At 45.4% G+C, this 72089-nt stretch overlaps 2 protein-coding genes across 3 annotated transcripts; both read left to right on the forward strand.

Annotated features, from left to right (window-relative positions):
* The first annotated feature begins 2224 nt into the window (after positions 1-2224).
* LOC119440498 (cuticle protein 16.8) lies at positions 2225-4260 on the forward strand. The gene is made up of 3 exons (XM_037705401.2): positions 2225-2346; positions 2854-2907; positions 3537-4260. Exons 1-3 carry the CDS (start codon positions 2233-2235, stop codon positions 4038-4040), a joined length of 672 nt encoding a protein of 223 aa, XP_037561329.2. The 5' UTR covers positions 2225-2232; the 3' UTR covers positions 4041-4260.
* Positions 4261-14439: 10179 nt separating this feature from the next.
* Positions 14440-22494, forward strand: LOC125943669 (cuticle protein 10.9-like). Of its 2 annotated transcripts, none has more exons than XM_049663117.1 (3): positions 14440-15111; positions 15216-15268; positions 22039-22494. In XM_049663117.1, the coding sequence occupies exons 1-3, from the start codon at positions 15000-15002 to the stop codon at positions 22447-22449; spliced, it is 576 nt and encodes a 191-aa protein (XP_049519074.1). In that variant the 5' UTR covers positions 14440-14999; the 3' UTR covers positions 22450-22494. The 2 variants fall into 2 exon arrangements, with proteins under 2 accessions (XP_049519074.1, XP_049519075.1); XM_049663118.1 differs by having other exon boundaries at positions 14471-15111; positions 15197-15268.
* The last annotated feature ends 49595 nt before the right edge of the window (positions 22495-72089 follow it).

Here is a 72089-nt window from a genome sequence, read left to right on the forward strand (position 1 = left end):
TTGGAGACATAAGGTATAGGATGAACAAGCTGATAAATTTGCGTACTACGCATCTGGTTTCTTGAGTCTCTTTATTGCGAACAATGCTACACGGCACAATTATTAGATTTGTCAGATTTTAAGCCACGGATCTCTAAGATGGTTAGCTCCTCTTGTCGTAGTGCAAAACTCCCTATGCCTCTAACTCATCCGGCATCGCCGGAAAGGGCATTTGCTGTTGCTTAGTGTGATAGCGAAGAGTCTTGAACCTTCGGTTTTTACGGATTTTATTGACGGACATAAGGTCAGTCAGGAAGAAATTATGTGTTCAGCGAGAGGGTATCAGCTAGCGGCCTCTTTAGATGACACAATCTCTCAGGGATTTTCGAGGAGAAACACATTTGATCGTTTTGGTAGTTTCAAGTCTTCAGAAAGAGCCATACCACTTAAACGAAGCTTTTCCAGGGACAAACTCCTCCTTCCTTATTTAAATGCATGTGGAATGAAGAACTGCTACCATAAACGATTGCGGAACTAAACAGAATAACATTTGTTGTATTTACAACAGAAACCTAAATTGTGGCGACTATGGGAAGCCTGTTATTCCTTATTTTATTGCCCCAAGCCTTATGAAGAAAATGCGGGAAATTTTCAATAAAACAAAAAAAAAGGACTTTACAACTTTCTAACTCTCTTTACAATTTTACAACTTTCTAACTCTCACGAAACCCAGATATAAAAAATTATATGATTTCAAGTGCTAAATCGTCTAAAACAAACAAGAACTTACAGGTTACGTTTGTTTAGATGCTTATTTATCACGCTGTCACGCCTTCCTTAAGAGCATGAAAAAGATTGCTTTCATTACTCGAGTTCTGTAAATGTCCCGCTGACGAACTTGTGATACAGTTCAAGTTGGTGCATAATATATGAAATTTGTCAGCTTTAGATGTTCGAATAGACCACTTCAAGCAGTGTACAGAATTGCGGCATCGCTTATTAATAATTATCTACAGAAATTCGAATTTGATGCAAGACTTTCATTAGTATTTCTGGTATTTAAATTGTTTATAAAACTGTTAACAACCATTATGAAATTTTTTTTCTAGACTTATGCGTAACTTCAATAAACCTGATTATAGTCGATGCAGTAAACTCCGCCCAACAATTCGTTCCTAATTATTTAGCCGCAGCTTCCAAGGCGAAGTTTCCTCTTAATAAGCGAAGGTGATAAGCGTATCTAGGGTAAAATTTGCTGCAATACTGTGATAATTTCTGTCGAGTGAGAAATATCATCTACATTTCTGAGCAATAGAAAGGCATTGATATCAAGACTAAGAAGTGTCGCTCGCCTTCTTTTCACACCGTTTATCCCGCACACCTGGTTTAAAGTTTTGAAACAAACGGACCTTTTATTTTAATATGATGTGTTATAGTGAATTGTCACTTTTCTCAGAAAACGCACAAAAAAGAAAGAAAAGTTTGAGGTCAGCGCTGGTGACATATATCGCATCAGTAGGCTACCAAGCAGCGTTGCTGATGGAGAAGATAAGGTTGGCTCCTAATTTTGGTAAGCACATGGCCTTGCCTTCCCTTAATACGACATTAGAAAGCAGGTCTGGAGTAGGAGATTCCGATATAAAAACGTGTAGAGCCAAAAGTTTAGAAAGCATGCTTTCAGATAGAATGCGTACCAGTGTCCCAATATTTATATTCCCCATCATAAACACAAATTGACACTCTTTCGTGTGGTCACTCGCGTAAATTTGTTTTCCTTAGAGGACATGCACCATTATGCCGGTCATGGCGACAAAATGCGGTCCAGAAACATTTATGCACAGCTCCCGTACCCGTGGGCAGCATGTCTGCAAGCTGGCGCGAAAATCGATACCGCACATCAAGCGGCTGACCTTTCGGCTTAAGACATTCCTGTCCACCAATGGGCACCAGTAACCTCATTTTTTTTCCTTCCGTGTTGGAGATTATATCGGCCGCAAGGTTAACGATGTGGATGCGCTTGTAAATACACGTTGGTGACATAACTGAATAGCGATATCAATAAATAGCGACTAAATGAAATGCAGGAACTTGGCCGCGTAAGTGGCTATCTCAGGAATGAAGTAATGTATAAATATATACAAAAAAAGCCGTAGCGTCAGTCACCACGTGCCGTAGCGGGTCATCCTGACCTCCTGCGGACGTTCAACGACCAATGGATGGTGATAAGCTGGTACCAAGCCGCCAATCAATGGCATGTTTTCAGCACGCGGGTATATAAGCCTTGGGTGCTCTCCGGATGAGTGTGTCGGTGTCGTCAAGTGTAAAGCGCAGCAAGTGGATAACCCATACAAAATCATGTGGACGAAGGTGAGTAGGAGCAGAGATGCTGGCCCCGATGAGGCCACCGATATGAGATACGCTTCCTCAGAATCTTCCAAAGTAAATGTAACCGGACCTAGCATTCTTTTGAGTTAACTTTTGCAGACCTATCACTGTGTACTTTCTGGTAGCGTCACCGGCTGGTGAGTTCAGTGGAGCGAGACGATCTGGCTAACTATATCTTTCCGCTGTGATTAGGATAACTTGTAATTTTATTTGAAAACGCTCCCGGGGGGAGGTTGGCTCAAGGACAAAGTTCTCAATTCTAACACAAATTGGCCAGAAAGCAGAACTATTCACTTTTATCTAAGAAAATGTGGTCGCCTATTGGTGTAGAACAGATGCTATAGAACATACAAGAACCGACAGAAATGCTATGCCAGTACAAGTCCTTGTGACTTCGTTTCGTTGATCGGACAACTTTCGCTCTACTTATAGCAATCTCTCTCTCAACCAGCTGTGTGGCTGTTTTTTTTTTTGCATTTTCCTGTGCAGGTTGCTCTTTTCTGTTTCGTTGCCTGCGTCAGTGCCCAAGTTCAGGTGAATCCGGTAAGTTTATTGACGACCTATAATCAGGGCTGTCTGCTTTAGATGGACGTTTGAAGAAACGTATGCGAAATGATAACTACCAAATGCGAGAGAAAATGAAGCGATATATATGAGCACGAGGAGAAACACGGGGACGAATCGCAGACACGCACAAGCACTTGTCTGTGTCTGCTATTCATACTCGTACTTCTTCTCGCGCTGTGTATTATCAGTATGAATAACCAACTAGCCCAGTCAGCACCTTAATAAGATATATATGAGCATTCCATAAAACTCCCAGTCATTTGTGACGGTGTACTTTCAGTGGTGCTCAGGGGTAGTTCTTCCTGGCAGTGCAACATTTCTTTCTTTTTTGGCGTAAGTGCCAAGTGTGCTATCATAAGTTCTCGGACTGTTTCCTTTTCGCCAGAAACATGTAGACTTTATCTGGATTGCTTGGCTTTGCACCACAACTATGCAGTTTTTCTATATAAATTTGTATGTGAAGCACCTGCAGAAGGCTCACTGGCACGGGCACACACACAAAAAAAGAAGAGATGGCCGATAGTTTGTAGTGTCAGTTAACATACTGGCGCAAATGCGATGCCACCAAATGTTCTAACGTCATTCATTGTCTCGCACCACTGCAGCCGCCGGCACCGTACAACTTTGCGTACGAGCACGTCGACGCAAAGACTGGCGCCAAGGTCACACAAAGCGAGAGCGGGGATGCCAGCAACGTCAAGACTGGCTCGTACGGCATCAACGACCCAACGGGTCTCTACCGCCTCGTGCAGTACATTGCCGACGCTCAGGGCTTCCGCGTCACAGTAGACACCAACGAACCTGGCACCAAGAGCCACGATGCCGCCAACGCCCGCTACACCTCGAAGGCGGCGAACACACCCGCGGCCGTAGTTGCACCGCGCAACGTGGTGGTGCCCGCCTTCAGGCCTGCCCTTGTGAGGCCGGCTCGGCTGGCGCCCCTCACTTCAGTGCACACCGTGCACGCCACACCACTGGCCCTTCACGCCGTCCCGCTCTCTCTGCACACTCTTCACGCGGTGCCCGTAGCTCACGCCGTTCACGCCCGCCAGGCGGCCATATCTCCTAGTTACATCCACTTCACCCTGGGCAGGGCCAAGAGGGCCTAGGCTGGACTATAGGCGTCGATATTGACGAACCTTGTGCTGCTCGTTCGAACAGCCAGAAGCGACGACATCAGCTTACATGTGTTTCCCCCATGCGGACGTGAGCGAAACAGGCTGTCATTGATGGACGATGAAGGAAAGTGTGGCCGTTGGTTTTTGTGATGCTGACACGTCCTTTGTGCTCTTCTTTGGCTTATGACGCTTGAAATAAATTTTGTGAAAGCAGGAAGATTGCTGCACAGCTCTTTATTAACTATTGTCACTGCCTTATTGTCATTTGGAAGATCACCCAGTCTTTTATGCTCCGAAACTGTTCAGAAGGAGTGCCCACAAGGATGAGTATCGGCTCCCGTGCTATCAGAAGCAATAATAAAACTGTTAAAGGGATCAAAAAATTGAAATAACGATAGATTAGAAGCTAAATCTGGAGCGTAAGCATTCTTCAGACTCTACAGTCTTAGGACAGTAGAGTTCTTAAGAGATAGCAAAACTTTCTATGCGTCTATCATGCATTGAAGAAGCACCGCATTTTTCACCGTATTTGAAGGGTTTAGAAATCTCTGGCGCACATTCAGAGTTGTTCATTTTATTTAACCTAACATTTATACTGGAAGTACCACAGCGAGAAACCAGTATTGGAGAAAGCTGCGCGATACAGACGCATTTAAGAAAAGGTTAGGGTAGAACTCGTAGCACACGATGCATATGGTGTTGAAATTGAAACAGGGAAACACTCACGGTAAAGCGAGAAAGAAAGGTAGCAGGAGAAATAATTCAAAAGTGTATTTCTTTTATTCCGGTATAATAACGATTACAGCGACAGTTTACGGTAGTAAGATCTGGGTACTTTGTAAAAATCATTGCTCTCGATCATCTCGCTCAACAAGATGGTCCTCTCAGTGATAGTTGTTGATGTCGGTGAATGTTCCAGCAATTATTGAACTTAAAGCTCAGAGAAAGCGAAATACTGACGATGTATTTGATTAAGACGTAGTGTGACCAAAGGGTTTATTTAATGCTCGAAGAACTGAGAAATGTCAAACTAAGGTATACAGAAAAAAAATGACAGCAGATCCACGAGGTGAATGATGATGAGTGGGCGAAGCTCCGGAGGGAATCATCGGATCTCCCGCTTAAGGGGACGCTAGTACAAACGCGTTAGAAACGTGCAGTACTCTCTAGTAAGGGGAAGCGGCAACAGCGTCTTACGCAGCCATTTACACATGCCGGAACGTGCACCGCGTTTGCCGACGCCATCACATGACTGCTGAGAGAGTATACCCCACGTATTCATAAACGCTCCTCGACTTGAACTTGACTTGCCACCGCTTTGGGCAGCGCGTTCGAAACGCGTTGAAGGTAAGGTGGAGAGGCCACAGCGTCTTACACCAGCTTCTTACACGGGCCGTAACGCGCTAGCACAAACGCGTTAGAAACGCGCTAGAAACGCGGCCTTTCGTTAATGTTCGGTATTTATAGCCATCGTGGTGCGTTTGTCCATGTCCGCTTCGTGGCGTAGTGGGCTAACGCCGCGCGCTCGGAAGCGAGGGGTCTCTGGTTCGATTCCGCGCTACGGACACAACTTCGGAATTTTTTTCTCATTTTTCTCAGACTGGTTACACACTACTACTACTACTACGACGGGGACGGAACGGGTGCCGCCATAAGGAGCTTCGCCCCTAAAAACATGGGCGGATACCACCGATAGTTGTGAATAGGTGATAAGTAAGAGAAATGTAGGTCCCAAGGATAAGGCAGGGAGGTTACCCTGGCTACGCGCGTTAAGCTACCCTGCACTGGTTAAGAGAAAAAGGGACTAAAATTAAAAAGAAAGAGAGAAGTACACACTTTGCACTGTACACACGCAGTCAATCGTTCATTGTCATTCGCAAGTGGTAATAGAGGCCGGTGCTTTTCAAGAACCGTAGCAGCGCTTTCGTGGCATTATACATCGCAGAAGCACGAGCCCATGGTCCCAAGATCTTATATTCTGTGAAACGCCTGTCGTGTAAGTGCCCTAAAGCTGTCCGAAGGCAAAACGCTCCTTTTTCTATGTTGGGTAGTCAGACAGGAGTTATCGAAGCTTTCCTTGATGCTAACTGAACCGTCGTTTACTTCTGTGTAGTTCAACGCTGCTCTCGCAATGCACGCTCTGCTCTCATTTTGTTCACTTATTTCTCCACTCTTGGCTGCTTCTGTTGCTGACTTCTTCACTTTTTCGCAGCTGAGTTCTTCAATTTTGCAGCTGCTAAATTCTTCACTTCCTGCCTCTTGTTCTGCTTGTCTATTCGGGCACCTACGTAATGGTACATACACATTCTAAGCGATTGGCCAAGAACTGTTCTATATCTAGTGTCCCAAGTTGTCCATTCGGGCACGGACCTACTGGCACATTGCCCAGTCGCACACACCCAGTGGGGCAAGTTGTCTAATTGGGCATATGCCTATTGGCACATACCCAGCCAGCGTTGGAAGTCGCATGGAAAGCGTCGCTTAAAATAAAGGTTGGCCGGTATCAGGCAAATCCTTCATGTAAGACTCTCTTGCCTGCATTTCGTGCTTACCAACTTGTGCCCGGTCTTTGCTTGCCTGGACTCTGCTCGCGAAACTTGTTTTATTGCAAGGCTAGGGTGACCATCACTTCGCCGCCTGATTTTCCTAGTACAAGCGGAATCGTGTATTTCAAGAATATGTGGTAAGATTTGTAATTTCTCTTGTGAAATAAAGTTGTCCCCGAATGCTTCACCTGATAAAGCACATCCCCTGACGATAGATATCGAAACGATGTCTGCAGCTTCATTGAGGCTGAAAATAGGGTACGTTAGTCCCTATAATACTTCTTTGCTCCAGTCTTCAAGCGGAGTTTGATGCTGGGTTCAAGCGGTCGTCGCAGTTGTCGGGCCCAATACCGTTGCTTCCAGCAAGACTGGTCTTTTGAGTAAGACTTTATGAACGCACTCAAAACTTTCTAGACACCCTCCATACGAAGTGCGTTCTGATCTTACGAAGTAAACGAGGTGAGGAAGACGCTTACGCGGTGATACAAAACAAATGCACATGCCGGCAGATACACGGCCCCACCTCATTTCCCGGCTTTCGTATTTTTCCAACACGAGAACGCCATTAACCATCGCGGTTTGATAGTCTGTTATTATATTTAACTGCTACCGCAATTAGTTCACTCGGTTACCTGCGCACTTCTCTGTGTACGGAGCAGTAAAGAAACGCGTCTCGCTCCAGCGCCTCGGAAAACGAACTCCAGCCCCAATTAGAGTGCACCACTAACTCACCATGTACTTCTGCAGGCATTTCGCTAATTCTAAAATGATGTGTATTGTCTGATGGCGCAACTCACGCCCTTTACCAGTTACGAAGGCAGTCTTGCGTTTAAGATACTTCCACGCCTAGGAACAGCTAAGACTGTTTTACAACAGTTAAGGCAAAAGTGAAGTCATAAACAACCTGCCTGCCTGCCTGCCTGCCTGCCTGCCTGCCTAAAGTGTGGAGGTTCAATAAGTACTTTTAGAATAATGACTGTTGCCGTGCAATCGCCATCATTGCGTCGTCATAAAACAGTCGCTATTATGCATTCATTGTCTTACAGTCATCGTCGTGCCTTCGTAGTCGTGCCATTGTCATCACTTCGGCTTCTACACCCGCCTGTCGTCATGCCGTCGTCTATCGTCTTGATAATGCCTTCGTGGTGCAGTCGGCGTCCCGCCATTGTGGTCATACACTCGTCGTCATCTCATTGTCCTCATACCGTTGTGATGCCATCGTCGTCATACGGCCGTCGTCATGCATTCGTGGTCATACCGCCATCGTGATGGCGTTGCGCTCGTTCCATCGTCGTCATTACAACTCCCTCATCCGACTGTCGTCACGCCATCGCCGTCACACAGGTATCGTCATACTAGATCGCTGTCGAATATCCGGATATAGAATATCCTAGATCGCTGCCAACATGGTTTTCGTAAGCAGCACTCGACAATAACTCAGTTGGTTGGATTAACAAATGATCTCTCAAGTGCCTTGAACGAACGCAAACAAGTAGACATAATATTCCTTGACTTGGCCAAAGCCTTCGATAAAGTTTCCCACCCTAAATTGCTCCTAAAGATTGATAAAATTTTCAAAAACCTGATGATCACTAAATGGTTTTTATCCTATCTCTCCAACAGAGAACAGTATGCTGTGCTTGAAAACTGTCGCTCTGATCCCTCAGGGGTACTATCCGGTGTACCCCAGGGTAGCGTTTTGGTTCCGCTCCTTTTTTAAATTTTCATTGATGATATGCCACATAATATCACAGTACCTATTCGCCTGTTCGCAGACGATTGTGTCTTGTATAACAAGGTAGAAAATCCCGATGACCAGACTCTTCTTGAGATAAACTTGCAAAAAATTAAAACCTGGTTTGACACATGGCAAATGGTATTAAACACAGAAAAACTGTTGTCATGACGGTCACGTGAAAAAAGAAACCTCTGTTTCATACATACTCCATTGATAAAACTTCCTTAACAAGGGTTTCCGCTCATAAATATCTCGGTGTTAGTATTGCGTCCGACTTAAGATGGAATGTTCATATCGATGACGTGTGTACCAAATCACGCAATGCACTATGATCCTTAAGAAGACGCATTCACAGCGCAACTCCTGAAATAAAAATTCTGGCATACAGAACGTTAATTAGACCAATCTTGGAGTACGCCAAAATAATATGGGACCCTTACACGGTAACGAATAAATCTAAACTTGACAAAATTCAACGCCTCGCTTTAAGGTTTTTTTTATAATAAGTACCGGTGGCATGACTCCCCCTCAGAACTTAACAAAATTGCCAATCTACAGTCTCTAGAACCTAGAACTTCCCTCGAAAGACTAAAATTTCTCTTTCTTGTCATTCACGATCTCGTTAGCATAAATAAAAACGAATAATTTACCATCCAACCAGACACCTATTTTAGGCACAGACACAGTATGTACATCTCACCTCCCTCTGTCTTTATTGATTCTTTTAACTTTAGTTTTTTCCCTAGGGCTATTAATGAATGGAACGGGCTACCAGACACTATAGTGAAACTAGCATCAATAGGTGAATTTCAGGAAAAAGTTAAGTCTATATATTTTAAATAATTTGTCCCCTGTGACCTTAATTTGTTCATGAGTATACCTCTATAGTGGTTTTCCAGAAAGTGTTCATCTGTTAGAATATTTGCTTAACTATGAAGACAGTAATACAAGTGCAATGTTCCGATCCATACCGCATGTTACTTTTGCCAAGTAACATGATGATGTTCCACTACCTGCCAAGGAATGTACCACTTTGTATGTTCTTTTAGTACTTTCCACTCCTGTAATGACCCATTGTGGGTTGACAGTATTAATAATAAATAAATGTAGTCTAGCCGTTATCGTCATACCACCTTCGTCGATCCATCGATGCCGTTTCTTCTTTGTCATTTGATTGCAATCTTGGTGTCACCACTAAACCGCGATAAAGCGCTGTTGTCATGCCATCACGGTCATTTGCGTCGCCGTCAGGAATTCGCTATCACGCATTCGTTGTAATATCTTCGTGGTCACGCCGTCGTGTTGTTGCAATCGTAGTCATTCCAGCTTCATCGTGCGGTTGTCGTCACGCCATTGCCGCCATACGCTTGTCATCTCATTCTTCTCAAGTCGTCGAAATCATGCGTCGTCGTTATAGCATGGTCATCATTAAGGAACGTCATCTCATCGTCGTCATTCTGTCACTGTCATTCCGCCTTTGTCATTCTATCGACGTCATTCCTTCTTCGCCATTCCGTGGTCACTGGGTCGGCTTCACACAGTCGTCGTCATGTCTCCATGCTTATGGGTGACCTTGGCAAGCATGTGCCTTAGCGAAATGTGACGATACTGTAATATGTCGCATACAGCCGAAGCAACGGAAGTCTCGCAATGATCACTACAGGTGTTAAATATAGGTGACTTCAGATATACGTTCTGTCGCTATATTGCTCGAATGCTGATCTCATAACCATCGACCGTCATCGAGAGATAAGTTCTGCCGTAATTTTTTCCAGCGAAGCTGTTATAACCTAGGTTCCAGGAGATCGCGTCCGGCCACGGAAGTAGATAGATAGACCGGAAGTAGATTAACAATTTTCGGCTCCATGTGCGTGGTGGTTTCTCGCCAGCTGTGCCTTAGCACCGGGGTCGAAACGGATGATAGATGGCCCATTGTTATACTCCTCGCCACCGCCGATGCCTCTTTCACAAGTGTCTCGATACTCGGCGGCGGCACGTCCCACCAATCGTTGTGCCCCGTTGTCTCGTGACGTAGAGATCGCGCTTGCGCTGTTATCAGCAGTTGCCCTTTGAACTCACTACTGGACGGACGATAAAGGTAGTTAGCCACATCTTGTCAGGATCCTGACGATGCCTTGCAGTGTGCCGCAACTAGGGACGCTGTGGCTCATACGCTAGTCTATGACGACGGGGTGGACTTGGCGCAGAAAACGCACTACTTGGCCATCGTGCCGGGTGAAAACAACACTCCGGTGTCCTTGCTATTTGACGAACATGCCGAACACGCTCAATATAGTCGATAATGATTATATATATATATATATATATATATATATATATATATATAAATCACCATAGGAATATTCACTATAGCAGACCAACCATAGTGACAGCTTCGCTGGCTTCCATCTTCACAGTAGTGGAAGGGCTCTGATTTTTTTGTAAAATAGGGAAAATGCTGTGGGGATGTACAGATCACAATTTTAATTGTGTAGGTTAACTACAACCGTGGAGAAAATTATTTACACAGGCGTTCGAGAGCTTTACTATCCTTTTTACGAACCACGTAGTAAATTGTCCTAATGTCCTGAAAGAACTTGGCATGCCACAAATGCTAAGTTGCGAGCAAATAGTGGCCATTGTAAGGATGACGGGTGAGGAAGTTTCAAGCGTATCTGTTAATTATGGCTCTTGGACGAAAAAATCCTTAAACAAGTGCTCCAAAGGATTATAGAACCATTATCCGCCATATTTCCCTGTGTCATGTAGACCGAGGTCAGCGAGGACTGAGCCGGGTATGCTGCCTTGTTCTAGAGGGACGAAGGAGAAAGGAGAGGAAATTATGACTTAAAGACAAGCAAATGTTGCTTTTCTTATTATAATATTTAACACACCTTCCCTTAAAATTATATTACATCAGTCTTCTTGCAAGTCTGTGGTACGCTGGACGCCAACAGGCACTGTGCAAAAGGGTTGCATACTTTTCGAACACAATACTCCCACTATCTTTATAATTAAGGCAACTGATATTTATTGCTCTCATGCCTTTTTATACCCTGAACTTTCTACGGTATCAAAATAGAGTGTTTTCGTTCTTGATGTTGTCACAGGCTGCATGGTGTTACCCAGGGCTTTACAGTAAAAAAAAAAGAAGAAAATATATTTTCAAACCTTCATGCGCTACCTTTTGACAAAGTTCCTTTAATGTTTTTCTTTTTATTTTGCATTCAATCTTAACAAAAGCTGGCCTCATATCAAATAAAACTGTAAGTTCACGATTTTATTGTCGCTTTTGCAGCTGCCGGTAATATTAATTCACCCTTTTACTGTCCTAGTTTCACGTCCCGATCTACGCTCGCGTAAACGTAGAAAGTGTAGCTATCCGGGTATCTTTAAAGATCTACCCCATAAATCTGTAGTTCGGGAAAGCTATGGCAATTTTGTTGGTATAATCTTGTTTTATCATTCAGCCGACAGCAGATTATAGCGCTGCCCTTAAATCCGCAGTAAACGGGCTGCGATCACCATCGTCCTCCGCGTGTTTTACGAGAGATTCAAGTCAGCGATACCCGCTGGCGCGCCGTATGAATAGGCAACGATCCGCATATGGCTTAGGACTGGCCATCTAACTGCATTCCTTGTAGCCGATACATCTAGCAGAAGCACCAGACCACTATGGTCTCTTTCCACTGCTCGTGCCAATTCAGCACGATCGCGAGGTACTCACGGCACACCGTCTTCTGGCTCTGGCCACAGGCCTTTGGCCGTGAAAACCGGAACACCAAGGTGCCTCATGTTTTAAGTCTGCTCGACAGCTTATATCTTTATGTAGACGTTGAGGCCGCATACCATCGAGTCGCAATGAGAGTTTATGCCAGCGCTCGAAACCATCGCATGTTTGTTGTAACCACCACTTGTGCAGCATCGCAATTTGAACATGAGCACCTCGATAGGGTGGCGTTACCAGTATTTGTCACATGCGACAAAACATCGGCTCGATGGCTGTGCCTTCCAGATTACGCAAAGAAACTGTGTTTAATGTTATCTTTGTATACAAATTTAGTTGGTGCCTTAGGATTTCTGTCTAAAAAAACGGACTAGTTGGTTGGTACTGTATGATTCTTGATCACAATACGAAGCAAACAGAGCACACGCAGAAGGGACAAGAAAAAAGATATCACAAGCACTGACGATCATCGGAAAATTTGTTCATGCGTAGCGAATAGGCATATGCCAATAAAATGAGTCTGTACTAAGTAAAATGTGAGTTGACATTTGGTGCTTTCATCGTTTCTTTCGTGCTTTCATTGTTTGCTTTGCTTTATGCTGTTTGTTTGTTTTTTGCCAAACGAGAAGTTGTACTAGAACTTGGTTCACATACTTTAAAATGTAATTGAGGTTTTAGTAGCTTTACGCTGTGATCAAGAATGGGCACATCGAGGATGAGGCGTGTGGATTGCTTGACTCCATATTTCGAAATATTTTGGTAAGTAAGTGTAATTGGTAATATTCCGACTTGCCTTTTGCGTTGCTCAACATGTCCATGATCAGCACCCACATAGCGCACTTTTTTTATTGCGATAAAGACTTGCCCTTACTCAAGATGAAGTTTGTGGATGTGGAGATGGTATCTAATCTGGAAAATTAGCTTGCTATGATAGAGTGAAATTACTTTTATTAAATTTTGAGCATTTCTATATATCGCTCAATATATCGCACTAAAGTGCCAAAGTGAATCAGCGCGCTCATACAAACTGAGAAATTCAGTGTAGAAGACTGTAAGGAACGCTGCGAAATTTGTCGAAGCGCGTAATACATTTTAAAAAATTTGCCTGGCCTGCTGCGCGGCATAATTATTCCTACACTCCTTATAGCTTGCAGTATATGGCTACTCTGCTAAGACGCCATGTATAGCGAGCAGGGTGTCCCAACTATCATGCACCAAGATTTAGGAGCATGCAAATGCCACGTAGCTGGACGGAAACAAGGTAATGTTTTTTTCCGTCGCTTGGAGATACTAAGATTACTTTTTGCATTCCGCCTAAATAAATAATTAGTCTTAAATAGTTATTCAACTGCTCAAATATTACAATTAAATGAAAAGAAAGTGTCACTGAGAAAAGTGTAGAGCAACGTGAAAACCTCCCGGCACAGCTTTCTGTTGCTAAATACGTGCTACATAAAAGTGTTTTCCGAGCATGAAAGAAGCCCGCGAATACATACAGTATTGCCGCGTCTATTTGGCAATTTGCGTGTATTCGTGGGTTTCTTTCACGCTCGGAAAAGCACTTTTATGTAGCACGTATTGAGCAACTGAAAGCTGCATCGGGAGTTTTTCATGATGCTCTACAATTGTCTAACTTTCGGAACAATTGTCCTATTTTTCATTTACACGAAAACATCCATGCGCCAAATCTGCTCTTTTATTCAGCGGTTGCTCGGTCTGGCTGAGCCCTGTAGGTTCGAATGTGCCAGCCCAGAAGGCCTGATTTCTCTCTCGTTAAGTTCAGGAAAGCGGCGTACTCACACTGATTAGACTTGTTCAGAATCAGATATTCACTGCGAATGCATGCAAGGTCCCGCTAGAATGCAGGTAGACAACTGGAGACCAGCTATAGACTGCAGTCACAGCCACGCAATGGGCACAATCCGTGCTCTACCAATGTTTTTTTCCGCTTTCTAGCTTTACGTGACAGTATCGAAGACTAGGGGAAATAGCCTGCACATTTGCCGTAACGTGACGAAATGTTCGGCCGTTCATAGCTATAACCACCAACACTTGGAAAGTGTGGCTCGCATGGAACTTGCGCGATTCCTACGTGTACGTGTCTGAAAGGAATGAGCTAATGCGCAATCCTCTCTTTGTTTTTAAATGTCCATCGCCAATTTCCAAACTGGTATACCTGCCCCTTTCGCCGATCACACAAAAACGTCGTCGATGGTAAAGCGTCCGTCTCCTTATTCCTGTCTCGTACAGACCTGCATGCCCTGAGCTGGAGGATAGTGATCGGCAGTGGACCCGTCGAATACCAAGAGGCTGTACGCGGATAACCAATTAATATTTCTTTGCCACGCTATCCCCAGTCGAAGGCTTTCAACCATTTCCTTTTCTTCTTTTGTTTTTCCTCGTTTCCTAACGTGGATCGGCTGCAGTGGCAGGGAGAAATTCCGAGCGTCCTCTAATTTGAAAGTCTAATGACCGCACGAGCTTCATACCTGTTCCAGGCGTCCGGAATGGCACTCGCAGAAAGGTGGCTTCTCCGCATCATCGCAGGAGGAGGAGAAGACGCACCGTACCGTTAGCAGATTTCTGTATTGTCCCCGAGCGTGTTATACATCAGAACCACCTCAGAAGGATCACCACGAACGCCAAGGTCGGTTAATGCGCCCGACCTGCGCTGCTGACGCCGAGAAAGGAATTTGGTCTCACTCGTTCAAGGCCCTGCCGAGGAAGTGGGCGACCCAATATATTTTAGAACAAGAAAAAAAGCTAAACAATCCCTTCGTTTTTAAACACTCTGCCATTCTTCGTTTTTAATCGAGCTTGTGTCCAGCTGATGCTCGGCGCGCTCTCTCAATCTCCCTCTCTCCAAGTGAAGTGTCTAGGCTTGCATTGGTTGCATTTCGGCGCGTCCACGACATGCTATCACGACCGGTGAGGCGCGAATGAACACTGCAAGTGACTTCGTGGTCCTGGTGAGCGAAAGGCGGCACTCGGCGGTCGCTCGTTCGAGGATATCGACAGCGCGACTTACCAAAAAGAAGGATGCTTCTAAAGGTGGGTTCCTGCGGTCTGTGCTTGACAACCTTAGGATTATGTGAATACTCTGAACGGAGCGTGAAAATAGCACCTCCACAAGTAGATTCTTGCGGTGTGTGCAGTGTCTGCTGCGCTGGTTCAGGGTCATCTCGTGAGGAGGGCAGCCGATGACAATGTAAGTTCGGATTTTTCTTACGTGCATAAATTTTTGCGTTTAGTTAGGTTTAAGCTTAGTATGTTCTGTTCGAGACAGAGGGGATTTGTTATTTATTGAAACATGCAAAGAGTTTGTTGTTTTTATTGCTTCGTTGTTTGGATCTGGCACCTGCTAGTCTCGATAGCGGAAGAGCAAAACAGAGAATAGAGCTCTCGGGGGTGCGGATGAAGACATGACAATTAAGGGAGAAAGCACTTTTCTTTCGTGGTGAATTTCTGTGCAGCGCTCACAATTCGGACGAAGAAGAAAATACACGCAGGACAGGAGCTGTCTTCTTCTTCGTCCTTCATCCTAATTGTGAGCACTGCACAGAAATTTACTATGAATCTTACCAACTCGCTCACTTTTCCATCCTAATGCACTTTTCTTTACTGAGAGTGGTTACAAATACAAAGACCCCAAGAGCGTGAGTCATGCTCAGTAAAGAAACCAGCTCCCAGGAATCGAAAACTACCCATGCTTATGCTAGAGCAACAGTCAGAACCGGCTGAACTTAAAATGGTAGCCGATTGCAAGATTTTATTAATGCTACTTCGCGAATTAATTCATCAGCTTGACGAAAATAATCGACAACTTCATGCTATGCGAAGCTTTAGTAGAATTATGACGTGTTCAGGAAGTCCTGTTTTCATACGATATACCAGTGTTTGGAGTAAGCAGCTGAGCCAAATACTTTGCTATAGTTGATAAAGCAAGAACACAAACATATTTTGTAATCTTTACAAGTTTCCGTCATGCACCTGATGTACGCAATGTGCTCCCTGGCACCCCGCACTTTTCTGAACTTTACTTGCTCTATCGCCGTCTCCCTTTCTATGTATGGCTCTTATCTTTTCCGTATTATTCTGAGGAGTGATTTACTTAGGTGGGATATTAATGCATCGGTTCCATAGTTTGAACATTCTCTCCATTTCTTTTTTTGCGCAGTAGAATAAAAATAACCCACTTCCATTCTATTAACCATTCTGCTGTCTTCCAAATTTATTGACGTCCTTTAATGATGACATGTGTTGATTCTGGTCCAGTCTGCTTAAATATTTTAAAAGGGATGTTGTGTGGACTACTTGCTTTCCTTGCAAGGTAAGTGTTGTATAGCCCCTTCGTCCTCTAAAACTGCTGGTTCTAGCTCATGCTCATTTTCTACACAAAACTCTTCCGCCATTTCATTTCTTTCAAATAGATTTTCTGCATATTCCTTCCATCTTTTCTTTTTCTTCCGTCGTCGTCAGATGCTCTCCCTGCGTGTGAAGGACTGCATTATTTTTAGTTTCAAGAACACCTGTAATTCCTTCAACTTCCTTGGCGAGGTCTCGTGTTCTTTCTTTTGAGTTGCTTTCCTCGATTTTTTACACTTTGCCCTTAAGTAGCCTTCTTTGTTTATCCTTGTCTGCATCGGAAACTTGGTAGTTAGTGTTCTTCTGCATGCTTTGTCACCCTTCGCTTTGGCAAACTTCCTTTCTTGTGCTAAGCTGACTTCATTCACTAAGAGTTCCGGAGATGTTTCTTTATTTTTTCAGCTTCTTCAGTAAAAAGTAATTTTGATATCCCTTCTAAAGCTCATCTGCCACCTTGTCAATGAGATCCAAATGTTTAAATCAATTGTTGTCAGCTACGTTATATTCAGAAAGTACACAATGAAGGCTGTAACGATCACGTATAGCTGTCTATTTAATCTTTCCTTGTCTAACACGTATCTGCTGTGATTATTAGTTGAGGATTTGACCAACAATCAGCACCAGGGAGTGTTTTACACGCAAATACTTAGCTTCTCTATCTGGTGCTTACCTGCTATATAGTCAATCAGATTTCTTTATGACCACTTGGGGACGGTCTATGTGTAGAGGCGGTGTTTGTGCTGATTAAAGAAAGTGTTACCTATAGAGAGATTGTCACAGACCAAACGTTAGCAGGGTGATTATCCAGTACAGCAAAATAAATTATACAAGAATTGCAACCGTCCTTCAATTCTGGAGTGCTTGAGTACTTAATTTACTGCGAACACTGTATCAAACTCTACCCTTCGAACTTCGCATACACATCATCCATAACTTGCGCCTATTTAAATCCACGAAATATAAGCACAATGACTTGCTTAGTTCAAGGAGACCGATTAACGGGCGCCTCAAAGCCTAAAAAAACGAGTGATGAGCAATTAATTTCAATGCTCCTAATTAAGCCTGAATGTTAACGTTCTGTCGCTGATTACGCTTCCCATCCCCTCCTATATTTTACCACGATAGAACTCAGTTTTACGTGGAGTTTTCTTGGGATACTGCGAAATAAAGCTCATAACGACTGTATAACACTTTCAAGCACTTGTTAAAGGACCGTATTTACAATGGCTAGAATTCGTTCACACATATTACATTTCACATGCATATCCGCGATATAATGTTCACTTTTGTCAGCTGAGTTCTCCCTCCGTTGTGGTTATAGTTTTGGAAGGACTGCGGACTAAATTCTGTGATGTTCGCAAAGCCCACTTATAGCGGTCCTGAGCTTTTGCATACATAACTTACAGCACAGGCCATACTTAACGCACACACTTTAAGCTTTACCTATACGTAAGCAATAATGTGCACCTTTATGGTAAATATAAACAAGCTGCTTCATTTATTTCTGCGAGGAAAGCTGGGTCTGCCTGCATTGTGGATGTCATAAAAATTGAGCAGGACGTTCTGGCAGGCTAGTTGGTTCATAGCTTTTAGACGTTTACATAACTGCGAGAAAAACGAGGACACACGAAAGAAACACACGACACCACGAGCGCAGACTGCCAACTGTTTATTTCTGGAAAAGCAAGCAGCATATATTTCATTCAGGTTCCTGAACACGTGCCCGCATTGTCACTGTCACATGTGCCGATAAACATCAAAAACATAAAAAATTAAACATAAAAAACACAAAAAATATCTGCTGGGTAACAATGTAAAACAGGATTGCGACAGGTGATCACCAAATTAACCAAGAGCCGTTCTTACTATATCATCAAAGGAGGGAGAGAAAACCGTAAGCATGTGAAGGAAACGAAAATGGCAGGTGTCACTTAACAAATAACCATAGTAAAGGCGTAGGATGAGGCGATAAATACGTTTGATTCAAATAAAGAAATAGAATCAACAAATTATACACCAAACAACAAATGTAGAGGCGATGATGTCTTAAAAAGGCATGAAGGATAAAGATATGACTTAATGAAAAAAAAAACACACCAGAAGTAAAGATGAAGTCGACGAGAACTAGAGACGTGGCTATAAAAAGAATAAAACCTGGTGAAAAACTAACGCGGAAGCATTTCCGGCACTTTTTTTCTTTTCTTTGGTTTTTTTTCTTCTATTTTCTTCACGCAGTTTATGGTCTAGGCCTCGGTTTCAGTATAAAACCAACGAACTAACAAAAACCAAAAACTAGCAATAAATTTGAACCTCAAGAAGGATTTCACAAGGCACATTCCAGAAAATTGACTTCTTGTGGTAACAACGAGAGAGACGGCGTGCTGATACACTTGTCACCAGTTTTTATTATGTAAAAAGCTTCAATAATCTCCCTTTCGGTCTGGTTCCTCGATTTACACAAGAACGTTGTGTTTTTAAGAATTGGTTTGCAAGGCTTGCTTCTTTCACCCACATCTCTTACTCTGCATCTGTTACAGTGTTGGTCCAAAGTACTTCCTGCATTGTTCTTTACATGCCACTGGTGTTCCCGTATCCTTTCATTAAAACACATGCCCGTTTGTCCAAAAGAAATGCTGTCATAAGTCAAGGGAATCGAATACACTACCCCACAAACACACTCGGTGTAGTTCGTTTCGTGCATGGTTGAGCACTGGGGCCTAATCTTTTTCTTATACCTGTCATCATAGGGCACACTCTACTAAGCTTACATGGAGCCGAAAATACGACCTTGACTCCGTAGTGGCTTGCCACTTTTTTTGATGTGCGAAACTCGATGAATGTAAGGCATGACCTGCAGTTCGAGTTCGAGTTCAAAAGTTCGAGTTTATTGTGAAAAGTGCAAGGTGCATCTGTGCTTGACGAAGTCCAGGAATTGCTTCAAGGACTTTCACACAAAGAAATAATCAATTTTGTTCTTAGTTTTTGTTGTAAGTGCCGCATGAAATAAAGTGAACATTTTTTCACTCCTACGCCCACGGAGCCCTGATGCCCTTTCTTGAGGAAATGAAGCCAAATCGGTAATACTTCAAACACTAGCTGTATGTTTTGTCAGCACGTCATTTGGGCCTTTAAAGTGAAGAAAATGCAAGGCAAAAAGTCTGCGGTAAAAATAAAAATTCCAGGGCCGAAAGGGTTAATATCCTCTTTCTGTTGCTTTCTACCTTTCAGTTTTTGCAAGAGACATTAACAGGCACCTGTAATTAAACTCTGAGGGTAACCAGCCGAAAGGAAGTACCTAACTTGCTGATTGAAACGGAATTCTAATTTGTGCTCGCAGGATTTTTCCAGGGCGGACTTACAAGCTAGGGTTATGTTGGCTCTCTTAACTAGTTTGGAATGAGCACTTTCAAACGGCAGTGGGGCCTTCTTTGTCCTCGGGTTGTAATACCAACAGATGTGTTTAGCGTCAAAATGGATATTATTTATTATGCAATCTATAGCATCATTAGGTTATAATTTTCGGACACGTGGAGTATGACTAAGTAGTCATCGACATAACGGAAAATACGCACGATATGTTCTCCGGAAATTAGTTGCTGAACTCGTTGACCAAACACCAACAGATATATCGCAAAGAACGGGTGCAACTTCAGAACCAATGCGAATTCCAGCCTTCTGCACATAGTATTTTCTATCAAACTCGATGGCCGTGGAACTCAAATAAATCTTAACAGTTCAAGGAAATGCTCAGTGCTCACCTCTGGCGTATTCTGAAAGGCTACTTCTCCAAGTGTCTTGAATTTGTTGCCTAATGGCGGCGAACAAACCGTCATGTGGGATTGAGTAGAACAGGTCCTCAATGTCAATCGAAAACCTTGTGGTAGCCATCAGAAGATCTCCTTTCAGGTGTCTGACTGTCGTCAGACACCTGAAAGAAAGAAAAATTGAGAAAGACGAGTTATATGAAATTATATTAAAATAGGGTAAAATATAATTCAATATCATATATATATATATATATTATATTGTCATATATATTATTTCAACTATAATAAATGCTCACAATTAAGCCAAACACGTTAAACTATTTCCACACATCCCACCTGGCACTGCTCCTAGTTACATTTAATGTGAACTCGTTGTGAAGTGCAGATCCTCTAGCACACTCGGAAAAATTGCAGATAGGGGCATTATATTGTTTAGAGCACTTTTTTGATGAAAACTTTTTTACAAGCCTCCTAACAAACTGGAGCAGTTGAGAATATACTTTAACATTCCACATAAGACAACCTTTTGGTCAAATAAAATATCAATTTTGTGGCTCCTTCATTTCTCGCAGAACGTTGGGCAAACTCTCTATACGCAGATGGTAAAATAACTGTTTAATGCTCAAGAGTGCATGTGTATGCACTTTTCTACAAAAGCTATAGTTTACGTACTCAGTTTAAGCTTAGATAGTACCTTACAGATAATATTCTGATTATTTCAACCACATATAAAGAACCTTCCTAGCTTAGTTCCGCGAGGAGACTTGGAACACCAACTACGCGCTGCAGATAGTGTACATACATTTGAAAAAAACGAGCATTTAGTCAATCTTTGATGAGTCATAAATACCATACACAATTGAAACTTTCAGTGTACATAAACCACATATCCTCCACTCTCTCTAAATAGGAAATTGTTTCCATTTTTGTTCTTTCTTGGCAATAGGGAAACTTTCTGAACGACGGCAAACCCTTCAGTGACAAATTATTACTAAATGTTCTTAGTGCCTTCACTATATTTTTTTTCTTGAAGCAAGCTTTAAGCTTTGAAAAAATTAATTTATTATGAATAGTGACTTCTTACACATAATTCAACGTATCATAAAAAGAAGTGAAGAATCTGTTACACGTATAGACGGACTGAATATTAGTTCATAGACCTTGCAGAATACCTCTTAAAATACCATTGTGTTGCATTACTCTCCAAGCTAAAGTGACCTAAGGCACTGCTTTATACATTGTACAGGGTTATGTTAGCATTAAGCATTCTGCCATTAGTCGAGGTGTTCGAAGCAAACGTGTGTTTTCTTATGGGGACAGCGTGTCTGAAAGGGCGCTGTTTAGGAATTTTAATTGGGCCCCTAAATAACCCACACACTTCAAAACCATCCTTCAAATTTACCTCATGTCCTGCCGTACAAAGCCAAAGCCATAGATACTAAGCCATCCACAACTGGGTGTTCATAATATTATATTTTGAGTTTTATTCGTTCGGTTAGGTGTTTAAACAAAAGAGCGAGTGTGAAATGCTCGCTTAGTTTTTTTTTCGTGGGGAAATACAAAGTATAATGGTATGTATCATTATTACTTTAATATGGTAGGCAGGCCATAAACTACGCACCTTGATCCGCAACCGCTGCAGCTGTTGCATCACTCAGGAGTCGGCATACCTATGTGTAAAAGCATGAATCACATGACGATTTTCGTAGATCGCAAGTACGCTGGCTTCAGCCAGAGGAGCAAACACTGCCTATAAATACTGCCCAAATTAAGACACGTTCACGCGGAACGTTGCTTGCACTGCGTGTACAGTTGCTTTATATGTACTTTCAATTTGTTCGCCAAGGACCCGGACGTTCCGTACTCTGTCAACTACGACCACACGGACGAGCACGGTACGCGCATCTACAGGCTGGAGATCACGGACGCCGACAACGTGCGGATGGGCACGTACGGTTACATGGACGCGAAGGGCCTGTACCGCCAGGTGCACTACCTGGCTGACGCCACGGGCTTCCACGTGTTCGTCTGCACCAACGAACCCGGCACCGAGACCTCCTACCCCGCCGACGCAGTTATACACATGCACCACTGGGAGAAGGTTGAACCGGATTCTACGCTCGGAAGGCTGCTCGCCAGGCTGCCGCCAGTCACTCCACCGACGACTGTTGTCGCTGACGGCGAGAGAAAGAAGAAAAGGGTGCCGCAGAAGCACGGCAATGCCAAGATTGTACAGAGCGACGATGCCAAACTGTAAATTACGTGCCACGGCTGTCAACTGGGAGCTCGCAATGACGTGAAAATATTGGCGGCCCATTTTCGTGTCGCTCAGTGAACATTCCCATTGTTCTAATTAGATTTTCGTATAACGCAACAGGTGATGCCATGAACAGCTCCCTTCTAGGCTGCGTCTAATTTGTAAGAAAGACAAGTCGTCCGCTTTCAAAATTATGCATGTGGTCACCGTAGCGACACGAGCAAGTTCAAGTCCTCAATTAGTACTGGTGGGTAGACGCTGCTTTCAACAAGAAAAAGGAAATGCCTTTCTGGTGAACGTATTAAGTCACTTTTTTCACTCACTATAGTTGGCGACAGGGGAGCGCCAAAGATTCGTTTCAAGTCGATGAAAGAAATGTGAAGTCAGTGGCTGTATATTCAAATATTTCTGTACATATATTTGTTTAAGGTCTATGGCTCCGGCGGCCGCGATTTCTAATCTTCTACTCCACAGAAAAGTTGTTTCAAGCAGCATTCATATTGAAATGTGTGCAAGTGAGGGGTGCCAGTGCAAAATACGGAGAACGGCAAATTTCATGCCTGGTATAACTGTAAGCATTCGTTTACAATATTGCAGGCAAATGAATTATTTGTAGCCGTAACAATAATTATTTCTTATGCTCTTGCTTTTATGACTGTCTGTTCGTGATCCTGTATTTGTAAATTAAATGCGGCGGGAAACAATCTTTGGGACCACATTACCGAGCGGTTCCACCAGTTAGCCGGTTTAATACATTTTAATAAGTGTTTTCTAGGCTACCTTCTTTATCATCAGATTTTTTTGTTGCATTCCACGTTTCACTGCTGAACAAATGGAACGAAGAATGTCGTACCGTGAGTGGACATGCTTTCTTCAAGAAATAGATATAGTGAGGAATTGTATACATATGTAATAAGTTGTTATTGCATAAGGTCTCTACGTGTAAAGAAAATGCTTACGCATGAAGTCCGGAATGTTGTATAACTAATTATTACGCTAAAATTAGGTAGGTGCTATTTGCACTTTGAAAATATCAACACGAAGGGGCCGAACCTTCAAGTGGCGTAGGAAGTAGGTAGAATGAAGGAGGTCTGAAATGTGTGAAACAGATTTGTTGTCTGTTTTTGTAAGAAAATATTGGAAGCTCGAACGTACAGTGAGAGAGAGGAAGCGCTTTGTAGATAGCAAATTTTGTTCCTAGTAGAGTTTGGTCTGATGTCGTTCCTGTACCTCGATCAGTGTATAACGCCTGTTGTTGCTCTTATTCAGTTAGGTTAGTACTAAGAGGCATGGGCGTCACTAACAAATGTGTTGTTTTTTAAGATATATCTAATGTGACCGATATCGTCTTGTCATAGATAGGAATATCTCGACATTTTTGGCTGAACACTGCCTTAAATGGTGCATGCGATCTCATTCTTTTCTTCTTTCATTTTGAAAGATGTCGGAGTGATTACATAAACTTTACTGCATTTTTTGTCCTGTTCATGTGTTAGGATCTATGCTACAAGTTGTGGAAAGTGCTTAAAAGTGCTGTCAATTAACAATTGAACAGATGTTATAATACTTTTTTTTCGCTTTTCGAGATGCTCTGCATTCAGTGATTGTGTTAATAGAATATCCTCGTTGAAAGGGCACATAAGTGTGATTTATGTGTTGATTAGTCAGCTGAGCTGCTGAATACAAGAAAAGCAAGAGTACAAATATTTTGCACATTGTTTGTGTTAGATGGTATAACCGCCGCGTACCTGTGCATCCATATGTTCGTAGAAACGCAGAAACAGTTCTAAGTAAATGTGATCTGCTGCTGCACTCCCTCTGTAGCAGCCTATAACCGTTCCAACAAAGGTGTGCGAGAGCTATTTCACACGTGTTGTGTTTTTGTAATCTTTATGACATCGAACGCGACGTTCTTCAGAGTGTGTTAAACCAATCAGACAGCAGGCCATTTTCAGATACGAAGATTCTTGGACCATGACCCCATGGATCGCCGACTTACAAAGCGACGCGAGTGTTCCTAATATTCATAAAATCGAAATGCCTCAGTGAGCAGTTGTGAAGTGTTGGACAACCGCAGGTGTTCACACTGAGAGTGCCTTCTTCCCTCGCTCTCTCTTTTCTTTCTTTTGACCCTTTAGACCCCTTCCCCGTGTAGAGTAGCAAACCGGACGTGCGTCTGGTTGACCTCTCTCCCTTTCCTTTCTTCTTTTCCTCCGCTACCTCCTATTCAACAGACTCAAGGCAAGGTAAACTTGCCGCTTCTTTCATGTGGAATGACACATGCACAACATCGAAGACGGCATCAAGCTGTAGCCGTGCATTCAATAATTCGGAGGCTTTAAATAGGTAAGAGAGCAGCTTGCCAGAGATATGCATGGAGGTTTTCCGGTAAAGATTAACCTTATCAAAAATAAGCTTCTTTTGTGTTTCGTGCACTTAGAAAAGTGCAGAACATTTCTTGGTGAAACCCGCCAATGTCCATGTGTGCTAGTGTACTACATTTTACAGTGTCGTGCAATTAAGGGGCTTAGCACAGTGTCAGTTCGCGACAACTTCCTGGTAGTAATGTCGCTCACAGACAATATACACAGGAGCATCATACGCATGAAATCTGCGCTTAAAAGGTGGTTGATGATGCTATGGGGAAACCGGTCTAGTCCGATGTATCTGTGTATTGATGAGTGTATTGAGGCCTGAGCAGAATAGGACTTTTCTTTAAACAGGTATTTAACGCATGTTGACCAAGTGATATATTTGTTTCCGATAGAATGTTATAATTTATGTTACGCGTCGCGTACATTACACGCGAGTAAAAATTTGTGAAATATCCCTTTCAGGGGCCGGGGGGAGGGGGGACACAACAACACGCAGAAAAAAAAAAAAGAAATAAAAGGAGCTGCGCAGGAAAGAGGTGCTGCAGGACCAGTTTTGCTCTACGCATACTGTAGCTTTTCGATTAAAAATGACACTTGCAGCCCTGTTGCAGGGTTTAAAAGATACATTAACCTATACGTTCTGAAAATGTAAACGCACTCAGCACGCAACAGTGTTCTAATATGGTGTTGTGCACAGTGTGACCATACGTTAGACTGAAATGAATCAGAGCGGGCGCAAGGAGGATGTTTACTTATGCAACACTGGCAGTACGGAGCCTTGTTCTCCACAGTTTGGTATGCGCCAGCTGCCGACGTACGAAAGTTTCAATGCTAAGCGGCAAAATTTGTCTTTCATTTGGTTGAATACGAGAGAATCAGATCCCCGTGCTTTGCCGATAGGCATGGTACCACCCCACGACATATGGTCCAATGAACCAGCATGTAAATACATCACGTTAGGGTTCAACTGTGGCCGAATTCTCGTCGGCCCGCGATGACCGAGTGGGGTGAGAAAAAACATCCACCGCAACTTATTTTTCGCAATACAAAAGCTGTTATGAAATGGTAATCTCTAACTTGCATCTTTTCCAAGCACTGATGTGTCGTTGCTGCGGGAATATTTCTGCTGATGTGTTCGTTCGTTACCAGCGCTCAATTCTGCCCTTGTTATACATTTCATGGCAAGGTGAAGGTGGCAGTAATTCGTGTCGTTTATGACACGAAGTTGAAGACCCCTACATTTATTACAATTTTATTTCTAGGCCATACTAATACATGAAAAAAAATTAAGCCAGTTCCACGCTTGTAAAATGTGATCAAACAGCGGAGCTCTGCAAGCGTGGGTCTATAGCGTATGTATGACGCTCGCCTTCGGACAGGGAGTACCCGGGTTCCAATCACGCCTCGCCAAGCAGGTTTATATTGTTTTTCTTTCTGTCTCTCTATGTATTTCTTTGTCTCTCTCTGTATCTCGTTCTCATGTTCTTTTTTCCTCGCCCATAGCGAGTTACGTTACGATTGTCGGTACAATACAACCACATGGTTCCCATAAATGCATGCTTTGCAATCTTGGGTGCATGGCGCAGTGGTTATGACGCTTGCCTTCGGACCGTTGGTACCCCGGTTCGAGACCCACCTCGCAAAGAAAGTTCATTTTGTTTCCTTTATTTCTTTCACTCTCTGCCTGTCTATCTTTCTTTCTCTCTCTGAACCTCCTCTGCTCCTATGCTCTGCCTTCACCACGGAGAAAGAAAGTATTCTTTCTCCGTGGCCTTCACTCTCTCCGAGCTCGGCGATGCTATGCACGACAATGAGACCAACCTAGCAAGGCTTTAACAGCTCCGCTGCGAAAAATTCGCCGACGATTACTATACTCTAATGCGAAATTTGAGCGCAGCTCCATACGTATTTTCATTTCGCGATATATTGGCTAGCGCAGGCAATCTATCTCGCGGGGCACGTTCCAGGCTGCGCGAAGTGTGGCGCGGCTGCCTTGCTGCTAATCGGGAGATGGTGAGATCCAGCGCGTGGGTGATGCGTGGGCGCCATTCTCAGCAGCCACCGCAGACAGACCCCCCGCTCATGCAGTGATGAGCGGAGGTCTTGTGAACAGACGACGCGTGACTGCTTCGATGAACGCACCCCGCGACCGGAGCGGAGGCGAGCGAGCTCATCGAGGCACCGTAACGTCGCGCGCTACGCTGGCGCCATCTCGTAGCCATCGTCGCCGTAGTCCGCCTTCAGCGGCACTACTCCTTTCTTCTCACGCTTTTGTCATACCCTCCTCCTCCGCTTTTCTCCTCGCGCTCTCTTCGCTGTTGCCATCTTTCATCGCCCGCTGCGCTCCGCGTTCACTCTTTCATCCTTCGCTGCGCTCGTTCGCTCGGTTGCGCCAAGAACGCCGAGGGACGCCGACGCTGAACGCAGGAATGGGCGCCTAAGAGCTGTGCTCCAAAAACAGTTCTGTGACGTTGCTAAGCTGAGTGAGTTGGTAAAGGTTTAGCAATTGACGCCTAGCGTGAAACGAGTGCAGCGCTATTCTTATTATAGTTATCTATTTCGCTCTGGACGTAACAAGCGTTGTACTTATGAGAAATGTGTGAAAATTAAATGCGCCGTACGGAATAATCAAACATGGGCCGCTAACAGTTTTCCCCGTCTAACAAAAGGCAAGGAGAGCGCAGAAATGGAGAGAGTTTGTGTGGCGTCGAGCTAGCGCAGTGAGAGTAGGTAACCGAATGAGAAGTGTAGTGTCGGGTTCTCTCATTGGTCGGCTTTCCCTTGCTTAGCTCGCGATGGCGCACCGACATTCGCAGCGGCGTGCAACAAGTCGGTGAAAATGCCGCCAAAACGGATACTCAGTGAAAATATCTTGGCAGAGTGAGGTCGTATACGCGCCGAAAGGGTTCGATAACGTTATACTGCCACTCAAAAATTTTATTATACGCAAAGAAATATATTCTCGCTGGCAGCTCCGAGTAGCCAGTGCCAGAGCGATCGTCCGGCGGCCATCTTCTATTCCTTTCGTAACGGGGCAGTCTGGTTATTAAAAAATAGCCTTTGTTCAACAAAATAAGCTTTGATGCATACACGCGTCTTCTTGTATTTGGCGGTTTTGTGACGTCGCTTGATAAAAGGAGAAGCACGTGATGCCCCCAATTTTTTTTTTTCGTTGTTCGGTCTCATTGCACATAATCAATGCGTACGCACAGTTTTACATGCAGGAGTTTCGCGGTTTAGCAACGTGGCGTGACAGAGAGACGATGAATTGGGCGTGACGGTGACAAGAACTTTAATTGGTCCTGAGAAACTGTACCTACGATGGCACCGGGAGGTGAAATCCCGTTTCGTTGTCGTGGGCCCTCTGGACTGCCTGGAGCTGGATGTGGTGGTAGTCGCTTCTGGGGAATTCCTCCCACTGTTCCTTTTTGGCAAGTAGAGAGTTTTCTATGGCTGGGCACAGCCAGAGCATATGATCAAAAGAGCATGAATCGGCTCCGCATTTGGGGCACGACTGCGGGAAGTCTGGGTCTATCCTGCAAAGGGACCGCGGAGTGGGGTACGTGCGGGTTTGTAGCATTCTGAGCGGGCTAGCTTGTGGTTTGTTTATTTTGGATGAGGAGGAGAGAACCACGTCCTTTCCAAGCGGTAGCGTGAGACGATTTCGTGAAAGGTGCACAATAGATCATTCTGGATGCAAGCCTCGTTACGAGCATGGCCGTTGACAACTGCGCGGGTTGTGAAATCGCGCGCCAGCTGGTGAGCCTGTTCGTTGGGGTTGCAGCCGTGCGGTTGGACCGAGTCCCCGAGGTGGGCCGGGTACCATGAAATGTGGAAATATGCTTCCATGCTGATTTGACCGAAATTAGTAAGCGTGTTGATTACAATCCTATTCGCCCGTTTCGAGACGTTCGCCGCCGAAAAGGACCTAATGGCTGTACGGGAGTCCGAGAAGACGAAGAGGGGAGAATGTGCGCTTTGTACGACCAGGGCGATAGCCGCCTCCTCCGCCTCGTGAGCAGAATTGGTGCACACAGAGGCCGCATTCACCAGATTGGACGTGGCCCAAAAATGTTTTACCAGTCACGGCGGGCTAATGAAGGAAATGAAATAGAAACGGATTGGAAAAGCTTTACCTTATGGCGGCTGTAGTCATGTCACATCAATGTAAAAAACATAGTACAATAAAAACCATAAAAAAAACGAAAGTAGCGCCGGCGCGAGCGTCAGCGCGCAACACCATCGCTTCGCAAAATAAGCGTCAGCGTCACAATGGTTCGGTACATTCTGCGCCGCCAAATTTATTCTTATTGCTGATGTTGTTGTTGGATGAAACTATTGCATAGCATAAACGTCACCGAGAAAAAATAAAACGTGAAAGTTTGCCTGATTGCATACGAGCAACTTGAAGTCAATCTTGTATTTGTGCTCGTGAAGCCATCGGACCATGTTCGTCGGCGAGGTGAGGCATTAAGTGCTATGAAATGTGGTGTATATGTCGTGCTTCTTAAATATAAAATCCCGCTTGAAAAAATTTAGAGAACCGCTCTTAGGCGCCCGTTCCTGCGTAGAGCATCGGCGTGCCTCGTCCTCCCTCGGCGTAACCGTGCGAACGCGGAGCGCTGCGGCGACTGAAAGAAGGTGCATAGCGAAGAGAGTGTGAGGAGGAAGTGGAGGAGGAGGCTACAGGGAAAGACGCTGAATTGCCACTCGACTAGCCGCTCGAGGCACATTGCGTGTATTCGCGGGCTTATTTCACGCTCGGAAAGAACTTTTATGTAGCACGTATTGAGCACCAGAACGCTGTATCGAGAGTTTTTCATTTTATTGCGATAGCAATTATATGGACACTCCAAAACAGATTTCTGCCGTCGGCGTCGCCGTCGACGTGAGGTTCAGTATGACGTCAATGGAGATGAAATCCCACGGCGGAGAACAAACGCGCGTTCTGCGCCGTGTTCCCTTAAGGGCTGCAGAAGTAGGCGTCTCTTTCCTCCTTTACAATCACCATATATGTAGAGCAAACGCGCCTTCTTCCGACGCACGAAAGGCCGTGGGGGGGAGGGGGAGGGAAGGGAGGCGACGTTTAGCTGCGGCACCAAGTACCTATTTATATCAGAGGCTCCGGCAACAGTCACCAACGCCGCACGCATTTTGTGCGAACGCGGGCAAAACGCCGACGGCGTCGACAACAGTTCTGCGTGTTGCCGGTGCTGCTGCATGTCCAAGTTTATACAGCTGATAAAGCTACTATCATTACTCCGTATAGCTCTCTACAAATTTGCTATCGCAATTGATGCTTCGCCTTTCCGGTGAAACTGCGACAACTTTTTTCTCTACAATTTTCTCATTAACACATTTAATCTAATTATAATATTTGAGAAGGTAATCAAGTAATTAAGACTAATTTTGTAAATAGGCGGCATGCAAAACATAATCTGAATATCTCCAAGCGGCGGCCAAAGGCATTACCTTCGTTCTGTCCAGCTACGTGGCATTTGAATATTTTTAAGGTTTGGCTCATATTACGGGAAACGCCCTGTATATAATTCCGCACTTGGAGGCTCCGCCAATGGGTGCGGTGATCGGTGCGATGCCTCAATATATCCCGAAAAGAAAACACGTATAGAGCTGCGCACAAATGTTGCATTAGGGAGTATTCTAATAGTCAGTGAATTTTTACACGGAGAGATAAATAAATTGTGCTGCGACTCATTTCAAGCAGCAAGCATTCACGAAGGACCGGAACTGTTACGTCTGAAAGATATCTTGTGCCTTTACATACGTACACACACACACACACACACACACACACACACACACACACGCCCGCGCACGTGAACACACACAAGCAGACACACCCATCCTGGTACCATTAGTACGTTGAGTCATACATGCACGTAGAGTCATACAGGGCGTCAATCTTTTACCTCCTAGTTGCATACACAATTAGGAACATTCACTTGAGATTACAAAATTTTCATAGCATACCGTTCGCACTATAGAATCTGGCGCGGTTTATTCAGCGCTGTAGTGAGATGTGTAGATCAGAAGAAGGCGCAATAATTTCTTATCGCTACATGGATGAATGCAGAAGCATTGCGACTTCTCTCCGATGGTGCCTTGGCCTTGTTTGCGTAATGGTGTGGACGTCCAAGGGAGCCGGGCGCAGCTACTGACTAAGAAGTCGAAATAAAAGGTTCGCCCATCGGAGCGCACGACAGAACTCACTGAAATCAACGCACCGAACCGCAGCGCCGCGCTTCGCGTCTCTGTACAGTATGTAGATCGGCCACACAGTTGCCGGTTCCCGGCAACTCCAACTTATGCAACCGTAATCTTTACCGAGAAACGCTTTCAGTGAACGCTAGGTGCGAAGGCGAGCTTTCTGGTTCTTTTTTTTCGTTCCCCTGCACGGCCGACGCCGCCGTTGCCACGAATGCGCGCCGGTGAGCGCCTTCTGGTGGGGCTTCAAGGAACCCACCACCCACGCGGCGCCCACCTCACGTTGATAGGCTGTGACCATGTGACTTTTTGTGCCATTTCAGGGGACTCCACTGGATTTTCCGCTTGGTGAGCCATATAATGCTTTCGCATTATTAAATGTAACGTGTAATTAGTTGCACAATTTCTGTATCCTAGTGCCCAAGCGCCATCTGCAACACGCACATGACGTTTCACGTGTCTCACTAGCACTGCGCACCTGATACAGCCTGTTGATTTTTGGTCACGTGTAGGCATAGTCTGCCAACTGCGCAGCCACCCGAAATCTCTCACGTTTCGTGCTAATTCTTGAAAGGCGAAAGCCTGCCCTTTACTTTGGATACTTCTCTGAAGTTCATCTCCACCAAGTTGGGCTATTTGAATTTATTCGCATACTTGAGACGCTGTAATATACCTCAGGTCAAGATGACACAGAAATTTATTTACCAGTAGGCACTCGTACAACTGTTGTATCAACGTAGAGTACAATATAACGTACCACACATGGAATACATCGTACTTTATATAAACAAAACAGATGAACAAACAAAATAGTAAATTGCGTCTGCTTGACATTCACTTTGCCATACATCAAAAACACTATGACAGTGTATAGGCAAAAATCACAAAGATAAGGTTAACTCCGGCACTGCGCGATATCGCTATAATGTAGCCAATTTGCTTCCACATTGCTTCGTGCGCACCATAAAATGTAATCCTCACAGTCGATCTCGCAATTCGCGTGATCTTGCTTTAAATATCTTTTATATATTTCCATTATTCATAAATCAAACAAACAGCGATGAAAATTTTCGACACCCGCGTGTGACCTCTAAAGAGACCTTGAACACTCTTCTGGCTTGGTGAAAAAACACATTCAGCGTAAAGCACACGCTGCTCTGAACTTCACATCCGAATTTTGCAGTCGTGCCCAACGCGTGGAGTTCACAAGCCGAGCGGGACGTTACACTTTTCTCAAACGCCGCCTTTCAAAGAGTCGTCATCGGTGTCGAAGATGCCGGTGACATGTCTATGTCGTCATGTGCAAGATCCCCAAAGACATCTGAGTGCACTTATTCCTTCTGTTACTGTGCATATTAGTTGACACAGGCTAAAGTAAACGAAAACCTACTTTTTAAATTTCTCTAAGAATTAAGCATTTCCGGAAGAAGCCGACTATCGCCTGCACAAGCTCCACCGCGCCCACCCACGTAGGAATCATACTTTCGCCATATTTCCAATTGGTCTCGTAGCACTCGGGTGTGGCTAATTTCGATTAGTTTTGAGGAATGAACAGCAAAAAAATATATGACTGATTCCTCTTCTATGGGTATCGGTAGAACACGAAAGTGAAAGAGGCGAAAGAAGCTGTTGCATGTTGCTTCGTGAACTCACGGTCCGCTGCAGCAAAAGGCGCGCGATTTGCGGGTCGGCGACCATATTGCAGGTTTGCTTGGCGCGCGGCGTCCTATTGGCGAGCAGCGTATTGCTGCCGAGTAGGTTGGCGAAGGTACGAGCATTTTGTCCGGCTCCGTAGTTTCTTGGCAGTGAGTTGAATTGCGACGCGCTCAACTTAAGGAATGCGAGTGGCAGAGTTCGCACCGTGCGCTGCGAACGCGCGAAGGCGTTCGGCTTCACGCTGGCGTGTCTCACGCAGGACCAAAGCGAGATTCGCCAGTCAATGTCGTTTCCTTTCTGCGCCACTTAGCGCAGCAGTTTTCTTAGTTGGTGCAATCGCAAGCGAAGCAGTTGGCGGTGTGTAAGCACTGCTGACGCATGTTGAAGCTGCACTCCGTAGGTGATGAGGCGTCACAAGCTAATAGGACGCGAAAGGCAAGCCATGTGGGGCAACAGCGTCGTCACCTCAGCAGAAGGCCGACACCACCTACACCACGCTTGCCTACACCACGTTGGAACCTCCGCTGCACGGAGGCTGCCGAAGCGCTCACTGTCGGCCCTCGTTAGTGTCATGATGCAGCACTTCGCTACATCGCTCCTAGATGGCGGCGCCATCCCTGTCAAGACTAAAGCCCCTGAAAAATGAACTAAAGTAGGGCCATTCCTGTCAGTGTGCAGGCACCTCCTCTCTAGTGCGTTTTGTAGATTGTAAATCCAGTTAGTTTAGGTTCGAAGCCCGTGGAACTTCGCCCAATGCCGGAAAGTTGGGCTTGTGCAATTATCCTGCTAGGGCACACCCAGGCGGTGTGGTTCGGAGCGGTGTAGTGGAAGAGATTCGAGAGAAAGAAAAATCCATTAAGGTATGGTTGAGTACGACAACGGAATGTATGTAGAAGCAAGTGGCGTGATTTTTGTCGTGTGTAAAAGTGTGAAAATATGCAGTATTAAATCAGTCAATATACAGAAGTGTTTGCAGTGTGTTTAGATGCAGGACATAAAGCCCCTGAACAAGAGACCTTTTTTTTCACGCCTTTAACCTGACGGGTTTACTCCAATGGTGCGATTACCACTTATTCACTATACCAGGGGTACGCCATGTGATGGAAGTGCTTTATAGAGAGAGATAATTTATTTGAAGGAAGGCAGAGAGGTCGGCCTGAGCTAGCATGCTCTAGCCTGCTACTCTGCACAGGGGGAGGGGGGAACGGGGACGTAAAGGCTGGATGAGGGGTGATGATGACATAGAAGAACGATGTACAACGGTAAAGGCAAGTTCAGCATCCTCATGGCTATCAACAAAGTCCAAAAAGGTCCTTCAAGTTAGCGAAACACTTGTACTGGCAAAAACCACCTCCGCAAGCAAGCTGGGCCGCACGCGAGTGTGGTTGCATGCAGACGTGCTCAGGATTGGCGCTCCTGAAGGCAGCGCCACTGCGCTGGCAATGCACATCCGGGTAAGCGAGGCGGCGTTAAGGAATCGCAGGTTTTCAAGCGTGGCCCACTATGTTTTTTAGAAGGTTGAGCACGCGCCATCTTGAATGCCCACTCGCTTTCGCGTGGTTACTTGATGGTGTTCTAGAAGGTCGAGCAACGGAGCATGCGCGCCGAGGCAACGACGGCGAAGCCCTGGGACAATGGGCGCCGAAGACGCCGCTCGCGCGCCTGTCGAGCCCGGCCGTGCTCATGGTTCTTGCGTCCGTAGTTTCCTTGTGACACCATAGAGGCGCTGCTGCAGTTCCTAGGAGAGAAGGCAGAGCCAAAGGGGCGCAGTTGGCCCTACTTTAGTTTTTTTCCAGGAGCTTTATGTCAAGACTTTATTTTACGCATTGGCGCTGACGTCAGATCCGTTACAGGAAGTTGATGGTGGACACCGGCGTAAAACACTTTTATGTTAAAAAGCAAGCGCATACCACACATACACTACGCCTGCCGCGCCTAGTGAGAAATGGCGGTTAACATATAGAAGGGGCGACTGCCATCACGCGCTCACTTCCCGATGCTCCTTGCTAGCCGCCTTCGCAGATATCGCTTCGTATTGATCTACTGATAGCACTTTGAGACGTGCAATCTAGATTTGGGTATTATCTGTGCAATACAAAGTCGGTCTGCACCACTTAGCGCAGCCAGACTGAAACACACGAGCACGAGCGCGTACTCCAACCCTACCGTGCACATAGCAAACGTTGCACTATACGCACTACAGTAGCCGCGTTGTGTCGATACCTCGGGCCAGGGCGCGATGCCGCGACGACCCCTCTGCGATCGAGATGTTAAGACAACCGTCTGCTCTGATTGCTCACTGTGGATGACTTGGTTCCAGGCGCGTGGGGACGCGGGCCAACACGAGCGGCCAAATGTAGGTGGAACAAGCCGCCTGGCATATTACGCAATAAAGCAGCCCGAGAAGTGTGAGGAGAAGGCTTCTGTTGCAAGGAGAGAGTTTGAGAAAGCAGGCGACTTCGCGCTCCGCATCACACTCCACGTGCTACGCAGGACTGCACAGAATTTGGCGGCGATGTTCATAACAGTGTATGTTATCCGCGGACTGTGTATTTTCACCAAGCCAGAGGGGTGGTTTAAGACCCCTTTAGGGGGGGGGTTAAAAAAAGAAACAGAAGCTAAGGTAATCCATGAATATCAACACGCGTACATTCATTGGCATCCACGAGGAAGTGGCGTGAGAAACATGGGATGGAAAGACGCAGCCCCTCTTCCCTGCATTCCAGTGGCTGCGACTTTCCATCTTACATTTCTCACGCCCCTCCCTGGTGGACGCCACTGAATGTACGCGTGTTGGTATTCATGGGCTACCTGCACTTGGTTTTTCTTTTTAGACGGGAGTGAATGTACGCGTGTTGGAATTCCGAACGCCACTGAATGTACGCGTGTTTGTAGCCATAGGCTACCTGCGCTGATTAATTTTTTGTTTCTTTTTCTGCTCTCTTACAGAAAAAATGCATAAGTTGAGCTATGGGTGCTTGCAAATGCACTCTTGATGAAGGCTGAGCCGCGGTTGAAACGTCGAAATTCAAGTTTTGCTATTGCCTTTGTGCCTACGCCTGCACGTCTTTCATTTTATAAAACACCGGATCCGAAAAACTACTTCTGTCATATATATATATATATATATATATATATATATATATATATATATATATGAAAGAAGTAGTTTTTCGGATGCGGTGTTTAATAATATATATATATATATATATATATATATATATATATGCGGAACAACGTGGCGACTAGCTGTGCCTGGAGGCACATATCGGCCCACATTTTTAGCTGCACTATATTCGGGATGGCCCGTGATACGAGGCTAGAAATTCGATAAGAAAGACTGTATTTAAAAATAGAACCTTACTAGGGGGGCACCTAAGCAATTGTTATGATGTGTAAGTGCGAGAGCATTACTTGTCGATGAGTGAGCGTCACTGATTTATGTCGCTGAGTTTAATGTTGCTGCGAAATGTAGCTTAGTTTAGTGCTGCTGTGTTATGTTTCCGAGTGTAATGTAGCTGCTTATGAGGTCGCAACAACGCAACAACGCAAGAGGACAAACCAGCCTTATTGCGATCTCTCAGCTGAGTTTTATATGCGGAGTTCTCATTATAGTGTTTCACGCGCATTGCGTTAGTGTTTTTTTTTTTTTTTCTTTTTGGATGACACATCTTTTCAACGCGATGACAACACTCTTCCGGAGCCCAGGCTGGCGGCGACATATGCGGGTCCAAGTTGATCGACAGTAGCATGGCCTTGTGATCTGAGTAGTATGTCGATGCGTGCCTTACTTTGTGCACTATGTGTGGCATGTTCTTAAACGCCAAGTCGATTCCCGTGCTTCGCGAAGTGGTGATTACATCTATTGGAGAGGCGAGTATTACTGAGATCGGCACGCATCGCGCCGATGAACACTGGCGTTGACGTGCGTCCTGATTGAAGTCTCCTACGACTTGCATGGACGTGCCGCAGCGTAGAGCCAAAGGCAGATTCCTGTTCAAGAACACCGCCGCGTCCATTTAAAAGAGATTTGGCACCACGTATACGAGCACAACAATGAGTCCCGTTTCAAAGAAATACATAGTGCACGTCAGCACCCAAGCATTCCAGCAGCTCGCTTCGCACGTTTCGCTACGTTGCGATGGTCTCGTACTTCGTGGATAGTGAACTGGCGCCTCAGGCCACGCTTTGATGTCTCGCCCCATGACGTAGACGCGTGCGAGTCAACTTCGGATGATGAAGACTCCATAGCGCCTAGAGTGGCGCCACTCCTACCATCGCCATCTAGTGAATCGCTCGCGAGGCATAGCCCATCCACGTGGACAGCCTCGAATATATCCATCACTGCCGCCTTTTGCAACAGTGGCGCAATGCAACGGCGGCGCGGTCTTCATGCCACGCAGTATTCATTCCAAAATAGACCGACAGAGATAAACTGCGATCTGTTGAAGCCTACATACCTATTACAATGTCTGCTGTAGGCTAGAATTTTCGCAAGAGGTATTATCAAAGAGACTAAAATTTGCAACGTCGATGTTTATTGGTTCACACCAGACCTGTAGTCTGAAAGGTCGCTCAGTACAAACATACACATCACCCGTACAGTATTGGAACACTGTTGTAGTTCTCTTGACCAACTAGCAATGCTCAAAGTAGACTTAGCTTAGGCGCTTGATAGGGTCCATCGTTCTTTTCTGTTTTCTCTTCTGGAACATGAAAACGGTGGCTGCAATATATTTAAAGGTCTCAGTTTGCTCTTTAATGACTGTTCAACTCGATTAATTATTAATGGTCACGTTTCCAAGCCTGTGTCCTATGGTTCCACAGCGAAGCAAGGTTTTCCCTTGTCGTCATTACTTTTTGCCCTTTACTTAGAACCACTCTGTTTAAACGAAATTCACTCTAGTAATAGTCATGCTTTCAATGTTTTTGGAACAGAGGTAAAAGTGCTGGCCTATACAGACGACCTCACTTTCTTTTGTATGGAAAAGTCCAGTATCAGAACCGTGGTGTCCTAGATAGAGGTGTTCGGCATCATCTCTGGTGCAGAAATGAACTGTGCTAAAAGTTTGGGGCTGTCGATTGCCTCAGTGCGCCGACACAGTTTGCTAGTATTGAATGATCTTGTGAGCCACGAAAAATACCTGGACGTTCCATTGGATGCATATAAATAAAGTGCGCATTACTGGACAGGAACGAGTACCAAACCTTAGGCATTATCGTCAAACATTAGTTCCGCATAATGTCTCAACATTTGGCAGAGCTAAAGCATGCAACTTATTTTTGCAACAGAACTCTTCTATGTGCTGTAAATAATTCACTGTTCCTGGTATTATTGTTCCGAATCCTTGCAACCTTTATATATTTGGTCGTCAGCTTATGAGCCAATGAGGCATAACAATATTTTCAGGCCAGTTAGTGCAGGCGAACTTGCCCTGGTTTACCTTTATGTTAGGCAATTAGTGTCGCGTTTCTTCTTTTTTTGACACTGTTATCAACCATTTATTTGAGCTGAAAACGTAATCAGTACACTAATAAATTAAGTAGTAATTTGTTTTATGAACTACCCACAAAGGAGAACTCGCTCCAGCGTCTCAAATCAGAAACACTTCTGCAGGCAATGCGTTATGTTTGCATTGCTGATATCATAATTTCTGGGTGTCAAACTACGCGTAGCATGCATGATATGTTGGCAATTAGAGTGTAATCATAGTAATCATCATAGTAATCATCATCACAGTAATCATCATAGTAATCATCATCATAGTAATCATCATATCATCATCATCATCATCATCACCACCACCACCATGCAGTCGTCGTCATAAAATGAAAAGACCCCACTTCTTTGAAGAAGTATAGAAAGCGCCAGGCCATAGAAATCTATAATGTACACGTCAGCAGGTCCACATCTACAAATCCCATTCATTTCTACAAATCCCAGTTTCCCACCTACAAAAACCTTTTTATCATGGTTAACATTCTTTGGGAACTTCACCAAGTTCCCGGTAGGTCTGTCTGTTCGTCCTCGCCTAACCATTTTACAACTTTGTCTCACTCGGCCTGATCAGAAGTCGGCCTGAACCAGTGTGCTTTAACGTGCAATTCAGCATTGGAATAGAAACGAGATACAGCAGTATACTATAAGATGGAAATTTGAAATGATGAGCAGTATTCGAACAAAAATGTCGCTTTAAGCCAATGTTTTTACTCAGGAACTTCATCAGGGCAGCACAGCAACACTTGAAGAGTAGCTGCTGCCGTGTAGCACATAAGCGGCGCCGCGGAAGACTGCTGCCCTGACGAAGAGAAGTCCCTATGTCAAAAGGTTGACTTAAAGCGAGATTCCTCTTTCGACTACGGCTCATCAGCTGAGCATTGGGTACGTTTCAATAGAAGAAAAAGAAATTGGTGAAATAGACGACGGTGACAACTATAGATGAGCTTGTGCCATAACGTCGGCGAACCAGACTCTAAGCAACCCTGTGAGCGCCAGTGAGTCCGAGTGAGAGTGAGCCTCAGCCTCACAAAAGCTTGAGTGAGTACCATCTTAAATAGGTTATGCCCTAATGAGTATGAGTGGGTTCCAGTCTGAATTGGTCCTAGTGAAATTGCTGAGGTGTGGGAGCCGAAATCTAAGAATTCAGGTTAGTCGAAGGGCGCATGAATCTCAGTGAGTAGAAATGCGTTCGCGTAAGTGCCTGAGCGAGTCGAGGTGAGTAAAAGCGAGCATGAGTCACAGTGTCAAATCAAGCGAATTGGAGCTTGTGTGACATTGAATGTTTTCAAGCATGTCTTAGTCACATGTTTGTAATTGTTTTTGAGAAAACAAATCTTCGTGCGGCGCTGGGTATATATGATTCTGAGTGTGTTCAAGGGCGGTGACCGTTGGAAAGAGTATTAGGCCTAACTAAGACCACGTGAATCAAGGATTACTGTCTATTACATCAAATTTTGGTAGTTGTAAGGTTCCGAGTTGTACTGTAATCATTGTAGGTAAAATAAAATTTCTAAGAAATAAAAAAAAATCTAGCAAAGCCCGAACAAAAGCATTCCGATTTACGCATCGCAACGGGACAGCTGCCCGCGATCAAGAACGCAGAGCATTGCTCGGAAGCAGCGTGCCGGGTTTATGCGACTGCGTGTCGAATGTGTGTAGACGCAGGCGCGCATGCAACGCTTTGACGTCGTCTATTTGGGCTCCCTCAGAAATAGTGGCGCAGCAAACACACTTAAACACCTGCTGCTGCGTGCATGTAACACGCTCGTGGCGCCGCTGCAGAAGCTGTTGAGCTTCTATAGCGCACGTGAACTGCTAGATGACAGCGCTGCGGTGCTCTTTTGGCTATACGCAGGTCTTGGACGCGTCATCAGGAATGACTTTGTGGGGCATTCATGTCTCGCAAACCGGCTGCCCTACGAACAGCGACTTCACTGCATGCGGGGCATGCGGGGCATGCTGGGCATGCGGGGCGTTGCGCCAAACATGGTGTGTCGCACCGACCACGTTATCTAGAGTAAACAATCTCATGCAGTCACGAACCTTGGATATAGAACGCAAAATCTCATCTTTCCTTCTTTCTTTCTGCTTTCCTCTCCCCCCGTCGTGTTCATCGCATTATCCGATGCTCCTCCCTCATCATCTGGCCAACGCTAAAGTGCCAGCTTCTCTAGCCAGAAGGTTACGCTCCAGTAAATGGAAATTTCCTGCCTTCTTTCTATGCTTTAACAACCAACCAAAATAATACTAAACGTCTAAATCTTCTCTACTGATAAGCAATAAGTGAGCTACTTTATCCTGGCAATCTTGCGCACAATAAACTTCCATTCGCCAAAGCTAATAATTTTCCCGTATTTATAATTTCAACAAGTACAAGTCACCTTCAAAAAGTTAAACAAGTATTTTACCACACTATAGCTCACCAGAATGCTCCTTTACATTTACATCTTGGTGTGTGGAACTTTCTCAGGCACGCGAATTTTCACGCCTTAATTTCCATAGTTTGGTAGTTATTATACTATCTTTGGTCTCGCTCCGAAAATGGCATCTGAAGGATCTTTCCCGAGTGGTTTCAGTTGCAGAAAGAACTGTAGTGTAATAACGTTGAAGGAACAGGTATTCAGATGATGACACTATACGTGATTGCGCCAGGCCGTCGCCGACGTGGGCGTTCACAATGCCATGGTCATTCAGGGAAAGAGTCTATGTCCAGCACATGGTTTGGCACCGTCATGTCGTTTAGCCTAGACAGCGCCTCGAAGCCATCCAGCAGCGCCGTCTCATTGACTGCCTCGCCCTTCGTCGGGGCGTGCGTGGTGTCGAAGGCGACTATGGACGTCTCGGCACTCGCGGTGGCAGTCATCGTCCTTCCCGCCTTCGTAGTCGCCAGCCAGGTGAACAGCCACAGGAGGAGCAAGAGGAGGAATAGGAGTGAGAGGGACACGCACTGCCTGCGAAGAAGAAATTAAAAATTATATTGTGGGGCTTGACATTCCGAAAATGTGCAGTGGGTGAGAAGGGACACACGCATATTTGAACGGCAACGCAACACACAGTCACGATACAGGGAGGAGAGACGACGAAGCATGGCGCTGAACTCGCATGTAATCTTTATTAGAAGTAGATGAAAGCATATATACACAAAGCAGATAAAAAAAATCGCGCATGCGCAAAGCTATGACAGAAAAATAAAAACAAATATAATAGAACAGAAATAGAAAATTAAAAGCTTCGTGTATAATAAAATCGAATTTTCCGTCAATAAACGCGACTGATGGCATGCTCATATACACATGTGCCATACAGAGAAAGAGAGAAGAGGGCCCAATTAGCTAATTGTAATTAATTATCTAACTCGAGAAGTACTGCCCTAATTATCAAAGTGTCAATGAGAAAATTGTAGACCGACAAGAAAAACTACCGATACAGCTTTCTGTTGCTCCGTACGTGCTACATAAAAGTGTTTTTCCGAGCGCGAAAGAAGCCCGCGAATACACGCAAAGTGCCTCGAGTGACCAGTCGCGAGGCAATTCTGCGTGTATTCGCGGGCTCCTTTCGCGCGCGGAAAAACACATTTATGGGGCACGTATTGAGCAACAGAAAGCTGTATCGGTAGTTTTTCATGTCGCTCTATAATTTTCTTATTAACACTTTGATAATTAGGGCAGTACTTCTTGATTTAGATAAATAATTACAATTCCCTAATTAAATCTCAGAAACAAAAAAAATTACTGGCGGCTACTCCACTGCACTCGAAACAATACGTACTAGGTTTGCTTCGAGTAACGCCGTTCCTCTATTTATTGCGATATCAATTATATGGACACACCAAAGCGGATTTCTGCCGTCGGCGTCGTCGTTGCCGTCGCCGTCGCCGTGAGGTTCCGTATGACGTCAACGGCGATGAAATCGTCACCGCGCTCCGGACGTTGTATGTGCGAGTGAAAGGGATCGAGGAACGCGCGCTTTCACGTGGAGCGAACGCAGGTCGGAGAGCAAACGCGCGTTCGGCGCCGTGCTCCCTGAAGGGCTGCAGAATTAAGTGTCTCTTTCCTCCTTTACAAGTCTATTCTAGGCACTTTATTTACAATCACCGTATATACATAGTTTGCACGTGCGTCACTTCCGCACCGGTCCGCCAGCCTGTCCGCCATCTTTAGGCACCTGCGCGCCTGCGGAAGCGTGCTGGTGCAGGCTGCGCGCGCTGACGCGTTGTTGATCCGAAGTTCCTTCTCGCGTCGTGATCATGCCAATCTGCGCGATTTTCGGTTGCCGCACAAGAAGTATCACTGTCGCGAAGCCGAGCTAGAACCGGGCGTAGGTATGCACCAAAAGTAATAACATGGCAGTGCGAACGCGCAAGAATGCTGTCGGAGAAACGTCGGTGCCTGTGGCTTTCCCGGATAAATCGGAAGGACCTGAACAACGTGCGTGTCACTTTGTTTCGGGTGAGTATATAACACGCCAAAACACTGCACATCACGCATGATCGTGAAAGGGAGGCAGCGAAAGCCCCCGTACTGGTTGGTGACCGCCTGCTTGCACACGCATGGTCGCTTTTACCGCTCTGAAAAACGCCCGTGTACTTGTGTTGTAGTGCACGTTAAAGAACTCCGGGTGGTCAAAATTATCCCGGAAGCCTCCACTGCCACGTGTTCCATAATTAGATCGTGATTTTAGCACGGAAAACCCCAATTTAGTTTTTTTAACGGCCTGCAAAATGCGTCGCATCGTCATTTCTTGGTACGTGTGCTTCGCTTAGCGATATGCTATGAAATATTTGAATGTCTGCATGCTTTCAATATAATGGGCTACTTCTATTTAACGCAACAAAATTCACATGCACGAACATGCACCGAACTGTAAACCAAACCTCGCAGAAAGAAGCGAACACACGTTTTGAAGCTCGGGGAAAAGTGCATATAGGTGAACCTTTGTGTCAATAAAGCCGTCCCTGAATGGAGCAGCGCAAATAATACTGATATAGTTTTCTCTGCCGCACGCCAAGGAACATATGCTTTCATTGACTCACCTCGCCGAGGACGATGGTAAGACCCGATGACAGGCGATTCGCTGCAACCTTCCTCACCCAACCGCTCGTGAAGTAATTGTGCGCCTTCAGCGATTTGTAAGCCTTTATTTCATTTAGCGTGACGTAGCTCGTGGACGGGACAAGATAATTAATAATATCCACGTACGTCGTGGCCGGGAGCACCTCGAGGTCTGAACTGGTATCCACGCCAACGTGCAGCTATAGTATGGGTCCACGCCGTCGCACATTCCGACCTTTTCTTTGTAGCGAGTCCGCGTCGGCCCTACAAGCTCGTCCATGTAGGAAGGGCAAAATTCAGGGCTCCTGACTTTTGCCATCGCAAAGCTTTCACGACAGCAAACATGCGGCGCTGACACGTAGAAGCGAACGCCGAACACAAACGCAGCGGGCCAGCGGCTGGTAGCGAGGTGCCTAGCGATGGCGGGCGGTCGGGGCAGGCGGCGGATATGACGTCACGTGCAAACTATGTATAGAGAGCAAACGCCACTTCTTCCGTCGCGCGAAAGGCCGGGGGGGAGGGGGGGCAGGAGGGAGGGAGGGGAGGCGACGTCTAGCTGCGGCACGAAATGCGCGTATTTATATAAAAATGTTGCGAGGTTAGAAAGTGGGTAAGATTTCCGACGCTGCTGCGGCCCGATCTGATCTCGTCTAAAACCTCCGAGCCGCCCCCAGAGGCACCGGCAACAGTCACCAACGCCGTGCGCGTTGGGTGTGAACGCTGGCAAAACGCCGACGGCGTCGACGACAATTCTGCGCGTTGCTGGTGCTGCTGCATGTCTAAGTTTATACAGCTGATAAAACTACTAACCTTACTCCGTATAGCTCTCTACTAAATTTGCTATCGCAATTGATGCTTCGCCTTTCGGGTGAAACTTCGAATTTTTTTTTAAATCGTGCTGCGTGATAGCTGGGACACAGTGTATATTACAATTTCCGCTTTTGCAAAATTGTAAATTGAGAGCACCACACTTTCAGGAGGCAGGGAAGCGTCATCAGCTCTTAACGAAAGGTTGGTGTGGCAAGCCACGAACCACATTACCAAGCTTGAGAAGGTGAAATAACGGTCGCTCTAAATGGCGAACGATATAATGTGACTTATTAGGTATAGAACGGAGGCGTGGTATTTCGCCGATATTAAATAACTAAGGCTCATTACACATGTCGGCCATAGTAGGTGCGACGAAGACAGCCTTTACTTTGAGACACTCGAAAAGATTGGTGCTAACGTACTTTTGGGGTTGATCCCTGCTCTTGACAAGCACATGCTTCGCGGTGGGCGAAATAGAGAAATTGCTCCATCTAGTTTCATGCCTTTTCGAAGACAGAGGCGTCTATGAACACTCACAGACGTTATTCAAGGCTGCGCGGTGACTTCCAGACAGGAAAGGAAGCATACGCACCTGAGCGCTTTGGACTGGTAGATCGAGACACCAACAAGTGCAGTCCTGACCATGGTCGCCGTCACGATGGCCCCTGGCTGGAGGCCCTTGTGCACCTCATGGGCTATCGTGGTCCGATCACCAGTCTTTTGCTCCGAGTACATGGCTGATACGTTCATGGTCGTCATGGACGTGGCCCCTTCCTGTAGATCCGATTCGGCTGTCAGAAACTCCTCCGGGGACTGGATCTCACCATTCGGTGCTTTCATGACTTAAGCTGTCGATGGACTTCTGACGATGCGCGGAAGGAATGAAAAGAACTTCGCGAGAAACTGTGTGCACGATGGTGAGCAGAGTGATCCGAAATAGAGCCAGCGATGACCCAGGCTTTTGACTAGCTTGCACACGCTCACTTCCTTGTTCTTGTCTTCCTTCTTCTAGGTCCTCTTCCCATGTGTTGTACGAGATTTGATGCAGGGTTTTTATTGTTGAAGTTCAGTCCTTTTGAACAGCTTTTTATCCGTTGTCAGAGGTTTTCCATTCGCTTCTTTTTCCAATATACATAACAACGCCTTCCTTCCCAACAAGCTTGGCCTTAACATGAATGTTCCTGTCCGGTTTTCCTTTGGTGCTTCCACGTTTGGGTGGAACCACCAGAAGTTTGCCCTGCGTTGAAAGACTTTATTGTAGACTTGCATCATTTGCCTTCTTAAAAAAAAAAACGTAGATTCATTATTACTTTCCGTGTTTTTTTAAATTTTCGTTTATCTCCGGTATAATAAACATTGCAGTATGAACATGGTACATAAAAAGATTTTTCTCAATAAGGCACCTTTCATACACTAGGCATTTTGTTTACTCACCTTGTGTAAACAACCTACTTCTTCGCTGATTTCCGGTGATTTGCATTTGCCACTTGTGCAAACCTAACAACAATAACGTAACCCCCATATGCTTCCTTTTAAAGCTGTGAGAGAGTGCCCCACTGCGGCATTTATTACAGTATGGGGCCTGATTCGACAAATTTAGCACGTCGCATTGCTTTTGTAAGATGCAGGTAATCAAGAATAAGCATAGAAACAGCGAATTTATGTCAGTTGAAAGCAGAATCAAAGTGTGTTTATTTTAAATGCATTTCTGTGAGAAAACGGAAGAAATCTATTCGTTCTAAATCGCTTATCAATTAGCTTATTCAATCTGTTAATTGATTTTTAATTTGGCCCGTGGAATATATGGTTTTATCTAATATAAGATAAGAACATTAGCAACTGATAACTTGAAATATTATTCGTAATTTAGTTTAGTCACTAACTCGTACAACTGGCACAAGCTAGAAATTGACAAGAGGCAAAGAGAAAAGTGAATTTCAAAAGTTGTTCCTTGTGCATAATTTGACCGGGAATAACTATAAATTTCTTGAATTCATTGAAGAGTAGCCCCCGCGAAAATCAGCGTTAAGACCATTCGTAGGCCATTTTGACTGATGTCCGTGTACTTAAATCTTGGCTATTGGCACGGGACAAACCACGATGGCCTGTGATCAAAATATCTAACTACACCTTCAGCGAAAAGAAAAAAAATATGTTGCCATTTCTTCCCGCTCAAAAGCGAAATAAAAACTGCAGCCGTTGTGTGTTCATGCTGTGCCACTTTCTCTGGAAGTTTTCATCTATGCATTGCTTGCACTAGTGGCTCATCCCTGCCACAAAAGTTGCTGTAATTACGGCTTGCTGTCATTTCAGGATTGGCAGCGCTCTTTTGGTAGAGTTTAATGCTGCTCGCCAGGAGGCAGGCTTGTTATTACTACACTAGAGTTACTGTATCGAGTCCCTCAGGGATCCAGAGTTGCGCCACTGTTTTCCGCGCGCCGCTCGCTCCGCCTCCAGTGATTCCAGCACCACTATTCGCCGAGCGCCATCACGTGGTGAAAAGTGGTTCTGCTGCGCTGCGGAGAAGCCAACACTTCGCAGGCGACGGCAGCACTCCGCGGGTTTCGACATGCTGATGGTCGAGAGACGCGTGATCGCAAGTGTATTCCCGGGTTAATTGTAGAACCAATGTCATACGACGCATTGACGTTGCCGAACTGTCCCAACCACACCGAAAATTGTAAAGCATTTTTCGCAGTGCCACGAGCGAAATTATGCTATACTCCAGTGGCTGCTGCTTATGGGCCATGACAGGCGGACTCCAAAAAGACCTAGAATATGCGGTGTAACTGTCCTTCGCTCCATATGAATGTCGTTGTTGTATTCATATAGATATTGCCGCCTGTATCAAGGTTCAGTATGTGCGCGTGTCTATAGGACAAGTGTTTGTTTTCGTGCTTTCGGGTGAAGTGTGAAAATTGCTTTGTTTACGAGCGCAGACTAGTAGTTTATTAAAATTATTACAGGGTAACGGTAGCAGTTAGCAACGTTGTATTATCAAGTGTTGCCGTTTTGCCGGTCTCATTCGTTTCTCATCGTGATAGAGATGTTTGTCGCTTCATTGCTTGTCAACTGCTAGTTGGCTTTCGAGGACTCTGATTCCTTAGTGTGCTTTTGTTTTTGTTTAGTTCACGTCGCTGTGTTGGAAACCATAAATTGGAATAAAATGCACCTTATTGCTTGGCTCGTCGGCAACTTCCAATAACGGCATAGCATTAACAAACGTTGGTGGCCATTCTAATTCGCGTTATCAGCTGGAATCTCAGCATGTGCGTAAAAATTCTTAGAAACCACCAGTAAAGTGACGCTTAATTATCCTTGGCAAAGGGCTATGACATCGCTTCAGTAAACCTGCTATTCGCATGCTCATGTCAAAACGATATAAAGATTGTAGTGTGTTCAACGAGCAAGAAATGAAAGCGTGTTTTTTTATCTAACCACGGCACTGCAGAAATTGCACAATTTAGTGTACCCCGAAGAACTATAATTACGTAATGCACGCTGCATTAGTCAGCGCGTGTGTCTGGTAGATGAGACCCATACCACACATCAATTTTTCCGTGATGTGTAAAACGCGAAAAGGAAGCTATACTGGAATCATTATAATCAACATACTGGTGCAGCGCCATGCAAGGAATTTAAGAGTAAATGCAATTGCTCGCGTCATTCGTCTGAATTCAGCTTTCATACCTTCAACACAAGAAATGTTGGACGCGACAGCGTGTTGAATCACGCATTCACATTTCCAGCTGACGCGAGCCCTGTTCGCATGCATGCTCGCCTAATACTGGTGTCACACGGCCACTTTCGATCGCTATCGAGCCCGATCCGGGAGAAAATTCTCGACAGCGATTGCCTTCCTTCTGCAGTTAGTGCAAAGGAGCCTATCGGGAGTGCAAAATTTTATGCCGATGTTGCTCGATCAGGATCTAAAGTGTGAAGATGGAAAGTGCCACTATAAGAATGATACCACACCGGTGCTATAATACAGCGTGTTCGTCACACGCTGTATTTTAAGCAATGATTGCATACTAAGGCACGTAATCGTAAAATCCAGGCTCGTAAGCGCGCGGTGAGAAATCGAGTTTTACTCGCAACATGATAAACGATAGAAAGAAAGAAAAAAAAAAAAGTGTTACTGGCAGTGCCACGCGAGCGCGGCTCCTACGCGAACGGAGAGTGGCTTTCCCGCACAACTTTGGAAGCCAATGTGGCGTACCTTGGCGCAACTCTGGCTCCCTAAAGGGAGCCTATACAGTAACTCTATACTACACTAGTTCGTATTTACTCGTACAAATGGTGAGCATAAAAAAAAATGTCACAGTTTCGCCCGAAGGGCGAAGCAATGAATGCGATAGCAACACAGCAATGTCATACGAAGTAAGGTGAGCGGCTTTGGTAGCAATATGAATTGTAGTAAACATGAGCTGATTAAGTAAGCAGGTGTGCTGCGGCGTAAGTAGACCGACATGAAGAGAGACTCGATGAACACGAGAAGGCGCGTGTGAAACGGTGGTGTTGATGAGAAGCGCTTCCCGTGGGCAGCGCGTGCGAAGGGACACACCTGTAGCTCTGCACTGCCGATCCGGGCAGCGTTGCATGTGTAGCGTGCGTTGGAAAATGTGGCCCGACTATTACTAACTAAATGAACAAGCGTGGTGTGAGCGCGCACAAACAAACATGAATAGATCACACTGAATGACTGCAGACAACGACTGTCAAAACGCTGGCAGCAAGCGCGTACGCCGCAGCGGCGAAGGTACGTGCGGTCTATCGCTTCAACGGAAACTGAGCGGCGAATGCACGGCGCATAAAGGTCAGAGCCGTGTGGAGATAAGAGACGGTGCGGACGAGCGACGAGCGCGGTTGTTGGCAGAGTGGAAGGGCACCCCCCCCCCCCCCCCCCGCTCCCTCCGGCGCTGGCTTCCCGCTTCCTTGCTTGCGCGTGGGAGATTGAGTGCGTTCGCTCTCCGTGATAGCGCGCGTCCCCGCACGCTTCCGCTCGGGCATACGGCGCGCGGCGAAGATTTTATCTGTAGGGAACCTCACGGCGACGGCGACGGCGAGAGCGACGGCGACGACGACGGCGACGCCGACCGCAGAAATCCGGTTGAAGTGTCCATATAATTGCTATCGCAATAATAAGTGCGGTGTGGCGGGAACATGCACGCAGCAGGGAAGTTGGGGAAGCGATATCGTATATGTTAGGTAAGTTTTAGCAGATGATGAACAGACGAGAATAATGTGGCCGGAGCAGTTATCGTAACACAGGGCAATCGTTTTGACGAGACGGGAACCTCGTCATAACGTGGGACACTGAAGTAACGAAGTAACGTGCACTGGCTAATGTTGATATACATTTTAAAATATTGTAAGAAAAATAGCGCTGGTCAGGGATTATAAGGCGTGGTTTTTTTGTAAAATTGATTCACAACACGCAGGAGGAAGCAGGGAAAAAGCTACAAAGGCCCACTAAAGGAACAACTTGCCTTTATGGACACAATACTTGACAGTGTGCACGGTGATGCCACGCCGGTATATAGAAAAAATACAAAAATACATGTTTTTAACAATATAGGAAGATTCAGAAAACATTACATACAAGATTTTAAGAAATCGTAATTTCACACATCTTCACATATGACAAAGCTGAATAGAGAAAAGAAATGACGCATCAGAACAATAACACTTAGTTTGAGAGAAAAACAAGAATGTTGGGGTGAATATAGAAAAGCACGATCGTAAACAGATGCGTATTCAATAAATGGAAAATGTCGCGTTAAACATGAAATTCTTGCTGACATAGAAGAGAAAATTTTGAAGGAGGATGGTTAGATATACTATACAAGGTGTCCCAGCTATCATGCGCCAAGATTTATAAATATGCAAATGTCACGTAGCAGGACAGAACCAAGGTAATGTCGTCGCTTGGAGATACTCAAATTAGTTTTCGCATTCTGCCTAATTACATATTTAGTCTAATTAATTAACCAACTTCCCGAATAATAAAATTAGATGAAAAGTGCTGACGATAACATTGAAGAGCAACGTGAAAAACTCTCTATACACCTTTCTGTTGCTCAATAAGTGCTACATAAAAGTGTTTTTCCGAGCGTATAAGAAGCCCGCGAATACACGCAAAGTGCCTCGATTCGCGTGGAAATCTTGCATGTACTCATTGGCTGCTGTAACGCGCGGAAAATCGGAAAAACACTTTCGTTTTTCATTGTTTATTTCAAACAATAAAATAAATTATCATTCTTGTGAGGTTTGAGGGACTGTATGAAAGATACTATACGACATCCAGTACCCAATACTTTGTTTCCTTTCTTAATATAGACGAATATTAAGCTAACGTTTGCAAGATTATATGGCCTATAGAACTAATATACTTCGGAGAGCTGTCTACTAATTTGCTATTGACAATCGATGCTTCCCCTTTCGGGCGAAACTGCAATTTTTTATTTTTGGCAAGCTGCATGAAGGCGCTGGGTTAGCTCTATCTCCTAGGCCTTTACGTAAGAGTTCAACTCGAAGCAAACATGAGCAGCATTTCACACTGACAACGAGCACACTCAGCAACATAACCAACCAGTGCTCTAGTGCAATGTGCCGGAGATAGAAGTACTAGATTTGACAGCACGTGTGCTGCCAGTTACAATCAATCAATCAATTCAATCAATCAATTTTATTTGGCATTCATTACAGCATCTGCACATAACAAATGCGAGGACAAGAACAAAAAGCTGCTAAGTAGCAGCTTGACAAGGTTCTTGCCCCTATCCTTGGCAGCCAAAACCAGAAACACATATAAATACATCACATAAGTACACAAGTTTTCGTTTGCATGTATACCAATTTGGTATAACTAAAGTAAATACAAGGCCAGAATATTAGAGTGCAAAGAAAAAATATACATAAAACAATTATGTCAGTTACGAAATACGCACATAGTGGTAACAAAAGGCATTGCCTCGCAACAAAATAGAAACAACGTGATAATTTTGCACGAAGAAAGCAGCAAAAATACAAAATTTACTATAATAAAAAATACATCAACTCTTTTTATAATTAAGTGCAGGTTTGATATGAATTACAAGGATTGTCGTATACGTAGTGAAGGGTGATTTTATTATATGCAAACCTCATAACTACGCAAGATTACAAAAATGTAAAGAAGAAAACTCAAAAGGTTCAAAAACAAGCACACCACAGGCAATCAGTCATGCTACCAAAAAACACATGTTATTGTTTCGAAAGCAGGTTTTCCATAACATATTGCATTATTGCACTCCTTGAAGTTTTTTCTATGTCAATGCCATCTCTTTGAATTTTATTGAGCAAGCTTGGTACGCAATGTGATAATCTACTGAACCCATATGTGGTACGTGAAAAAGGCAACAGCCATTTTGCTTTTTCTCTAATGTTGTACGAGATAACTATAGGCGCAGTAAGATTACATAACTGCAAAAATGTACGATTGTTACATCGGAAATATTTTTGGCATTTTAGAGCAAGGTTAAGATTATAAAAATGTTTCAAGGGGCAAATTTTAAGGGTGGTAAACAGCTCTCGAGTATGGGCATCATACTGGACATTTGCTATATGGCGAACTGCTCTCTTCTGGAGCACAGTCAACTTCTGTAGATTGGCTTTTGCAGTATTACCCCATACTAAGTGACAATAGGTTAAGTGAGGGGAAAATAGGTATTGTAAATAATTTGTTTTACTTTGCGCGGTAAAATATATCGCAGTCTACAGAGCACTCCGCAAGCTTTAGCTAAACGTGTAGCGATAAGGTCTACGTGATCATTCCAAGTCAGATGATCACTAAAAACAACTCCCAAGGTTTTAACATTTGACGCGAGTTCTATACTATCAGTTCCAAGCTGTATTCTAAACTTTTCATTGATATGCCGTTGTGGCGGGGTGAAAAGAATAGCTGTAGTCTTTGTAGCATTCAGTTTTAGCGAGTTAACGGTGCTCCATTCCACTAATTGTTTTAGGGAGGTATTGCAGATGACTGAGTGGCTGCCTATATCGCGTGATCTAAAAAAAATGCTTGTGTCATCTGCGTAAACTATGAAGTGGGCATCTTTAGAAATATTTATTATATCATTGATGTAGATATTGAACAGTATTGGCCCTAGTATGCTACCTTGTGGCTTTTTATTGTTTTTTCCCACGCAGTCAATAGAGTGAACACACAATAATTTGCGTATTAATGTATGACATCGCTGAAGAGGGCACAGGCTTTGTTAGCAAGGACTGAACACGATTCTCGTGTAGACGAGTGTAAGCACCGCAGAATTATATCAGTCCAAGCCCCCCCCCCCAAACTGCGCGAAAAAAAAAAAGCAAGTGAGCCATTGACACCGGCGCTGACCTGTTTCTGTGCGCGCTAGTCATATGCTGCTTTTAACAGCGGAGCTGTTCCTTTTTTGACGGCGCCGTCACGCAGGACCACAAGCGGGGAGGTCACATCACCTGCTTGCCGGGAGGTGAGGAGCCGACCAATCGGAGCGCGAGCCGAGGAGGAGGAGGAGAGGCGCCAGGGTATAAAAATCACCGCATATCCACGAAGTGAATGATGTTGAGTGGGCGAAGCAGCGGGGCATCATTCTGGCAAAACGCCGGAAGCATTCTCCGGAAGCCGGAAGCTAGCTTCCGGAACCAGAAGCGGAACCCCTCCATTTGCTTGTAAATGGGCCCAAATAAAATGAAATGAAATGAAAATGAAGTGGAACCGGATGCAGAACCGGAAGTGGAAACGGAAGCGGAAGCCGGAACTTAACGTATATATATATATATATATATATATATATATATATATGCATATGGATATGAGACAAGGAGAGGAGGGGGAGGAGGATGCGCATGCGCAGTACGGATGTGGACGCCGCACGGCAGAGGGAGGGAGGGAGTGACATAGTCCCGACCATAAGCTGCTTCGTATCTAATAACGTCGATTCACATAGGTGGCGAAGCTTCGGGCGAAAAGCGGTTCAGAACCAATTGTCACCGACATCAGCAAGGGTGATTATGGGAGCAGCGATTGGAGCGCGACTATGTTTGGAGGGAATAAACACGGGGAAAGAAAAAAGCGTTTCTTTAATTAAAGCGAGACGCAGTTAGATTCATTCAGCGAAAATAAAATTCCTAATCCATATTATATACGCATGGCGAGAAAAAAAGATACAACTCTATTTTACTTGATCATTATCAATAAATACCTTTTTTTCAGCGCCGACTGAGGTATTTATTGATAATGGGTGCTCTCACGCGTGAGAGCACCCATCGATAGCGGCGGGCGTTCACGCCGCTATCACTTGCAACGCAATGCACCTCTTGTAGTGCGTGGAAAGGCGCGCTAGTACAGTTTCCCTGTTACAATACGCCCCCCCCCCCCCCCCCCTCACATGTTGTGTTGTTTTGCATGTCGACGTTTGTCTGAATTAGGTGGCGCGGGTAGTTTTATTGTTTCTTAACCTGTGCAGTCAAAAGTAGTGAGTTGCGACCATCAGATACTTGTTTACTTTAGTTGTTTTCGTGCGACAGCGCTGGCCGATGGGCTTGGCGTCCGACGAAAGGACGAGAACTCTACGCAATCTACGCCCAAAGCGTTCGTCGGCTTCCAAAGAAAGTATGTTCTGTGCAGCGATGCGATTTCGACACCCTATGGCTGAACTTTTCCTGCATCGCTATCCGCGCTGAAAGTTCGGAACGCCCATCAAGTCGAATGGCGGGGCATTTGTATACACAGCACTAAGGCTCCGAAAACAAATTTCGCGCCTATAAGAACAAAATGACGTCACTTCTGTTTTTAACGGATATGACGTCAAATTATTTTTCTTTCCGCCGGAAGTGTTCCCTCCTCACACAGATGGCACTAAGCCCCATGAACCGCCGATAAGCCGCCATGTTTTGAACGCATTGGCTTCTATGGAAGCTTCGCTACCAGGTGCATTACCTTGCATCTAATAGCAGGTATTGCGCCACGCGCTCTTAGCACGATGGACGCAGCTCGGCGTCCGCTTGGCTCCCGGTCTAGCGGTAAAGACTGCAAAAGAGTTCATAGTTCATTCAATAAATTGGTTTGAATCGGAGTGCTACAGAGAGCGCTCCATTCATCTCCGTTGGGGACTTCAACGTGGATATAGTTAAGGAATTTCGGCTAATCAAAAAACGAAAAAAAAACGCGAAAAAAAGAATCACACGCGACAATCGCAGAACCAGATCGATTTCAGCTCCACTGTTTCGCCAGTGTTGACTTCGTGGAACTGGCTTGATTTTTTTTTCGCGGTCAGAATGACTCGAACGCATTCCAGTCATGTGCATGAAAAAATTGCCACCTTAATTCCACCCTGTGAAAGTGGGTGTACAGGAAAGCTGTTGCCGACATTACACAAGCGCCACCACCACAAGGTGTCGCACCGTCTAGATCAATGTAGCGTCCACGACCTCGTTGGCGCCCTTTCCGTTAGTGCTTCGACGCCGCGGTACACGTTCGCGGCGTCCATATGCTTACGCGTAACGCGCGTTCACAAAGTGAACGTCACTGTAATTTTTTAACAGTCTTGCATGCCCTGATGTCGATTACGGTCGCAGCAAACTCTGCGCGACCGATGCAACGGACAGAGCGCCCACTCATCAAGAACCGATACATCGTGCGCACACGTTCGTCACGCGCGCACGCAGGTGCAAGGTAAGTATACCTGGTAGCGAAGCTTCCATAGAAGCCCGTACGTTAAAACATGGTGGTTCTTCGGCAGTTCATGGGGCTTAGCGCCATCTGCGTGAGGAGGGAACACTTCAGGCGGCAAAAAAAAAAATAATGTGACGTCATATCCGCTAAAAACAGAAGTGACGTAATTTTGGTCTCAAAGGCGCGAAATTTGTTTTTGGACGCCTGTCATTAGAGCTGTATATTCAAATGCCCCGCCATTCGAATTGATGGGTGTGTCCAGATTTCAGCGCGGAAATCGAGGCAGGAAAAGGTCAGCGTACGGGTGTTGAATAGCATCGCTGCACAGAACATAATTTCTTTGGAGGCCGACGAACGCTTTGGGCGTAAAGTGCTCGTCCTTTCTTCGGACGCCAAGCCCGTTGGCCAGCGCTGTCGCACGAAAACAACTAAAGTAAACAATTATCTGGCAGGTCGCGACTCACTACTTTTGACTGAACAGGTTAAGATACAATGAAACTGTCCGCGTCACCAAATTCAGACAAACGTCGACAAGCAAAACAACACAACATGTCAGGGGGGCGTATTGTAACAGGTGAACTTTACGAGCGCGCCTTTCTGCACACTTCAAAAGCTGCATTGCATTGATAGGAGCGTCAACTCCCGCCGACAGCGGTTGGCGCTCTTACGGTGGGCGCAGAAAGAAGGTATTTATTGATAATGATCAAGTAAAATAAAGTTGTCTCTTCCTTTCTCGTCATGCGTATATAAAATTGATTAAAAGTTGTTTTTGTTGAATGAATCGAACTGTGTTTCGCTTTAATTAAAAAAAAACGCATTTTTCTTTCCCAATGTTTGTTCCCTCCAAACATACTCGCGCTTCAATCGCGGCTCGCATAACCACCCTTGCTGATGTCGGGGACAATTCGTTCTGAACCGCTTTTCGCCCGAAGCTTCGCGACCTATTTGGATCGAGCTTGCCAGGTGTGCCGGAGTGCAGCATATATACTCATTCTAGTAGACCCTTCTCCTGGCGCAAGTGCGTTATTAAACTAACTGAATTTATCAAAGTAAAGTGCGTCGCAAAATTTGTAAAGTGCGACTTACACACAACCTGCAGACATGATAGCATCGGATTCTAATTTGAACCTACCAGGTAACATACTTCTGTTACGCGGAAACTCAAGATTACACTCGCTCTGGAGACGAAAATTTCTCTTCGTCGACGGTGCGGTGTACACGCACGGACGCAGATAATTTGCCGGGGAAGCCATTACAGCTCCGATGTAAAACGCAGGAAAATAAAACCGTCCAGTTCCGTGCAGTCTTGTTTATTTTCCGTAACGGAACAATCGCGGCGTAAGTTACGAAGTCGACACGTTAACCCGAACGCTTTCTAATTCACAATAAGAAATAGTGACACTCAAAATAATGACACCAAAAGGCCGTAAACAGCAATGTGATGTTGTTATCGCAAGCTCGCAGCGCGCTAAGACAAGACGCACACTATCGTGCAGTTTAGGACAATAAAATCCATGCGCCTCTGATCAAGCTTGCTGGGCACAAAGTCTCTGCTATTCAAAACCACAATCCTATAGTGTCGTTTCTCAGGTGTCGCCGAAACGTTGTGTCGCGAACACACTCCACACACGCATAAGCTTTTAAGCTTCTCCTTTAAGAGTAGAACGCGATAGCATTCGAAGATGCCTGACTGCTTCTCACGATTCCGGGCAACTGCAGCTTATGTAACCGTAATGTTTACGGGAAAACACTGGCGGCGAACGCTATGCACGAAGGCGAGCTTTCTGGTAGAAACAGGCCTCTTGCGTGGGCCGATCCTGTAGGTATTGCACAGCCGTGTCCAAAATATTACATCATTTTAAGGTTTCTGTTATTGTTTCGCACTTATAATATTGCAGTGTGAGAAAAGCGATGTTAGTGTTTTGTTTCATGGCATTTGTTTGGGGGCTGTCATTCTCAAAATTGCGAGCAAAAACGGTAATGTTTGTACTCGGTCGTGCAAAGCTTAGGCCCAGCAAAACTGTCGATCCTCAAGTCTTACTGGCTGCTACTGCTAGGTATTAACTTGGTTGCTGCGTGGTATGTTCCCGTCGGTGGGCGTGGCTTGGCGGCTGCAGCTGCGTTGCTACTGCTTTGGCGCGTGCGTGGCTAGGCGAGGTTGGGCCTAGCAACAACCAAGTTGCTTACCAACAACCGTTGCCTAGCAACAACCAAGCTGTGACTTGGTTGTTGCTAGGCAACGGCGCGGAGTTTTCTGCAGACTTCAGATGCTTCTCCTCAAATTTAACAGCTTCGCTTTTAATAATTTTCTCACGAATGTAAGACAAGGTAAAGTAACTTTAGTGATAGAATGCTGCGGCAATTTAACCCACATATACCGCATGTCATATAGCAAGGCGTGGCATATACATAAAGCTAAATATAATTGTCTGTAGCGGACAACGCCGCCGACGCCGGATTTTCTGCGACACGGGGCCTTAACGCTGTCGCGTTAAAACACAATGTGCGAACGCGCACCACAAATGCAGCCATTTCTGCCGTTTTCCGCAGCCCAGCCTTGACGAGAAGTCACCACCCGGTGTCAAGGGTAGCGATGCATGCGGCTGACACTTGAGGAGGAGGAAACAACTTTAGTTGTTTCGTCAATTTGGCTTAGTGAGGGGTGGCTACCAGGTGATGCCTTACAGCGACCTCCTCGGCTCTTTTGATGGCCCGAAGTTGAACCTCCTTGGCTCGGGTCCCGGAGTATTGCTTCCTATGCTTCGGGTGTGGGAGCGGCCAGGAGATCTATCCCCTACCAACTTTGGATCGAGGTTGAGCTGCGTCTTGTTGGTCACACCGTCCGGTCCGGGCGCCGATGTCATTTGAGCTACGAGGCTATAAAAAACTGCTATGCCAAAATAGCCATTGGTCAACTACCGCTCTATTATTTGAGCTATCGTGTCCCCTGTCCGGCTAATACCGTAACTCCTTCTCATATTGAGCACCGGTCAGGTGTCAGCTGCTCGAGCCAGAGAGTCACAGTCAGGCCAGTATCAATTTCGTGCCTTCCTTGCACATTTAAACAACCAACCAAAATAAAATATACAACAGTCTATATCGGTTGTATATACTAGAGAGATCAAGTTGGGTCCTTCAACATAACAATCTTGAACACACTAATCCTCTATATGCCCAAGCTCATAGTTTTCCTATGGTTCAAATTTTAACACGTGCACATAAGGTAGAAAAAGAAAAACTGTATTTTCCCTGACTAGAGCACATCGAAATGGGCCGCTAATACTAAATTCCGATAAAGATTTATAAAGGTCTGAACTAAAGGTTGATAAGTGTTTATACCAGTCGAATCAAGTTTTTCAAGATTGATAATGACACCGGGCTGCGTGGAGATGTGCAAGTGGCACAGTGCTGATGCATACTCGGACAACTCCAGTGGAGTTCCTGCGTGATGTTTTAATTTTATATATTGCCGAGTGGAGCTTATAAACGGCACCTGCCCCGCGTACACAGTCTTCATTCAAGGAAATCTATAACCTTCTTGGAGAGCAGCAAAGTTTCATAAACTACTAGGCCTTGAACACTTACACGAGTTGGTTTTGTGTACTTACTATATCCATTTTTGCGACCTTGCTTGCTTCTTATGCTGTTTATTAATGCAAGTTGATTACATGGCTCATGAGGCGAAAAATCTGGCAATGGCGTGATACATTGGTCCAAAAAGTCGTGAGCCCAAGTGAGGAAAATCGAGGCAGTTGATGACGTCAATTATGGCAAAGTTAGTTAAGGCAAAGCTAATAACGGCTGAGTGAATGAATGCAAAGTTAATTAAAGCAGGTTTAATTAGGATACAGTTCATTACGGCATCGGAACCACCCACGACCATTGGTGGGAGTAGAATCCTCGACCTTTAGTGGTCGCGATGCTTTCGCATTCATCCACATAGCGATAACTAAGTGTCCCTTGATTTTTTTCCTTTGTTAAATGTGTATTGCTTTTTTTTTATTACCTGTTACATCTACTGATGCAGACGCATACGATGAAAACAACAGGAATAACAAGCAGAACCACCACACTACGAGGATATTGTAAGCATTTTTATTGTGTTGTTACCTCGTTTATCTATTGCTATCTTGCTTATATCATTCATCCTATTCCTGCGGTTATCCTTCGTATCTTTCTTATCTCTCTGCTATATGATTGGCTAACGTGGCCTTAGGACACTAAAACAAAGGCGCTGTTCAGCATTCCTTTGTGTTACAATTCTCTGACACACGGACCCACACTTTTTTTTCACATAGTTTTCTATGTAATAATGTGTCTTTGGTATTACTCGGAAAATGACAGCTGAAGGCTCTTTCTCGAGTATTATCAGTTGCAGAAAAAAAAACTGTGTTGTAATAACATTGAAGGCACACGTCTTCAGGTGATGATAGCATAGGTTATCGCACCAGGCCGTTGCCGACACGGGCGCGCACAGTACCATGGTCATTCAGGGAATGAGTCTATGTCCAACACGTGGTTGGGCACTGTCATGTCATTTAGCAGAGACAGCGCCTCGAAGCCGTCCAGCAGCACCGTCCTGTTAGCTGCTTCGCTATTCGGGGGGGCGTGCGTGGTGTCGAAGGCAACGATGGACGTCTCGGCACTCGCGGTAGTAGTCGTTGTCCTACCCGCCTTCGTGGTCGCCAGCCAGGTGAACAGCCACAGGAGGAGCAAGATGAGGAGCAGGAATGAGATGGACGCACACTGCCTGCGAAGCCGGTACTGAAGGCTATTATGTGGGGCTTAACGTCCCGAAAGTGTGCAGTGGGTGAGGAGGAACACCCATATTTGAACCGCAGCGCAACACACAGTCGCGACAAAGAGAGGAGAGACCACGAAACATGGCACTGAACTCGCAGCCAAACTTGATTGGAAGAAATCGAAAGAATATATATGCATGACTGGTTAATACTAACGCATCCGTTAAGGTATGACCGAAAATACAAATATGACGGCAACAAAAAGTAGAAATGCGAAGTCTCGAGTACAAAAAAAATTGAAATCATAGTCCAAGAACGTGACTTGCGTCATTCTGATAGAAGTAAATGTATTTTTTTTTCATTAAGTATGAAATACTCTGTCAGTTCTACTGTGAATTGATCTTTGAGTTCCTTTAAGATGAAGAATGCCGCAGTGAATGTCTCCAGGGTGCCACCTGAAAATTTTCAACATGCACGTTCTTTTTCGCTCATATCTATGCGCGGCCGCCGCCGACCAGGGACCCCACCTCGTATGAAGTAAACTATTCCACAGTGCTTTTATTCCAATATACTGATGTCAAGATTACGTAACCGCCGACGCAAACATCAGGCGGTGACCCGTAGCGTTATTTGAACAGCCCAATCAAACACTCCCCTCATTTAACGAGGTTAACTTTGTTTGCTTTGAAAGCAAATATCACTGCCTACTTGACTGATTATGTCTGATTGGCGGACGAGAGGCGAAGAGCACGAAAATGTGCACAGAGTTTCGATGGTCCGAGCTTGCACAGTGAAAGTAGATAACCGGATGAGGAGGGCGGTGCCAGCGTCGGGATTGGTCCGCTTCCCCTTGCTTAGCTTGCGGTTGATGGTCGAAAACAGCGGCAGCGTGCAAGAAAAGGTGAAAAATGCGCTAATACGGATCCTTAGCGAAAACGAGATGACAGAGGGAGCCGATATGACAACGACTTGATCTCGTATTAGTGCAAAAAATGCTCGACAACCTTACACTTCCAGCGAAAATTATCATTATATGCAGCGAATTTTATTTTTCCGGGAAGCTTCGAGTAGCCAATGGCCGAGTGATCGGGCCCAAACCATCTTTTATTCCTTCTGGAACAGGGCCGTTTTCAGATATTCTGAAAAATTTTCATTTTTGTTCGGCATATTAATGCAACTTTTGTGCTTACACGTCAGTTCTACATGGTAAGTGCATGTGGTTTTGTGACGTCCCGTCACAGACAGGCGAAGTGAGCGCAGCTCGAAAATATTCACCAATAGCGGTGGGCTAATGACAAAAAGGCGTGGAATCATGAAAAGTATACTTTTGTATTGTTCGGCCTAATCATGCATAGTCAGTGTGTACACGTCACTTACGATAGCGTGTTTTCTTTGTGTTCGTGACGGCGCGTGACATACAGGTGAAGTGGAGATATGGCTCGAATACATTTTTCACCAATCGTAGAGGGCTATAGTTGTAGAAATAAAATAGGAACAGATTGGAATAGCTATACACTATAGCGCCCCAGGTATCGAACATGCCACGAGGAGGTCAGCAGCAGAATGCCATATCCACTCAGCCACCACTGCAGGTACAAAAACTACTAGTGGAAGCACGAATGAGGTACATCTATTCAGTAAAAGTTGGAAAGCGATTCAACCTATAGTTGACGTCGATGAATGGCATTGTCTTGTGAGCGAGCTGGTGTTGAGAACAGGGTGTATGAAACATACAATTTTTTCTGAGAGGCTCGTAGCATATCAAACGACAACGTCAGCGTCATCGGCCAGTGATGAAGCGTCTGAACGACAGCGTCTCAAACGCTAGCTTTCACGACGGAGAAATGCGAGAACGCTCCCATTACCAGCTGTACCAGCACTACCGCGGGTGGTACAACCTGTGCATATAGCACTGATACAAGTGAAGCCACCACTACTACCAGTGATACTACCATTGGCATCGCTACCGCCGGTACCAGATATGCGGGATCGGCCTGCATTATTAGACTGCGCAATATTCGGGATCGGCTTATACAAGCGGCTAGAAACATACCGATAGAAAAAGTGGGGGTAATTTGCCAGAATACATATCGTCTTTAATATTTCTACCGCTAATTATGTATATAAGAAAGATGGTTTATGCTAAGCGGGTTTAAACTACCAACACTTTTATGAAGAAAAATGCGCTAGGTGCTAGTCGCTACTTTCGGTGAGTGTGATGAGATGATTTCCAGCTAAATTAAATGATATCACGAGGAAGGAATAATTTCTATGAGCATTTATCTGTATGACCATTCCAGGCCTTGGTCGAGGGTATACCTACGGTCTATCGAACGCGTCATTCTAATGGCCCTATTCGGACATTACGCACTCACCGAATTCGCCTCCTTTGCATGCGGTGATAGACCCAATTAAAGAGCGTTGATATCCCTTATGCTGTCCTATAACACCGCAATCCGACGACATGGCTGAATTCTAGAGAGTCCCGAATAGCGCGCGAAGTTGCTTGTTTTAATATACAGGATTTGTAATACACTCGTGGCTATCGCCCGTATATGCCTAGGTCAGTGAATGACTCGACATTCTGTGTCTCCTAATCAGCAGCCACGATGACACGCCATGTGTTCGACGACAGTGAAATGCGAAAAGGCTCTTGTACTTATATTTGCTTGCACGTTAACTCCAGCTCATCAAAACTAATCTGTGATCCCCACCTATAAGGTGTGCCTCACCATGAGCTCGGGGTTTTTGCACGTAAAACCCTCGAATTATTATTATCCTTATTTTTGATGACGTTCCATATGCAGGGTTCTTCAGCTAACTTGTGCCAAGTCTAAAGATGCATGTGTATGCTGCGAGAATGCAACAGACTCAGTATTGTTCACTGCCCTATTCATCAACTCAATTAGTTTATTACAATAGGTCATGGTATGGAAGTTCGAGATGCAAAAACGCTGTCAAACACCGCCGCCACAATTTTCGTGCGGTCGCGTTCGACGGTACAGTATAGCGCGATTTGAAGGTTATCGTTAGAGCGTTGACCAGCCTATAGCCTCCCAGGGGCCTGGCGGCAAGTTTCGGAACAGTGAAAATCAAGATTTATTATTCTTCTCTCCCTCGGTAGCTGTTCCATGCTACAACTATCACCCCCACTACAAACTCGCCACCCTTTCTCTCTATTTTGAGCTTTCCATTCGTTGCGATCAAGCGTAGACTTGGTTGCCTCGTATCTTTGCGGAAGATAACAAAAACGTCCAATTCGGAGCGTCCAATTCCTGATAATACTGAAGAATACGTTGCGCGCAATACCATCACTGCCTGTTCCCTGAAGAAAAAAAATGCAAAAGCGTCTTCCTCGGACGGGAGTCACCGCAGCTTAAGGAACAGCAAAAAGAGTGATGGAAGCGGGAATGATTAAAATTGCTTTCGGCCTGATACCTCCCTCTCCTCGAAGGAGGATTCTCGGCCATGTCGGTGTTCTTGTTCTTGATCGACGCTCGCGCGATAACTTTCAAATCGCGCTAGACTGTACATGCGCCAGTCACACGCGGAGTGTAGATGATTTAGATGCGAAGCAGCTTATGGCGGGGGCTTTGTCCGTCCCTCCTTCCCCGCGGCATTCCACACCCCCACAGCGCATGCGCGTCCCCTGCCCCCCTCTCTCCTCTCCTACGCTCCCCTCTTTCCCTCCTTTACGGAGCGGCGCGCACGACAGGGGGTGCGACAGCTGCATACTCCGCTGGAAGCGCCACGGTCTATAGTTCCGCGGTATGAAAATGACGGAGCGCGCGCACCTCATTCTCTCCTGTGCAGCGCCGCAATGAGCGCTCGGGCCGCTGCCGCGAAACGGGAGCGGCGACGTGGCGATCCCGAACTTCGGGCTCGCGAAGCCAAACGGAAACGTGAACGGCGGCAAGCGGACCCTGAACTCCGGGCTCGGGAAGCCGAATCGAAGCGTCAACGTCGAGCGGTGGATCCTGAAGCGGCGTGGCAACGCGAAGCCGAATCGAAACGTCAACCATCTGCCGCTCAAGCTAACCATATCCCCGCTGGTTCGCATCCACACATGGTTCCCTTCAGCGGGAGATAGAGTATTTTTTTAAGAAACGCGGAGTGCGTTCAGCTGCGAAAAAGAGGAAAGAAAGTCGACACACCATCAACACTACTCTCAGTCGCCTCGGTGGTGGAGCCAGGATAACGTCCTGCTTTTCACTGCTGGCACAATCTTTGGGCAAGTACCACTATAAGGACACTATAGTCGCTGACACCCTAAAAGTACAGTACAAGCGCCACCCCCAAAATCGTTGTGTACCTGCCCTTCACCTCTGAAAGAGAGCCGAACCAACTTGCGTCCGCTCACAGTTTAATGACTTTGCTCGTTAATGTGGCTGCTAGGCTGACTGAAAGTAAAAGCTCATTGTTTCAAGCTAAAATATTACCTTGGGTTGAGGACTGATATCAAGATCACCTATAATATTTGCCATACGTTCAGACTTCATCATTAAGCCACGTGACACAATGACAGATATGCACGGAGAACACAGTTGTTCTAAAGAGCCGTCGTTTTCCGCACTGTGTCAAAGAAGTGAACACGTAAATGCGCCGGACGTCATGGCAGGTAAGCAATCTTAGCCGGCTGGTAAATTGTGTTTGCGTTGTACCACCATACATGTAATCTTTTACACGTATGGTGACCGTGCCCATAATTAAAAGGGGCACGGCCATGATATTTGGGAGGAGTAACGAAATAATTAAGTGAACTGTCACACATACCCACTGTTCCTCGACCAAGGGAATTAGGGAAAGGAGAGGCTATTTAATTAAGCGGAAGTTTTAGCCCCCGGTAAGCAGTTTAAAAGCTGAACCTGTAATCTGCTGAGAAGCAGTCGGGGGGCTTGTGCCGTCCAGTATCGCCTGGGCCGCCTAGCCACGTCGGAACTCCGAGTAACTAGTTGGCGTAAGAGACGACAAACCAACGTCTGCAACGAAGCTCACGGTAGTTAGCCTCAAGTTAGCTCAACCTGCTTGAGAGAAGTCGTCAGATCTAGGCACTCGGGAAACCCAGCCCAACAATCGCATCCACCTCAACACGATCGGCTCGCCAGCATTCTTCGGGAAAGCTCTGCGCGCCGACTTCACGGTTTATGGACTTGCTGCTGCCCTGCCCGGCCACGCGTATGACATCGTTTGTTTTATTTGAACTTCGTTTTCGGTTGAACTTTGTTTTAGTGAACTACTGTTAAGTGTATTGTATATTTGATCCGTGCCCTGTTTCATTTTCGTATCCACTGTTAATTGCTCATCAGTATTTTTTTGTCGGCAGCATTGGGCTATATTAAGTTCAGGTGTGTTAGTTTTTCTTGTCATTTTCTTATTATTTTATTTTATTATATACATTTGTGTATTGTTGTCCGTGTATAAATATCTTGTTTTTTGTTTACTCCCGACTCTGTCTCTTTTTACTGTGTTCGCTTGAGTATGGAACGACCAACCGGCTGGTATACCCCGTCGATCGACTTCGCGCCGACGTTGAACGGGTGACAGCCGTGACATACTCTTCCACAAACAACATGGACGTCCGCAAAGTAATGGCTATGAATAAATGGCCTCAAAGATGACGATTATTACATATGTAGGACAGAATTACATGAAGAATGGTATCCAAGTTTTAAATGTACTGCATAGTGGCGCCTTTGCACACGGCGTTATTGCATGCGCTATAGACTATTTTTATTAAGCGAGTATGTAAAAAAAATTTCCCGATGTTACTACAGAGCTAACACCTTTCAGCTGTGAGAGGTTTCAGTTTTGGGCTACATTAAGGAAAAAAGAAATATTCCTGACGATGAGAGATGTTTTTGACTGGGAACTACCCTGTTGAATAGTCGTCTTTGAACTTTTGGAAATGCGCAAGTTTTCCCATTTTTGTACATATCCGTGTTTATTTTTCCGTGAATAATTTCGATAAGTCATAATTAGACCTGAATTGCCCTAATTGATTCTAACATGATTCCTGAAGTAATGTGACGCCCAAAGGTTGCACCAAATAGAGAAAATTGACAAAAGCCAACAATAAGCAACTGCAGCCCCTGGTGACATGTTACAGCACGTACAACATGAGGCCTGGCATTGAAGTCGAGTATTCGTATATGACCCCTACAAGTTTGAATAAGAGTGGTACTACCTTGAGACGTCGCGAAATAAGCAAATCAATAGAGTTTCCGAGAATCTTGTCGACAATTGCGGCGCAGAGTGCTACTTTTCGCATCTATATGATGCGAAAAATCTGTAAACTTATTGTCCTAAATGTTACTATGTTTAGAGTGCGCCATTGTTCAGAATTGTTTTTGTCATCGTGCCGGCTCGATAAAATCTATCGCGATTCATTGTCAGACTAGTTGTATGAGGTGTTTTATATAGTGCTATATATATATATATATATATATATATATATATATACACCGGGCTTTTGCTGAATTTTAGAGCGAGACCAGTTCGATGTGAGGCGGCAGCTCAGCCACTTCTTGACGACACATCGGTTTAGCGAGCGACAAACCACATTTAAAAGCTAGACAAGGTGACCCACAACGGTAACTATAAATTGGGAACTATAAATGCAATTATTAAGGTATAGAAACGACGCATGGCACTTCAGCGAAATTAAATAACGAACCCTCATCACTGATTCCGGCCACAAAAGCTACGAATGAGATAGCCTTGACTTTGACACACTCGAAAAAAGTGGTTCTGCAATGACTTATCTAGACTAGCACTTTCTCTGAGGCAGACATAATTAAGAAACTATTCGTCTAGTGGCCTAGCAATTCCGAGAGCGCAGCTTCCATGAGTGCTAAGTGAAATTATTGACGGTTGCTCGATGTCTTCCAGACAAGCACGGAAACGTACGCACCTCAGAGCCTTGGACTGGTAGATCGAGACGCCAACAAGTGCAGTCCTGACCACGGTCGCCGTCACGATGGCCCCTGGCTGTAGGCCCTTGTGCGCCTCATGGACGGCCGTGGTCCGGTCGCCAGCCTTTTGCTCCGAGTACATGGCTGATACGTTCATGGTCATCATGGTCATGGTCCCTTCATGTACATCGGATTCGGCTGTCAGAAACTCCTCCGGGGATTGGATCCCACCATTCGCTGCTTCCATGCCTTAAGCTGTCGATGTACCTCTGAAGAGGAGCGGAAGGAATGAGACGAACAGTGCAAAGAACAGTGCGCACAAAAGATAGCAGAGAGATCCGAAATGGAGCCTGCGTTGACCCCAGGCTTTCGACTATCGTGAACACGCTCGCTTCTTCGCGCTTGTCTTCCTTCTTCTCGGTCCTCTTTCTATTTGTTGTGCGAGCTTTGATGCAGAGTGTTTCTTTTTTTATTATCACAGCGCTTTCAATAAATCGTTTAAAGGTAAATTAATGCATTCCTCCGTAGCAAGCTTAGCCTTACACATGAATGTTCCCGTCCTGCTTGTCTTTTTCACGCACTGCGATGAAAGTGATTATTCCTCACTTGCTTTGCATGACCTGCTTTGCTAGAAAAAGTAAAGTTACTATAATTTCTGTGCTTTTTAGATTTTTAGTTCACTCCAGTACGATAAACGATTTACTATGAACAGTGAAAAAAAAGAAAAAAGAAAACTTGTTTTCCCTGTGACACTTTTACATGCAAATTTTTTTTTACTCATTTTGTGCAAACAATCCAATTCATTGCTTGTCTCCCACAACTTGCATGTGGCACTTGTGCAAAAGTAACAACAACATAACGCCCATCTGTGTGTTTTGAAAACGTTACCTCTCTTTGCTAACCTTTGAAATGGTGAGACAGTGTCCCACTACGGACATGTGTTATAGTACGGGGCCCATTTCTACAAATTTAGTAGAGCGCTTTGATTTTTTATGATGTACACAATCAACACTAACCAAGGAAACAGCCAATACCATCAGATGAAAACATAGTCAAAATGGGCTTGAACCTAAATGCCTTGATGTGAAACATATTATTTACGGCTTGCGGTCATTTTATGTCTTTCAGCGCTGCTTTTCTAGGTTTTCAGTGTTGCTGACCAGGAGGCAGTCTGTTAGGATATCAGGGCATAAGTATAGTTACAAGTTGAGTTACTGAAGTGTTTGAAATACTTAGAATTATATAGCGGATACGACCAGGGACGGAATTCAAAATAAATCAGAAAAAATAGAAAAAAATACTACAGTACAAAATTCACGGGTTTCCTTAGAGATATGTTATCAGATCATAAGTTTAGTTACAAGTTAAGTTACTGATGTGCCTGGAATAATTACAATTATTTAGCTGAGACGAAATTCAAAATAAATAAGAAAAATTGCAAACAATAGTACAGTACAAAATTCATGGGTTTCATTATGGATATGATAGCAGAGCATTAGTTACAAGTTGCGTTACTGAAGTGTCTGGAATAATGAGAATTATTTATAAATCACTGATTACCACACACCCATGCACAGAACCCCAACGCCGCTGTGCGAGTGCCACTAAGAGACACCTATGTCAAAGGTTAGGGTCGCCTACCGTTTTCTCGTTTCATTCAAAATAAAAAAAAATGAAAACGACGAATCAACATAACGTTAAAATAACAACGTTTGGCATGTGGCCAAGAGGGTAAATGAAACCGCTCAAGTGGCACGAAAGCTTAAAATAGCGACGCTTACTATGCGGCCCGTAGTGTAAACGGCTTTAAAAAAACCATGTTTGCGGCAACGGTTTCTTTATTTTTTTTACACAACAATCGCACCATGACGAGTACACAAGGTTTCGTTCATCTGCACGCCATGGTACTTCAGAGAACATACGCACAACACACTGCAGGTTTAGAACCCTGAACCACCGCGCGGCAGACGAGCTCTGTAACTACTGCGGCCCAAACACACATTCCTTTAGAGCATAACTCTTAGGCCCCCGTTCCCGCGGCGAGCGTCGGCATCGGCGTAACCGAGCGATCGAGCACAGCGAAAGATGAAAGAGCGAACGCGGAGTGCAGCGGGGGATGATAGACGCAAGGGGGAAAGCGGAGGAGGAGGGTATGGTGAAATGGTGAGAAGAAAAGCGTAGGGCTGCGACCATGGCTACGAGATGGCACTAGAGTAGCGCGCGTCGTCTGGGAAGTCTGTCTGCGGCGGCTGCTGTGAATCGCACCCACGCGTCACCCACGCGCTGCCTCTCGCGATCTCCAGACTAGCGAGGCAGTCGCGCCACACTTCGCTCCGTTTGCAACGTGCCGCACGAGACAGATTGTCCGCACCCGCCAATATATCGCGAAATGAAAACACGTGCAGAGCTACGCTCAAATTTCGCACAGTGGAGTACCGCAATCGTTGGCGAATGTTTTTTTTTTCTCTTTCTGACATGGTATTTATTGAAGCGAGTTAACGTCGTAAGTAAAGCACAAACGCGCACTTGTGAGAAGAGTATATGTGAGACGCTAACTTTAGTTGGTTTATTGATCTACAAATTCTCCTTTAAGTTTGCTGTGATCGTTGATACTGGCCACATAAACTCGACACATTTATTTCGTTGTTTGAAGTGACTTTCTGTCTGCGCATATATCCGATCGGCAACAGTTGCGTGTCCTGCTTATATACCTAGATTGATAGTCCCAACATCAAGTTTATTGCTATAGTGTGGTGGTGCATAGGCATGGTGTTCTACTGCTCAGCGCTCGCCTCTTTCATTTTTTCCGTAGTATAGGTCAGAATTTCCAACGCCTGCGGGCCAACATGTTTTTGTTGTGATGATTATAATGGTGAAGGGGGTTGAATGAACGGCGCTGGCGGCAGCGGGCCACAGCGTGTTTGCGGTTGTCAGTCACCTGCGGTGGCTGGTTCCAAAAACGCTGCAGCGGCCTTGTCGTCTCTGAATGCGGATAACTCTGCCTTCCTTAATGTGATCACATTACAGATCGCAAAAATATTGAACTGAGATTATTTAGCGAGCCCCCTGCGGCATCGTGCGTTTCAACGGAGCAATGCGTCGTTTGCTTCACTGCAGTAGGAATGTCGTGAAGTTGGCCAAACTTTTTTTCTCCAAGATCTGCCTAACTATACACGTTTTCCATGGCTAGAGGCACTTTATGAGAGATACTAGATGACATAGATTGCGCTATACCTTTTTTTCTAAAGTCGAGTATCATATTTTTGCCACGTGCTAGCGCCATTCATTGTGCTGCAATATTACCCTGGTTTGTGATATTGATCGCCATGTGATTTTAGCCTTCTATGATCGATATGAGTACAATAAAGTGCTTTTTCTGTTTGGCAAGCTGCACGCACTCCATGGCCGACACCATAGCGACTGAGCAACCACGGCAGGTAACGAACCGAGCGATCGCTGCGGAAGTTACTATGTCGATACGCGCACGCGTAAGCTTTCTGCTTGCCTTTCTTTCTTAAACGAAACGCAGTTTTGGGTAAGGGTTCAATACCGGGGATTTCCCGTTCGGAAGATTAACCAAGCAGGCCCAAAATAAAGACCGCCGAAATTTTAAAGGAAACTTGTATGCTTTTATTGCTGGCCCACAGCACGGGAAGGAAAGGCGCACACTGCCGCATATTTCAAGACCGCAAAATGAATTCCCACACGAGCAAGCTTGCTAGGCACAAAGTCTTTTACAGAGAAGCTGTTAAATCTGTTAGGGGCTCACCTTTCGATCATCGCGTCCGGGAATAGAAAAAAAAATTACACCATCTTCCCGTAGGGGAACCCTGAGTAGTATGCGAAGCAGCCATGGGGTCGACTCAAGTTCCCATGATTTTTGAGATCGGCCTGTCACCGCTGCCGTTTCGTGGAAGCGGCTCGAGCACTCTTCTCCGCGGCTCTGTCCACGGCGCTGACACTGGCGTTGACGCTGGCGCTGTCCGTAGCACTCATCGCGGCGTTGCGGGAGGAGAATGAGAGGACGAAGTGAATGATGATAAGTGGGCGAAGCACCTGGGGATCATTCGGGCAAAACGCCAGAAGCGTTCTCCGGAATCTGGCTTCCGGAAACGGAACCGGAAGTGGCAACGGACCCAGAAGTGGAACCGGAAGTCGACGCCGCACGGCGGAGGGAGGGAGGGACATAGCCCCGAGCATAAGATGCTTCGCATCTAAAAAATCACATCATCTCACCCTATACGGGCAACCATGGTGGGATGCGAAAGCATCGCGGGGGGTGCGCATCGAGTTTCCGTTTCGTTTCACTTGGCAACACAACCCAGTGAAAGTTAGAGTGAGAGAATCTATTGAGAAGAGAGGAGACGTTTGTACGGGGTTGTGGCGTCTTTATTTACAGATCGTACGTGATTCGTAGCGTCGGTGCGCGTGGTATCTTGAAGACGATCCCGAAGTTCGGGGTCCGCTTGCCGACGCTGACGTTTACGGTCGGCTTCCCGAGCCTGCCTCTGCTCCGCGGCGGTGGCGCTGCCGCTGCAACTAGCGCCGAAGTTGACGTTGTTCATGGCGTTCCGCACATCGTTGCACAGAGAGAGAATGACGGAAGCACAGCGAACGCGCGCTTTATACTCGCCGCGACACTTGCGCCGCCTACCGGCGTACTTTTAGAGAGAGAGTGAGAAAGTTATATTCAATGATTTGCTGCGCTGCACCAGTGGCGGAGAGGGGGAGAGGGGAGGAGGAAAGCGCACACCTGCATAGGAGAGGAGAATGAGGTAGAGTTGCGCATGCGCAGTATGGTTGCGGACGCCGCAGAACGGACACTGCCCCGAGCATAAGATGCTCTCGCATCTACAACTCTCATTAGCCGTATGCTGTATGTGCGAGTGAAAGCGAGTGAGGGCTGGGGACGCGCGCTCTCACGGGGAGCGAACGCACGGTGGGTAGCAAACGCGACTTCCCAGTGGAAGGGGAGTGGTGGGCGGAGGGCATCGAGGCACCCTATAGACTGCACGTGTGCGTGCTCTCCCCCTGCGGCGCATGCGCGCAGCCCTGTCGGCCTCTGCCGCCGACTCTCTCCGGGCTCTCACCCGCCTCTCCCCTAACAGCGTCGACAAACGCGTCTAACCGTTCGTCACGTAGCCAGCCTTTTGACAGCGGTTGTGTGCGGTCACACAAACAACGCGGACAACTGTTGTCGACAGCGGCGGCATTTTGCCCGCGTTCGCACCAAACGCGCGCGGCGTTGGTGATGTGTTTATGAAGAACGTGCTAACTTTTGCCGTACACCCTATGGCGGTGTACCGTAGCGACCACCATAAGGCCATGGTTTCTGTGGTCACTAAATATATGAAAATCACCGGATCATACATACTGCTTATTCTTTAATAGTTCAAATAACCAATCATACCATCACATAATAATAGTCATAATTGGAAATACATAATTCCCACCCTAGTACAGCTTCGCTGGTCTTCCATCTCCCCCCCAGTTTTCTATTTAAAGCCACTATCCTATAGTGTCGTTTCTCAGGCGTCGCAGGAAGCTTTTGTGCAAAGCGAATACAGTCCACACAAACACAAACTTCTTGTTTCACCGTCAATGTCGATCGCAGGGCTCTTGCGTGAGCAGCTTCCTAGTTCGCTTGTTGTCGGAGGAGTAAACG

The sequence above is a fragment of the Dermacentor silvarum genome, chromosome 2, assembly GCF_013339745.2.
Source record: "Dermacentor silvarum isolate Dsil-2018 chromosome 2, BIME_Dsil_1.4, whole genome shotgun sequence".
Classification (NCBI taxonomy): Eukaryota; Metazoa; Arthropoda; class Arachnida; order Ixodida; family Ixodidae; genus Dermacentor; species Dermacentor silvarum.

Bases quoted from the DNA above. Each gene is read 5' to 3' on its own strand.
- LOC119440498 (XM_037705401.2), top strand. From the start codon at position 2,233: ATGTTTTCAGCACGCGGGTATATAAGCCTTGGGTGCTCTCCGGATGAG. The intron at 2,347-2,853 runs GTGAGTAGGAGC...TTTCCTGTGCAG, and splicing joins ACAAAATCATGTGGACGAAG to GTTGCTCTTTTCTGTTTCGT. The intron at 2,908-3,536 runs GTAAGTTTATTG...GCACCACTGCAG, and splicing joins CCCAAGTTCAGGTGAATCCG to CCGCCGGCACCGTACAACTT.
- LOC125943669 (XM_049663117.1), top strand. From the start codon at position 15,000: ATGAACACTGCAAGTGACTTCGTGGTCCTGGTGAGCGAAAGGCGGCAC. The intron at 15,112-15,215 runs GTGGGTTCCTGC...CGGTGTGTGCAG, and splicing joins AAAGAAGGATGCTTCTAAAG to TGTCTGCTGCGCTGGTTCAG. The intron at 15,269-22,038 runs GTAAGTTCGGAT...TTGTTCGCCAAG, and splicing joins GGAGGGCAGCCGATGACAAT to GACCCGGACGTTCCGTACTC.